Raw genomic sequence first — 72,089 nt, 5'->3', positions numbered from 1 at the left:
CAATTTATATGAAAAAGAAAATTTCCAACCAACAGCATCTGAAATATAAATCTAGAGTTAGACAATTCTACTGTTACTTGTTTTCTTAGGGCTGCATTATCATTTTAAAATTGTAAATTTCTTTAATTCTCTAAAATACAAGGCAAGAAGCAGATACTTTGCCATGTGGAAGAGTACAAGTCCTTTGATTACATGGGTCTCTATCCCTGATCTCAACGCTGCCGGCCATGCTCTGTTGAGCCTAGTTCAGGATCAAGAGCTTCAGAATAGCCTCCATCTTAAGGCAACATTTATACAGACCTACTTGGTATGCTCTTTGGTTTTTTCTCTTCAACAGTAAAAGCACATTCCCTCTCCAGGAGGATAATTAAATTTCTCCAGCCCCATGCACGTCCTGATCTTCATTGTAGGCCCAGGTTAATTGGAGACAGGCAGCTATTTGCCCTCTAATTTAAATGAGTCCTAAGGCTGAGAGGCATATAAGCAAAATCAGACACCTAGAAGAGCCAATAGAACAAATGGAAAGGTGTGCTTAGGGCATGGTCTAACAGCAAACACAAGCACAGTCTTGAGGATAGGGCAATCGGCGTTTGGCTTCCATGGGCAGAAAATAGAGACCACTGGGGCAGATGGCAGAGAGGAGAATGTTGCCCCAGGAAAAGGGGGCAGCCTCTACCCAGAGGCAGACAACTATGGCTACATGTGCAGGCAGGATCTATGTTGCCAGATCTTCTGGTTTTTCAAGAGATGTCAAAGATTTGGTGTTTATATGGAGTTTTCTATATTTTAAAAGTTAATAACCTGGCCAGGCACAGTGGCTCATGCCTGTAATCCTTGCACTTTGGAAGGCCGAGATGGGCGGATCACTTGAGGTCAAGAGTTTGAAACCAGCCTGGCCAACGTGGTAAAATCCTGTCTTTACTAAAAATACAAAAAAAAAAAAAATTATTTGGGTGTGGTGGTGTATGCCTGTAATCCTAGCTACTCAGGAGGCTGAGGCAGGAGAATTGCTTGAACCTGGGAGGCAGAGGTTGCAGTGAGCTGAGATTGCACCACTGCACTCCAGCCTGGGCGACAGAGCGAGACTCCATCTCAAAAAAAAAAAAAAAATACACATTAAGCAAGTTCTCTCTGAACATCACCATAGTAAGTATAGTAAGTTTACAGTAACTAAAGAAGAATGCACAACTAGGTTCAGGCATGGAATTGGGGACAGAACAGCAGGGAGTAAAAATGCCATAAAGAATAAGATACCTTAAGGCAGTTGGTAAACCAATGTGAGCAAGTCAGAGGGTATGGGAGGGGAGGATTTAGGTGAAAATCTGAAAGAAAAGGAGAGCAAACTGTTACAAACCTGAATTTCATGTAGAGAGAGTAGACAATGACATTGCTCATTTATTTTCTCTTTACTTAAATGTTGTTGTAAAATCAATCACAGTAAGGTTTCTTTACTCATCTCTGGTGTACTATTTTCCCAGCTGCTAATTTTAAATTAGCCTCCCTTCAGCTGAGGATCACAGTTAACAAAATACAAGGTATTTACAAGCAAAAGTTAAGCACAAATAAAGGTCTAGATGAAAATGAAAGGGAGAGAACTCTAAACCACAATGACACATATACACATGTGGCCATTTAGTCTGTACAATTTGCCTATAGCAGAGCTTCCCAACCTTGGTGCTATTGGCATCTGGGGATGAATCATCCTTTGTTGTGGGAACTGTTCTATCCATTGTAGGATGTCTTAGCAGCACCCTGACCTCTTCCCACTAAATGCCAGTAACTTTCCCAAGCTGTGACAAACAGAAATGTCTCCAGACATTGTCACATGTCCCTTGGCAGGCAAAATTGCCCCTTGGCTGGGAACCACTGGCCAAGAAGAGAAAAGTATAATTGTCTAAATCAGAGTATATTCCACAGGTATAACCCAGTACTGCCACTCAAGTTGTTAGAACTATCTGGTGGGTCCATATGAAACTACTGTTTTTGTAGGTTGAAAATGGTTGAACATCAGTGATTTTATAAGTTTCAATCTGAAATGTATATATTTCTATATGAATCAGTAAATAGTAAAATAGCAATTGTTGCTAGTGGTAAAAACAACTTATAATTTGCATTATAATATGAACTTGTTAGTTTAAGATAATTGCCATGTCACTGAATGTCATGATGACCAATGATGATATATGATCTTCTGGTAGCTGTGTGACTCAGAAAATTATAAAAATATTAAATATATTAACATACCAGCTAGGAAAATTGGCAGGAAAATGTTTTTTATTAATTTGTTGTTGGTTCATCAGAAACTGAAAGTAAATTCAGCACTGAAAATAGTATTGTTACTCTTAACATATATTCTCTGCTGATTAGATAAGATGTTACCTCTGACTGCATCAAAGGCGGGCCGTGGGACATGGCACAGGTCATGGGATATGGCCCTCTAACAGCTTCAAAGGTGGGTCATGGGACATGGGGGTGGTGCCAATGTAAGGAGCCTAGCGCTGGTGTTCGGAAGGGGGCAACAGAGCAGGCTGGATCAGGGGACATTGGTGGCCCCATGGTTTGCAGAGCCATAGTTCTGGAGTCCATGCCATGTAGAAAGCTCTCATATCCAAAGGCTCAGCCAGCTGAGACCTGGGTACTCATCCTGTTGGCCCCTGAGCAGCAACAAATCCAAGAGCTGGCATTGGGGCCCTAATGACACTCCATTTAAGGGGGACATCATTTGATAAGTTGGATTTGGCACCTTGCATCAAATCATGGCTCAGACAGAGGCATCATTCATCTGGTCATAGCTGTGTCAAACAAAACAGAGCAGCAACAATTTCTAAAAATCAAGAAACGATTTAGAAATTACTAGAATATTTGATGAGCAATATGTTACAACTTAGATTACTTGGTAAGCAGTTTTGGATTGGTATAGCTCAGCTTAGAGAATAAGAGGGAGGACGTTTATAATTTTATATGTGTATTGATTTTTATGTTAATTTTACTCCCATTCCAGTTGTAAATATATTTATTGTCACCCGTGGTCTATCATCAGATGTCTAGAAACCACTGGTTCCCTAGGGACAGTTCGCTCTATCCAATAGAGAAGAATGAGCAATTATCTTCTGTGTTTCAATATGAAAAATCAAACTTATAAACAGAAAACAGAGAGTTTGGATCCTTGCGCACCTCTTACTTGCTAGGTAACCTTGGATGCATCACTGTCCAGGAGCCTCAGTTTCCTTATCTGTACTAGTGGAACACTATCCGACAGGGTTATTGTGGGAATGAAAGGTGAATCTATGACAAGGAGCTTGGCACACAGTAGGGACTCGTGTTCCCTTCTTGGGATCCCATCAATTGTTGAATAAACAAGCAACCTTTTTCTATATTAAACGGATACAATTTATATTTATTTGTATTTCACACAATATGGATGTTTATTAAATGTATCTCATTGGCTTCCTTTAAGGTATCTGGAAATGAGGGTCTAATAGTAGAGAGAAGTGTGCTTGAACTTAAATTCCTGATGGTGGTTGGCACAGTCCTCTTATCTATACGGAGTGACCTTGAAGGAATGCCAGGAAGTTAATCATTTACTAAGTGTGGCTTTTTCCCCAAAGACACTTGAGCTGAGGATTTTTCAAGCCTGAATAAGGTCACATAATTCTTCTTTTAAAAGATCAAGAAAATTACGTCATGCTTTTGAGAACTGATGTGTAGATAGTTGTTATGGTAAGTTGGCATTCATGGAAAAAACTTTTTTTGGTTAAAAATCTATGGTCATCAATCAGATTCTTATATATGATAAGCCATCAGAAAGTACGTGCCAAACTCTTTCACCTCCTTTAGAGGTCTGTTTTCAAAGAAAAAAAAAAGTTTTCAAAAATTATTCATTTTCTCTTTTTTTAAAAAAAAAAAAACACTAGCTTTTGAAATAAACAGTTTTTTTAAAAAAAATAAACACCAAGAAAATATTGATTTCAACGTTTCTCTACTACCTTGGCTAAATTAATTAGGTAGAATAAGCAATTTGTATTTTTTTAGCTGACACCTCTGATCCCTGGGGAGCAAAAAATACTGAAGGTGGGAGAATAAAGAGAAACAATGTTACCATGACAGTCCTAAAGATGTGATGATGGTGGGAACAAAGAATGGTGGTAAAGATCTAAGTCAAGAATAAGAAAACTAAGAACACATACATGCAAACACTATTCTCTGGGTTACTACCAGTTTCTCGAAGGAAAAGTGCCTCAGTATTCTCAGGGAAGAGAAGAAAAAGGTTGAGATAATTCAGAATCCAGAGAACAAAAAAACCATGGTAGAACTGAAAAAGTTAGCTCTGTGTGTGGTGTGTGTGTGTGCATGTGTGTGTGTGTACCTTATTATACAATGAACAGAAAGGCATGCTTTGTTAGAGTTATTCCTTATTACTCTAAAAAGTTTCTGAGAGTCACTGAATACTAATTCCTTTCCATATCTGGGTTATTTATGAGAGTGACTTTGTCTGCACAACATAAAGAGAAGTGGGTGTTTAGGAAGATGCCAGATATTAATGAACTCTTGGTTGCTATCTGCATGGATCGTGTTGATTTCTAATATAAGGAGAATCAGTTGGAGAATATTTCTAATTTTGAAGTTCTTGCTTGCATGCCTTCTTTATTTAAAAAAATTATGGGACTCTGCCAAGCAATATGCTAGATGAGGGATTGACAAACTACTTAAGGCCAAATCCCAGCAGCTTTGTTTCTATACAAGTTTCAAGCGAATAATGGTTTTTACATTTTTGAATGGCTGGGGGAAAAAACCAAAAGAATATTTCATGGCACATTAAGATTAAATGAAATTTAAATTTCATGTCTATAAACAAAGTTTTATTGGAACACACCACACCCGATCATTTACTTGGGCTACCATTGAAGACTTGTGTAGTTGTAACAAAGATCCTATAGCTGACCACAAAGCTGCATGTATTTGTTGTCTGGCTAGCCCTGTGCTAGAGTCTGAGGATAAAGCTATGACCAGGACTGATCCAATCCCTGACCAAACTTTATTTATGTTCTAGTCACCAGTGGCAAAGATATTCAACATTTAATTAAAGGCAGCAAATTGATCATTACAGATGAAGATAAATACTATGAGGGCAATCAACAGACAGAGTAATGAGATCAAGAAAACTGAGCTGGGGGTTGGGGGAGGACAGAGAATTGTTGTGTAGAGGGAGGTTAAAGAAGTGACCTTTGTAAACTGAGACTAAAAGATTAAATGAATCAAGCCTGTGATAGAGAAGCCATCTTGAGCTTTCTGAGAGAGCAAGTTGCATGTGCAAAGTTCCCATGGCCAGACAGGTTCTGTGCATCTTAGAAAGGAGAGGAGAGAAGCTGAAGGTCAGTGGGGGAAGGTGATATGAACTTGGAGGGTTAAGCAGGGCCAATTAACGAGTATTATGGGAGGCCATCTACAGGTTTTAAGGAGAAGAGTAATTCATTAGCTTTGATTTTAAAAAAAAAAAAAGTCACACTGGGCGCGGTGGCTCATACTTGTAATCCCAGCACTTTGGGAGGCTGAGGCGGGTGGATCACCTGAGGTCAGGAGTTTGAGACAAGCCTGGATAACATGGCGAAACCCCGTCTCTACTAAAAATACAAAAATTAGCTGGACATGGTGGCAGGCACCTGTAATTCCAGCTACTTGGGAGGCTGAGGCAGGAGAATGGCTTCATTCCAGGAGGCGGAGGTTGCAGTGAGCCGAGATCGCACCACTGCACTCCAGCCTGGGTGACAGAGTGAGACTCCATCTCCAAGAAAATAAATAAATACAATAAAATAATAAAAAAATTTTAAAAATCATTCTGATTGTGGTGTAGAAAGGGATTGGAGAGAGACAAAGATCTTTAGAAGAGAGCCCTCCTTGAGGGTTCAAGGAGGTTGATGCAGGGGCTGTCTGGTGGCCATGGCGATGGAGAGAAGGGCAGATTGGCAAACAGAATCAACAGTCTTAGGATAGGAGGGTGGCGGGAAAGACAGAATCGAGGGTGATTCACACATTTTGCCTCTGATTAACTGAGTGGTTGGAGGTGCCACGTACTCAGGGAAGAGCAGGCTGGACCAGAGCATGAAGACTTCCCATTGGAGAAGAGCAGTGTTTTCTCTAAAGATTCAAATAGTCAATATTTAGACTGTGAAGGCCATGGAGTCTCTACCACAACCCCTCAACTCTGTCCTAGTCGCACAAGAGCAGCCACAGACAATATGTAGATGAATGAATGTGTAAATATGTAAAACTCAATTTACAAGAATGGGTTATAGACAGGATTTGGCCCATGGGCCATAACTTGTCAACCCCTGTTGTAGAGTTGTATGTTCAAGTTGGACCTCAAGTGTGAGGTCTGAGCTGAAGATACAAACATGAAAGTCATCAAGATTAAGTCATGGGCCTGGATGACATCAAGGAGAGTTCGTAGAAAGAATAAAGACAAGAAAGCCCAGGGTCATGCTTGGAGGCATCCCAACATTTCTTGGCGAGGTGGGATAATCCTTATGAAGACTGTGTTACCGGGATTATTTAGAAGTAGAAAACATTATCACAAAGAAGGAGAAGGACTCTTTATACACTACGTTTATCTCTAATTGAAAGCCTTCTTCAACTGCTCACACTTACATGGGAGAGTGAAGTGGGGAGCAGGAGAGAGTAGTGGTAAAGAGCTGCTTGGCTCCACGCTATGTAGCTGTGTGGCCTTGGGCAAGTTATCTAACTTCTCTGTTTCTCAGTTTCTCTACCTGTGAAATGGGGATGAGAGTAATAAGACTGAACTCATAGGGTTGCTGCAAAGCCCTGCCATAGTAAGTGCTATATACATGCACAATATTGTTGTTTCTTCTCTTAATTGCTACCTTATTCCAGAAAGGATTTGAGACAACTCGCTTTTATTGACCGTTGCTTAATTTAGACACTCACACCGAAGTTAAGCTCAGCCTAATTTCAATTACTTCATGTACATCAGAATATTATCCCGCCTCCTCCCCCGCAATGCAAATCCTTTACCCCCTTTAAGAATCTTCCATGTCCATTATTACAAAACTTCCTTCCTCTTCCATCTGCATCCTGGGTGTGGATTCCTGTGCTCCTTATCTGGCCTTGACCCCTCCTCTGCTTGAATTACCTATGCAGTATCCAGCTATCTTAAGCTGACTGAAGGCACCAGATCTTTGATCTTATTTCTAGAAGTGACTGATACAACCTGTATGAAAAGGACATTCCCCTTGGCAGCATCAGGTGACATGGAATTACCAAGAGAAATCAGTGTAATTACATCTTCACCTTGCCTCTGAAGAAAGCTTTACTGACCAATTTTCACAGAAAGAAGCTAGTTTAATATTCATCTTCACTGAATTCAAGAGAGTTTTGTTTTTGTTCAGGTTTTCATTTTGTTGAGTATCACTATGGACTCACTGATTTTTACATATTTGGTACATTTCAAGCAACTAAAGTTGCATTAATTTTTGATGTTCACACTGTCCTACCTTTAATCAATAGTAGCCACTTTTTAATTAATTAATTTTGCTTTTGAGAGATGGGGGTCTCACTATGTTGCCCAGGCTGACCTCAAACTCCTGGGCTCAAGTGATCCTTCTGTGTTAGCCTCCGAGTCACCAGGTTTATAGATATGCTACCATGTCTGGCAATAGTAATCATTTTAAACTGGCACCTTTATCCTTCTGACGTATTCCCCATCATTTTTGCTATATCTGAGACAAGATGTTCTGGTTCACTGCGTCCGTTCCTGATCCAGACCTTGAATTGGTCAAATCACAAGAATACTTGGTTCCTTTCCATGGAAAACAGTGTTCAAAAACCAAACTTCTGATTCTGGAAAGTGGTAATGAAAGGGAAGAAAATTTAACTTTTCTCTTGCTTCTCTAGTACAAACCTTATTTTAGGGTACTCAAGCAGCCCAGAAGACGAAGGGAAGCTCTTCTGTACTGAAGAATTCCGGCTAATATTGTACACAGCAAAGATTAATAGAATTAGAAAGTTTGCATTTTACAAGGCTAAAATGCAGGCTTATAATGGAGGCTTACAAGGCTGTCAGCACCTTAAACCAGTGATCTATCTCAATATTATATCAAGACAACCTGACATGTTAGTATGTTAGATGTGATCATGGTCTTGGAATCATAAAGAAAAATGTCTTTATCTCTCTTTTTAAGAGCTTTATTGAGATTCGATTTATATACCGTACAATTCACCCACTTAAAGTGTAAAATTCAGTGACTTTTAGTATGTTCACAGAGTTGTGCATTCATCATAACAATTTTAAAACATTTTTATTACCACCCCAAAGAAATCCCACACCCTTTTGCTTTTAGCCCTGCCATCCCTCCATCTTCCCATCCCCCTAACTAACCCTAGGTAAACCCTGATTTACTTTCTGTATATAGATTTTCCTATTCTGAACATTTCATGTAAATGGAATCATGCACTATGTGGTCTTTTGTGTCTGTATTCTTCACTTAGCATAATGCTTTCAAAGCTTCTGTAGCACATATCAGAATTTCATTCTTTTTAAGAGCTAAATAATATTTCATTGTACAGATGACCACATTTTGTTTATCCACTCATCAGCTGATGGACATCTGGGTTTATTTCATCTTCCGACTATTGCAAATAGTGCTGCTGATAACATTCATGTAAACTATTCATTTGAATGCCTGTTTTCAAGTCTCTTGAGTATATACCTAAGAGTGGAATTCCCAGCTCATATGGTCACTCTGACCATTTGAGGAACTGCCAGACTTTTCCAAAGCAGCTGCAACATTTGGAATTCCCATTAACAGTGTCTGAGGATTCCAATTTCTCCACATTTTCACCAACATTTGTCATCATTATCTGTCTTTTTTATCATAGCCAACATAGTGGGTATGAAGTGGCATCTCCTCGTGGTTTTCACTGGCATTTCTCTGATGGCTAATTATGGTCACTATCTTTTTTTTTCCTTCTTTTTTTGGTGGCAGAGTCTCACTCTGTCTTCCAGGCTGGAGTGCAGTGGTGCAATCCTGGCTCACTGCAAACTCCGCCTCATGGGTTCAAGCAATTGTCCTGCCTCAGCCTCCCAAGTAGCTGAGATTACATATGCCTGCCACCATGCCCGGCTAATTTTTGTATTTTTAGTAGAGACAAGGTTTCTCCATGTTGACCAGGCTTGTCTCAAACTCCTGACCTCGGGTGATCCACTCACCTTGGCCTCCCAAAGTGTTGGGATTTACAGGCGTGAGCCACGGCGCTGGCCTCTTTTCAAGTGTCTATTAGCCATCTGGATATCTTTTTTGGAGAAATGTCTACCGGATCTTTTGCCCACATATTTTTCATTTTTTAAGAGATAAAATTTTTTAGAGCAGTTTTAAGTTCACGGTAAATTAAGTGAAAAGTACAGAGAACTCCCATATACTCTCGGCCCACACACATGCACAGCCTCTCCTACTAACTAAAATCAATGTACGTACATTGACACGTCATTATCACCTAAAGTCCATAGTTTACATCAAGGTCCACTCTTGGTGTTGTACACTCTATGAGTTTTGACAGATATGTAATGACATGCATCCACCATAGTAGTATCATAGAGTAGTTTCACTGCCCTAAAAATTATCTGTGCCCCACCAATTCATCCATCCTTCCCCTCTTGCCACTGACAGCCACTGATCTTTTCACCATCTCTGCAGTTTTGTTTTTACTAGAATGTCATACAGGTGGAATACTACAGTCTGTAGCCTTTTCAGGTTGGTTTATTTCACTTAGTAATATGCATTTAGGTTTCCTCCGTGTCTTTTTATGACATAATAGCTCATTTATTTTAGTGCTGAATAGCTTTCCATTGTCTGGATGTGTCACAGTTATCTATTCACCTACTAAAGGACATCTTGGTTGCTCTGAAGTTTTAACAATTATGAATAAAGCTGCTATAAACATTCATGTGCAGTCTCCTTTGATCATTTTAAAATTCGGTTGTCTTTTTATTATTGAGTTGTGGTCATTTTTTTATATATCCTAGATACAAGACCCTCATCAGATACATGACTTGCAAACATTTTCTCCCATTCTTTGGGTTGTCTTTCACTTTCTTTCTTTCTTTTTTTTTTTGTTTGAGAAGGAGTCTTGCTCTGTCACCCAGGCTGGAGTGCAGTGGTGCAATCTCGGCTCATTGCAACCTCCGCCTCCTTGGTTCAAGCGATTCTCCTGCTTCAGCCTCCTGAGTAGCTGGGATTACAGGTGCGTGCTACCACGCCCGGCTAATTTCTTTTGTATTTTTAATAGAGACGGGGTTTCACCATGTTGGTCAGGCTGGTCTCGAACTCCTGATCTCGTGATCTGCCCACCTCAGCTTCCCAAAGTGCTGGGATTACAGGCGTGAGCCACCATGCCTGGACTTCTTTCACTTTCTTGATGGTATCCTTTGAAGCATAAGCTTTTCATTTTGATGTCCAGTTTATATATTTTTGTTGGTGGTGCTTGTGCTTTTGATGTCATATTAAAGAAATATTTGCCTAATCCAAAGTCATGAAAATTCATACCTATGTTTTCTTTTAAGGATTCCATAGTTTTAGGCTGGGTGCGGTGGCTCACGCCTATAATCCCAGCACTTTGGGAGGCCAAGGAGGGTGGATTACTTGAGCATGAGAGTTTGAGACCAGCCTGGGGAACATTTTTGTATTTTTTATAAAGATGCCATTTCTACAAAAAATACAAAAATTAACTTGGTATGATGGCATGCACCTGTAGTCCCAGCTACTCGGGAGGCTGAGGCAAGAGGATCACTTGAGCCCCGGAGGTCGAGACTGCAGTGAGCTGTGATCACACCACTGCACTCCAGCCTGGGCAATAGAGTGAGATTCTGCTAAAAAAAAAAAAAAAAAGAAAAAGAGTTTTATAGTTTTAGCTCTTGCATTTAGGTCTTTGATCAATTTTAAATTAATGTTTGCATATGGTGATATGTCTTTATCTTTTTACAGATATATGTAGGCTAAATAATTTAGATGTGAATATAACATCTGTAATTTACTTTAAAATACTTTAGATAAAAATAGATAAAGCAAACATGGGAAAATTTTGACAGCTACAAAATCTAGGTGGTGGGTATATGGGTGTTCATTATATTTTCATCTCTGTTTTTGAATTTTTCTTTAAACAATGGAAGTAAAAGGTAAAGTTTTAGAAATAAAAATCAGAAAAAATACTTGATTATGAGTGAAAATGTTATTAATACAGAATTAAAGTTGAATCTATTTTAACTTATTTTTAAAGTAAATTGTTTGTAAATGTTAGCGTTTCATAATAAGTTATAAATTATTTGCCACACCCCTAATAAAAACATACAAGAGAAAGGTTATGTGAGAGTGTCTTGGCATTGCTCTTAGGAACTAGTGTTCTAGAACTTCTCGTTCTAATACAGCAACTATCAGCCACATGTGACTGATGAGCACTTCAGATATGGCAAGTCCAAATTAAGATGTGCTCTAAGTGTAAAATCTATATTGGATTTTGAAGACTTGATACAAAAAATGCAAAATAGCTCATTAATATGTTTTATGTTGATTACATGTTGGAATGATAATATTTTGAATATTGGGTTAAAGGTATTATTAAAATTACCTTCACTTGTTTTTTATATTCTTTTAAAATACAGCTACTAAAGTATAAATTACATATGTGGCTTGCATTATATTTCTTTAAAAAAAGTTTAAAATTTTTTCATAGCAACATATAGGAAACAATCATTACATTTCTTTTGGACAGTACCATTCTAGAGAGAAAAGGACTGGGCTAGAAGATCCACATTCTAATTCTTTGCTGCTTTCAACTAGCCATGTGAGTTTGAGCCATTTCTTCCATTTCTCAGCCCTAAAATAGTCAGGGATAAATCATTCAGCAAATACTTAGACTTCTTACTATATACAAAGAACTTGGCTAGATGACGTAGGAAATAGAAGACGTGAAACTGTTCATAAATTCAAATCATTGTTTTACCATTAATCTCTATCCACGAGTCAATGAAGATAGAAATCAACAATGGAAAATATCTCATCATTTTTATTTTTTAAACTAACATTTCATCTTAAAATAATGTATATTTTATAAACATCTGAGACCTGGATCACATATGCACAGAGTATATGTTCTTTTTCTCTTCTAATCTTGGGTCTTTGAACAAGTGTTCCTCTTTTCCAGAGGTTCCCCAACTTCAAATGTTGTTCAAGAAGTGCACTGTGGTAGACAGTTGGTGGACAGTACTCTTGCCCTTTTGTTGTCCTATACCATGTTGACGGCTGGTCTTGGCCATGTAACTTGCTTTGGTCAATGAGACATTAGCAAGCAAGATAAAAGCAGAGGCTTGATAAGCACTTGCTCATTGAGACTTACCTTCTTGGAACACTCCTTGGAACCTTGCAGCCATGCTGTAAGGAAGCCCAAGCAACCACGAGGAAAGGCCCACATGGAGGAGAGAAGGGCCAGGGATTCATTCAGACTAGTGATTCTCAACCTGTGGTGATTTTGCCCCTTGTAGGACATTTGACAATGTCTGGGGACACTTTTGGTTGTCACAGTGGTGGATAGGTGCTACTGGCATCCAGTGGGTAGAGGCAAGGGAGGTTGCTAAACATCCTGCAATGCACAGGACAGTCCCACAACAAAGAATTACGCAGCCTAAATATCAGTTGTGCTGAGGTTCAGAAACCTGCTCTAGACCAACGTTTCCCACAACCTGGCTCCTATGGATCAAGTATAAAGGCACTTGGGAGAGAAAGTGTTCACACTTAAATAAAATCATCTGTAGCTACTCATTTACAAGTGACAGCTTTCTGAACAGTCTGTGACTCATGATGATTTTTCAGTGATTCCCATTAGTATTCTCATCAACCCCAATGGCACATTTCATCTTGTTTACATTCAGCATTTAAGCAGAGTAACTCCTCAAACTATTGAACCAACAATCATTGTATTAGATGCCCCAACTGAGATATTGTTTCTCCTTGGTGCTATCAAGGCCATGGTTTGTCACAATTCAATCCAAGCTTCCAAATCTGCAGCCATTTACTCACCCAAAGGCCAGGGGCTTTAACTTTTACTGTTTTATAGTCCATCAGCTTTGGTTCTGTGTTACCAAAGAACCACAGCCCCATCATGCTAAGAGGATGCCACTTTCCCTTTGAGAAGAGCATGTATATATTTAGAGGAATCCATTATTAGTCAATTTTATCTATGAGAGAAATTTTAAGAATATAAAAATTATAGTAATTTGCTGATAGTAAATTTTATTAGAAGAGTTTAAATATAACTACATTAGCAGACTCACTCAATAAAAATTTTAAACATAGTGGTCAAGTATAAATCTCATTGCTATGGTAATTAACTGTGAATACATAGATAATAAACCATTGCAGGTAGGGGTTTTTGTTTGTTTTCTCATATAATAGAGCACATATGCTTCTCTAGGAGGAATGAAAAAGGGCCAGAAATGTTGATAAAATTGTTAGTTTAAATAACTTTTTGATAGGTTGGCAGATGCAAAAGTTTACAAGAAACACTTGATGTGCAAAGTAATCTCCTTGCAAAGTACAAGGACCCAGATGAAAAATCCCAATGATACGAATCACCCCAGCAATCTCCCAAATCCCATTATGAAGTCTGATTAGTGTAGGCTACAACCCAATTACAAGTGGGCTTTGCTGTTGATGGAGAGCCAGTTCTTGGCAAACATTAGTAAAACTAAGCCATTTATCTACCCAGTTGAATCAGCCTTTGTTGAGGAGTGTGAAACTGTGACCAGCATCACCAACCAGCCCTCTATAGGCAGGGACTGGTTTCCTTTCTCCTACACTTGGTTTGCGCCCTGAAGTTGGCTCTGGTACTGCATTGGCATCTTGAGAAAACCTTTCTGCTGGTTTCTAGCAGGAAAGAGGGGAAGGAGGCCCTGACTCCAGGGATGTGGAGGGACTGAGCTGGACTGTCTAGGGAGATCTGTGTTCCTGGGATCAGGCCCTTGAGCATCCGACAGGCGGAAGGTTGTGAAGTGGCCCAAGGACCATCACATCTACCGAAAAATGGTGAATCTGGGGGACTTGGTTTGATCCAGTGAGCCATCAAGAGCAACACTTCCCCTCAGCCTGTGATGAGGACTCACATAGTGGCTGGATTTTTTTAAGGACACATGGTGCGGGGGCAACTCTGTAGTTCAGGGGTCATCAAGTTTGAACTATGAAGGACCACATGGCCAATATTTACGTTTTGCAGACCAAGCAACAAAAGGGAAGATATTACGTAGGAACTTACATAACAAGAGAGAAAAAAAAAGTCATAATGTTTTTATTGATATAATCCAAAATACAATAATATTTGAGTACAATTATTTGCAACTCACATCTATTAATGAGAGAAAAGGAATTCTTTTGCCGGGGGGATATTTCTCTTCATTGGAGCTCAAAGGCGGTGTCTGCTATCATCACATAAAGTGCAAATGTTCATGTATGAAAACGATGCTTAGCTCTCTGGTACAAACACAGGGAGCTCTCGCGATCTGGCCCATAGGCTGTAGTTTGCAGACCCTTGCCATAGTTGAACACCAGTCGCCCACACTGGATTTGCGGTGTTCGGGGTGGGAAGTCGCTCCGGGCTGCGAAGCACCTCGAGGGATCCCCCCAGCCCCCCGCCCCGTCCCGAACTCTCCCTCTGAGCCCAGCTATCCGCGGTTCATTGGCTCTCCCCGCGAGGCAGGTCTGGAAGGTCAAGAATGAGGCTCGGAGCTCTCTCGCGGAGCAAGGACGCCTTCGGGCTTCAGGACCACCCAGGGCGTCCAAAACTGCTGCCAGGGCTGTGCCCCCGCCCCCTGGCACTTTCCAGCTCCCCCTCCACGGCCGCTCTTCCTCCCTCTCGGCCCCCTCCAGCTCCTCCTCTGGCTCCTCCCCCTCCGCTCCTCCCCTTCCCTACATCTAGCCGCCGCGCTTTCCCGCTCCCGCAGCAGCAGCCCCCCGCGTCGCTGTCGCTGTCGCCTCCGCCACCACCTCCGCCACCGCGCGCCCCTCGGAGTCCCGCGCCCCACCATGCCCAACATCGTGCTGTTCAGCGGCAGCTCGCATCAGGACCTGTCCCAGCGCGTGGCCGACCGTCTGGGCCTGGAGCTGGGCAAGGTGGTCACCAAGAAGTTCAGCAACCAGGAGACCAGGTGGGGGCCACGCCGGCGGCCGGGCTAGGGAGAGCGCTGGGCACGCGGCTGCGGGGCCGGGTTGGGGGCCGGCGCCTGCCCCGGCCACCTCCGCGGCCGCCGCGCTCCCCCTTCCGGGGCGGGACGGTGGCAATGCGGCCTCCGCGCCCCCGCGCCATCGTCTGCGAAGAAGCCGAGGCGTGGCGCCGCGCGTCCCGGTGCGCGTCCCGGCTGTATCCCCGGCGGCAGGGCCTCGAGTCCTGGGACCGCGGCGATCCCGCGGTCCCGAGCCGCTCCCGGCCTCCCAGCGGCGCCGCCCGGCCTGGCGTCCCCATCCCGGAAGGGAGACGTCTGGGCGGTCACAGACCGTCGGGGAGAGAGTGGGCGAAGCGGGCGGGAACCGCATCGGGTCAGCGCGCGGTGGAGGGACGTCCTGGGTTGGCTGGTCCCAGTTTCCGCGTCCCTGCAAAGCTGAACCTCAGACCAGTGCGTGCGACTAAAGGTTTCTCCCGTCCCCAACTCCGGTTGCACAGTGGGTTTACCTGGGGACGGTCCGAACGCTGCTTCCCCCGACCTGCCCCCAAGGGTTTGATCCAACGGGCGGAGGATCAGCGATTTTACAGCTTCCCAGTTGACTCTCCTGAGCAGCCAGGGCGCAGACCACTGCGTTATCCAGAGCGTGGAGTTGTGCCAAGGTTTGAAAGACTGTGAGAACCCCAGGGCGCACGTGCTGGGCTCCCCTCTGCTCCCACTACTCTTGCTGCTTCAAAGACGATGGACTTTCAGCTTCCTTCTTGTTCTGGGACTCTGCTGTGTACAGCAACAATGCTGTGATTCGACTGTAACTTACACCCATTTCTCAAGCCCAGGAGAAGTGGTCGCCTCTGCTTGTGGGTCAGGTGGTGGCCATCCTCGGAAGCTGACCTGGAGGGCTCCTTTGTCCACCTGCCTGAGTCCACACAGCTCCTTGACTCATTTCAAATTGGTCTCATTTTTCCCCCTTCTTCCTCCAATATCTAGTACCGTTAACTGTCCACAGTTACTGATAATTTTTATATCTTTGGCAAAGATCCAATTTAACCAGCATTTTCTAGAAATGGTGCTGGAACAGTTGGACACCCATATGCTCAAAAAATATGAAATTCCATCCATACTTTTCACCATTTGTAAAAATTAACTTTGAAGTGGATCATAGACCTAAATGTAAAATCTAGAACTATAAAATTTCTAGGAGAAAATCTTGATGACTTAGGGTCAGGCAAAAATTTCTTAACGAGGAGTTATGTTAATACTGATGGGAAAGCTACTATTTTTTGGCAAGTCGGCTTTTTAGGATATGTGAATCTTATGTGACTTCTTCCAGGTGGCAAATTCCAGTTATGGCTCCGATGATAATATAAGTGAAGAAACATTGTGAATGAGTGGCAGGTGGACTTTAGCTAAAGAATTCCACTCTGCAGTGTTTAATGCAGTAGTCTGAGAGGATGGTCTAGGGCTCTGGAGAAGGATAGAGCTAGGTTTGAGTGTTGCAGTATTTTGCCAGTCTTGTTCAAGTTTCAGTCGCTTTAGGAACACAAGAAGAATAGTTTTTGTTCAGAAGGTGTCGTCATATAAGTAAAGGAGAAATTTCTTGATGAAGTGAATTTTGAAAGCAAGTGTGTTGCCCTTCCATGTACTCAGTGCAGCACGATCTTTTGCTAAGGAGCATGGTTAATCTAGATCAGTTCACTGCTAAGTCAGTGTTGAGTTTCTCCTAAGAATACCGCATGTGCCGTTGGGCAAAACTCACTCAGACATTGAGGTATGATTGTTTATACATTTGGTTCAAATATAAAGCAGACTCACTTTTATTTCGTTTTTGGTGTTTTATAACCATCACTTGATAATTAGAAATCGTGGGGCCTCCAAAACCACTCAGCATGAAGTTTGGGAATTGCCTATATAGCTACATTTTATGTTTTTAATATATAGAATATAAAAGGTTCACTGCCTGATTTTTCTCTTTTCCATGAACTGTACAAGTACAGAGCTTAATTTGAGACAGAGCGAGACTCCATCTCAAAAAATAAATAAATAAATTTTTATAAACAGCCCTCTCTGGACTGGGTACTGTGCTAGGAATCCAGCTTTTAACTGTGTGGTTGTAGAGAGGAGAAACTGAAGGGCAAAAGGAAGACAAAATTCTTTCAGTTCATTTAAGGGCCCTTTCTTGAATCTGTCACTGAACTAGGATCAGAAATCTGGTTTGCTGTCTCCTGGCCATCAATCCTCCCATTTTGCATTTTTTATACGCTACTTAACTGAACATAGAGCCTTCTAATTTTACCTTCTCATCCCTATATCATTTCAGATATGCAGGGAGAGGTCTGCTCCAGCTTCACTATAGACCATGGAAATTCCATGGTGACATCTTAGGACAGCAGGTGTCTAGATGTCTCTGTTGTAACATTTTACCCTGGTCAGTTAACCTGCTGGCAGAATCTTAAGCTATACTGTGAGACAAGGTTATACAAAGTTATACGAGGTTATCGGTTACCATGTAATAAATAAAGAGTTTAATGGCTTAAAACAGTAATTGTTGATTTGGCTTACAAATCTGCAATTTGGGAAGGGCTCAGTGAAGAAAACTTGTTTTTGCCCCATATGGTCACAGCTTGGTGGCTAACTGGGGCTGGAGGGTTCTTGAAGATGGCTCACATGACTGGTAAAAACTGGTAGCAAAAGTTGTTACTAGCTTTTGCCCAGGAGCTTGATTAGGAACCTCAGCTCCTCTTCCTGTAGACCTCTCCATGGGGCTGCTTGAGCTTCCTTATAGCATGGAAGCTGGGTTCTAAGAGCACATGTTCCAAAAACAGGACATTGAAGCCACCAGTCCATTAAGGACAGGGCTTGAAAGTTGGTGTATCATAACTTCTGTCATATGCTGTTGGGCAAGTACAGAGCCCTCCCAGATTCAAGGGCAGGAGACTAGACCCTGCTCCTTGATGGGAAAAGTGTTAAGAGTCTGTGGCTATCTTTTAGTTACCATGCCAGTTTATTTGCTTTTCAGCCTTTTTATTTGGGGGTCAATAAAGATCCTCTGGCGGAACGGCAAATAGATGCTGCCTTCTGGCCACAGTTTTTTGTTTTTTTGTTTTTTTTTTTTTTTTTTTTTTTTTTGAGACAGAGTCTCGCTCTGTCGCCCAGGCTGGAGTGCAGTGGTGGGATCTCAGCTCACTGCAAGCTCCGCCTCCCGGGTTCACGCCATTCTCCTGGCTCAGCCTCCCGAGTAGCTGGGACTACAGGCGCCTGCCACCTCGCCCGCTAGATTTGTATTTTTTTAGTAGAGATGGGGTTTCACCTGTTAGCCAGGATGGTCTCGATCTCCTGACCCCGTGATCCACCCATCTCGGCCTCCCAAAGTGCTGGGATTACAGGCTTGAGCCACCGCACCCGGCCTCTGGCCACAGTTTTTTAAAGACCTAGAATAAAGGTAGTCATGATCATCTTTTTGAGTAGAAGCAGGACTAGCTTTAGGGGAAAAGTTGCCATGGTGATGATATTCTCTGTCCTCCCCTGGACTGCTAGTCATATGAGAATTGAGGTTCCTGAGGAAAAACAGGCCAAAGAATCTAATCTTGTGGGATAAACGTCATAAGACCAGGAGTTGGCAAAGTTTTTCTGTAAAGGGCCAAATCGTAAATATTTTAGGCAGTGCTAGCACGCGTAGTCTCTGTTGCTGCTGTATCTTACAGTTCTGTAAATCCCCTTGCCTCAGTAATGTCTGTCACAGGTTAGCAGGGCTGCATTCTCTTCTGAAGCTCTAGGGGAGAATCTGTTCCCGTGCCTTTTCCAGTTTCTAGAGGCAGCCCACATTCCTTCACCATTGGCCTCTTCCACCTTCAATGTCAGCAACAAAATGTTGCTCTGACGCTGCTTCTGCTGTCTCCCTCTTGCATTTTTAAGGGCCCTGTGATTACAATGGGCCAATTTAAATAGTCCAGGATAATTTCCCCATGTTAAGGTCAGCTGGTGAGCAACCTGAATGCCATCTGCAAACTTATTTCCCCTTTGCCATATAAACTCACATATTCAAAGGATTAGGATGTAGACATCTTTAGGGGGCCATTATTCTGCCTACCACGCCATTCTTAACTCACAGGCCATAGAAAAACGGCCTGTGTGCTGTGTTTTGTCTACCTCCCAGCTATATAATACTGTACTTGATTTCTGCTGTAGTTCATTTTGTGCTGCTATAACAGAATACCGGAGACTGGCTAATTTACAAACAAAAGAAATTTATTTCTCACAGGTCTGGAGGCTGGGAAGTCCAATAGTGAGGGGCTGGCGTCTGGCAAAGGCGTTCTTGCTGCATCATCCCATGGCAGAAGGGTGGAAGGGCAAGAGAGCACACTTGAGAGACAGCAAGAGAGGGCCAAACTTGCTAATATAATAAACCCATTCTCATGATAATGAGCACACTGTAGCAATGATGACGTTAATCCATTTGTGAGGACAGAGCCCTCATGACCTGATCACCTCTTAAAGGTCTCACCTGTCAATACTCCTATACTGGGGATTAAGCTTTCAACACATGAACTTTAGGGAACACATTTAAACCACAGCAATTTCCAAATTAAGTTCATCTCATAGTTGATGTAATATTCACAAAGCAGTTAGATTTAGCTCCTTAGATCTTGAAATAGGAGGGAGCACATAGAACTCTTTCCGTCCCTCTCATCCTGTGAGGTTGGCATATTTTCATTCGTAGTAGAAGGCATGCAAGAAGATGTGTGAATGTTATCAAAACAATTTTCACAACATGTCAGCTTGAAAAATTTTATTTTTATTTTCCTTTAAAATTTTTTTTAGAGACGGGGTCTTGCTTACGTTGCCCAGGCTGGACTAGAACTCCTGGCTCAAACAATCCCCTTGCCTTAGTCTCTCAAGTAGCTGGGACTATGGGCGTGAGCCACCATGCCCAGCCTGTTTTTAACTTTTCATTAGGTGTAATTGGCTCTTTTTTTTTTTTTTTTTTTCACACGGAGTTTCACTTTTGTTGCCCAGGCTGGAGTGCAATGGTGCCATCCCGGCTCACTGCAACCTCCGCCTCCTGGGTTCAAGTGATTCTCCTGCCTCAGCCTCCTGAGTAGCTGGGATTACAGGCATGCACCACCACACTGGCTAATTTTGTATTTTTTAGTTGAGATGGGGTTTCTCCATGTTAGTCAGGCTGGTCTAGAACTCCAGACCTCAGGTGATCCGCCCACCTCAGCCTCTCAAAGTGCTGGGGTTACAGGTGTGAACCACTGCGCCCAACCTTATTTGACTCTTTTAAGAAAACAATTGTATTGAGTATCTGATAGCAGGAGAAGGGAGAAGGATAATTCTTCATGTTCCTCATTTGTAATTTTAAAATATTTCATTTTGGGATGAATACATTTACAGACAATTCTGCTGTAACATGACATATGTATTCCTACAAATTACCATGCTATGCAAAATCAGGCAATCCAAAACCACAGGGCTGATGAGAAAAATGGAGTTAGGGACATAACATTCAAAACCTTCCTCAGTGACCCATTACAAACCATAGGAATGTTATACAGGTTGACTATCCCTTATCACAAATGCCTGGGACAACAAGTATTTCAGATTTTTAAATTCTTATTTTTACTTTTTTGCATTTTGGAATATTTCTATTGTACTCACTGGTTGGGCATTCCAAATCTCCAAAAATCCAAAATACAAAATGCTCCAATGACCATTTCCTTTGAGCATGATGTCGGCACTCAAAGTTTCAGATTTCAGAATTTTGGATTAGGGATCCTATCAAAATGATAAAACACTGACATGTATTACATGTTCAGAAAATATTAGTTGGGTGCATTGGCTCAGGTCTGTAATCCTAGCACTTTGGGAGGCTGAGGTGGGCGGATTACTTGAGGTCAGGAGTTCGAAACCAGTCTGGCCAACATGGCAAAACCTGTCTCTACTAAAAATACAAAAATTAGCCAGGTGTGGTGGTGTGTGCCTGTAATCCCAGCTACTCGGGAGGCTGAGGCAGGAGAATCACTTAAATCCGGGAGGCAGAGGTTACAGTGAGCTGAGATGTCACCACTGCACTCCAGCCTGGGCAACAAAGTGAGAAAAAAAAATTACATAAATACTACGACAGAGATGGCATTTTCCATTGAAAAATGCCTGAGGTTTAGGGTTCTCTGAAATGACGTGAAAAGTTGTGACACCAAATGTGAATGAGTGTGGCTCGTTGTCCTCGAGGTGTGTACATGGGTATGTTTGTGTATTTCTAAGTGGCTTCATTCAGCTGGGTACAGTGCAGTTTTCTGCAGCCTCGGGATAAGAGGTTGTGCATAAGAAAACACGAAATTCATGCTATGCTCAAATTGTTCCAAATAATATCAATCATTGAAAGAAATTTCCCTTTTCAAAACATAGCAGAGCTGACCATCGTCTTGGTTTGGACGAAGAGCTCTGCGAAGGACATGCCTGAGCACACAGCACTATTTTCTGTTTCTTCTCACCAAAGGAATATACCAGGGATGAGCTGGCTCTCCCTCTCATGTTGGACATCCAGAATTCTGTACCTGGAAATACAGAAACTTCCAGACATGCAATTTTCAAAAACTTAGCTGCTATTTACTCTTTCTCCAGAAGCTATGTGAGGATGCCAACCAGCAAAACAAGGAAGTATACCAAGAAAGAGGATACGGAAAATGGCAAATGGAGTGCAGGAGAGGGGGCAGGGAATCCCCGGATGGCAGCTGTGCACAGGCAGAGAGATAACCCAGGCCTGCCACCCCTGGGAGGGATGCCTGCAAGATGATGAAATGCAGATGGGACTTGAGGCCTCTGACATTGGGAGATTTTGATTGTTAGTGAAGGGTTTAGGGTGGAATCTGGATTCAGGATTCAGAAAACTTAGCAGATAAAAAGGTAAGAGAATGACCTCCAGGGAAAATAAAAAGAAAAGATGTGCATGAAAAGAAAATATAAACATTTGTTTAAGTTTGTTGCATGGCAGAGCTCTGAGCAGCATTTGTGCAGTTAAAAACGTAGAGTCAATCTTTAATGTGCATATTGATCTATATTGGGATGATGGCGAGATGGGAAGTTTGCATTGCAAGTGATGGAACTGAATGGAAATAGTTCAATCCTCATCTTCCATAGTGAGAAGTCAATACACTTCGCCCAAAATGAAAAATCAAGACACAGCAATACACACATATTAGCTAGAATTGAAGGAAAATATCTAAAAACCCTATCAAGAGTTGAAATTGGTGGCCTCTGGGCACTTTCTCTGTTATAAGTCTTACAGAATGGTTTGAATTTTTTAAGCAATATGACTGTATAACTTTAATAAAAAACTAAAACTAAATATAGTATTTTGCAGAAAAGAGTTAACATAGCAAGCCTGAGACTTAGGCCTGTTTGCAAGGTTGGCCCTTGGCTGGTCTCTGGGAGCTTAGATTTTGCAAGGGTACCCACCATTTCCCGTAAGAATGGCTCACTGCATAAACTCTTAAACAATTGATAAACAATGTGGTTCATGCTGAATGCCTGTGAGTCTGACATTTTGGTATGTGCTAGGCAGAGGGTGCTTATATGACCAGCCCACAATACAAACCCTGCGACTTGAGTCTCTAAGCAGCTTCCCTGGTAGAGAGCCCTTCACACGTGTTGTCACAGCTCACTACTGGGGCATTAAGCTCTACCTCTGACTCCCCTTGGGGAGGAGTCTTGGAAGCTTGCACCCTGTTTCCCCCATCTTCACCCCATGCACCTTTTCCCTTTGCTGAGTTTGCTCTGTGTCCTTTCCCTGCAATAAATCACAGCCATGAGTGTAACTATTAGGCTGAGTCCGATAAGTCATCCTGGTGATCATCAAACCTGGGGGTGGTCTCAGGGATGCCCGAGATGCAAATATGCTTCAATATGAACCGATGGCAGTTTTCTTTTCCTAGCGTGGAGATTGGTGAAAGTGTGAGAGGGGAAGATGTCTACATCATCCAGAGTGGCTGCGGGGAAATTAACGACAATCTGATGGAGCTCCTCATCATGATCAATGCCTGCAAGATCGCGTCATCATCCAGGGTGACTGCTGTGATCCCGTGTTTCCCATATGCCCGACAAGATAAAAAAGACAAGGTAGGAGAGGTGTGTCCTGCCCTAGAAGCCTGTTCTGGGCCACTGTCAATGTTGTTTTTCCTCATTTATCCCTTTGATTAGAATTATCTGGAAAATGTTGGCTTTTTCCTTTGATGATCAAATATGTATGCTTCCTCATTTCGTTTGTTGAAGGTTTGGCTTTGAACCTATCCTGACGTTAATATTCAAATAAATAGGTAATGCATATTTTTGCAGGTATTAAAATACCATTATTGTCCTTGTTATAATGAAATTATTGTATGTCTTTGTGGTGGTGGATAGAACTAAATACACACACACACATGCATAAAAGTACAAGTCAAACTGGAGCATATCTGAATCAGATCACTGGATTGTATCAATTTTGGGGTCCTGGCTGTGATACTGTGTTATAGTTTTACAAGACGTTACCACAGGGAACTAGGTAAAAGGTTCACAGGATCTCTGCGTTGTTTTATACAACTGCATGTCAATCTACAATTCCCCCAAAATAAAAAGTTTAATTAAAAAAAAACCCCGTGATCTCTTTTTAACCTTTTAAAAAGAATAGAAATAGTATCATTGAATTATGTTTTTCACAACATTAGCATCAGAGGAGGCTCTGTGAGTCTTTAGAAAAAAATGGAAGAAAATGTGATTGCCTTTGAGAGCAAATCTTTGCCTTTGAGAGCAACAGAGAAATCAGAGGTTGAGAAGAACTTTGAAGGAGATTGTATTCGTTTTCTAGGGCTGTCGTAAGAAATTACACAAACTCCATGGCTTAAAAGAGCAGAAATTTTTCCCTCACAGTTTCAGAGTCCCAGAAGTGTGAAATCAAGGAATGGACAGGGGCACGCTCCCTCTGAAGTCTGTAAGGGAGGATGCTTCCTCACTTCTTCTAACTTCTGGTGTCTCCTTGCATTCCTTGGCTGTGGCTACATCACTCTGGTCTCTGCCTCTCTCTTCACCTGGCCTCTTCCCTGTGTCTCTTCTCTGTTTCTTATAAGGACACTGTCATTGGATTTCAGGCCTAACCTAATCCAGAATGAACTCAACTTAATCTTTACATTGGTTATATTTGCAGAGACTCTATTTCCAAAATGAGGGCACATGCTGAAGTTGTGGGTGGACATGAGTTTTGGGGGGATATTGTTTGACCTACTACAGTGGTCAATTCCCAGCTCTTGTCCGTTCCATAATTTATGGATAGATAGATGTTCAGCCGAGCTCAGAGAATCCTGCCAGTTTGCAAGACACACTGCTGTTCTCTGATTTGGTAACTCAGTGCAAGAAAAGTTTTCCCCAATATGCCACTTTTTATCTCCATAATTCATTTCTGAAACAACACAGATTTCTGAAGCAGCACACAAGATCCCCTCATATTTGAAAAAAATCCCTTTATAAATTTGAATTCATATACCAAAGTCCCCCTGAATTTTAATCCCAGCCTCCTCAAGTCATGGTTTCCATTCCCTGTCTTGAAGATGGCCAATGAGTTAATTTCTCACCTAAAATCTAATTAGAAGGGTCCACATCCTTTATCTGTAAATGGCTATATGGTCTCTGTTGCAACTACTCAACTCTGGTTGTACTTCAAAAAGAGCAATAGACAATATGTAAATGGATGGGTATGGTGTGTTCCAATAAAACTTTATTTATGAATACTGAAATGTGAATTTCATATTATTTTCACATGCCTTGAAATATTATTTTGAATTTTTTCAACCATTTAAACATGTGAAAGCCATTATTAGCTCACAAGCAGTACCAAAACAAGTGACTGGTGGCTGGTAGTAGCTGATTGGCCTACAGTCCACAGTTTGCCAACCACTGTATTAGACCACTGATAGATTTTGTGTGTGTGTGTGTGTGTGTGTGTGTGTGTGTGTGTGTTTATGATCTAAACTTGACCTTGGGCAGCCAAAACCTTAGGTCACATACACTGCTATGAAGCTGTATCCTCCCACTAGCTATTTGTATAGCTCCTTTTATTTTAAACTTGATTCTAGAGTTTTATGTGTATTTTTAGCTGTTAAGTTTCAATTTTCTAATTTTGTCCCATTGGTATAATCTGTTGTCCTAGCTATTCTTCCCATCTGTATGTTTCCACAGGATTGTTTAGCATCTTTCTCCTTGTCCATGTCATAGAAGAGCTAGTTTTCTGCCATTATTTCTTCCTTCCTTGTGGTTTAGTAAATTCTCACATTGTAGCTGGTTTTTTGTTGTTTGTTTGTTTGTTTGTTTGTTTGTTTGTTTTTGAGACAGAGTCTCACTCTGTTGCCCAGGCTGAAGTGCAGTAGCACAATCTCAGCTCACTGCAACCTCTGCCTCCCAGGCTCAAGTGATCCTCCTGCCTCAACCTCCTGAGTAACTGGGACTACAGGTGTACACCACCACGCCTGGCTAATTTTTGTATTTTTGGTACAGATAGGGTTTCACCATGCTGGCCAGGCTAGTCTCGAACTCCTGACCTCAAGTGATCTGCCCACCTTGGCCTCCCAAAGTGCTGGGATTACAGGCGTGAGCCACCACACCCAGCCTGTAGCTGTATTTTTAATCAAGCTCTTTCACTCTCAATAGATTTTATATTTTGTATTTGGCCCTAAGATATTGAATATATTGTAACTTCTTTAGAAAATTACTCCTTTTATCATTATACATGCCCTCCTCCACTGTTAGGTGATTTGTAACCCCATATTCCTCTTTAAGTGATAAAATATTGGAAGCTCTACATTTTTGTTAGCACATATCTGATTTGTGGTGACCTCTTTTTAAAAGTTGTATTTTCAAAATGTTTTCTTATTTGAGTTGGAAAAACTAGCACTGTTTTTTCGCCACTCCTTCTATTGTAGGAGGTGTGATGCAGTCCAGCCTCCATCCCCTAGTTGCACGTAGTGCTCCCAGCCACTGCTAACAAGAAGAATCCTATGGATTTCTGGAACTGCAGTGGCTGTAACTGTTGTTTTTTGTTTTGTTTGAGATGGAGTTTCGCTCTTGTTGCCCAGGCTGGAGTGCAATGGCGCCATCTCGGCTCACTTCAACCTCTGCCTCCCGGGTTTAAGGATTCTCCTGCCTCAGCCTCTCAAGTAGCTGGGAAGTATGCGCCATGACGCCTGGCTAATTTTTTGTATTTTTAGTAGAAACGGGTTTCACCATGTGGGCCAGGATGGTCTCGAACTCCTGGCCTCAAGTGATCTGCCCACCTCAGCCTCCCAAAGTGCTGGGATTACAGGCATGAGGCACCGCACCTAGCCGGCTTTAACCGTTTTGTGGAACTGTGTTGTCTAACTAGCTAGTAGCAGTTTTCCTGATGTTAGACAGTTAAATGTGTTTTCCATTTTGGCCCGTTGTGAAAACATGTTTATTTTCTTTCTTCTACCCTTTCTTTAATCACTTTGCTGTAAGTGTGTTTCTTGGTAATAACATTGTAGCTGCTTTTAATTTTTTATCCCAGTCAGACAATTCCATGACTTTCTGAGCTTAACTGCGGATGGAAGAGAGGTCTTTCATCATCAACCACACATAAGCAGGGCCGCTGATAACATTTGAGAGACAGTGTGTGTAGTGGCTTAGGAAGTCGTGTGGTTTCTCGTTAGAGAACACAGCTAGGAAAGAAGTAATCACAGTGGGGTGTATTAGTTTCCTAGCACTGTTATAACAAATTACCACAAACTGGGTGACTTAAAACAACAGAAATATGTTCTCTTAAGTGCTAGAGGCCAGAAGTCCAACATCAAGGTGTTGGCAGAGGAATATTCCTTTTGGAGGCTTCAGGGGAGGCTCCTCCTTCCTTGCCTCTTCCAGCTCCTGGTGACTGCCAGCCTTGAGGCCACATCACTCTAATCTCTGCTGGAATCTGCGCATGGCCTTGTCTTTTGTCCCCATCAGATCTCTCGCTCACTCTCACATTTTCAATTTTCTTTTTAGAGACAGAGCCTCACTTTGTCACCCAAGCTGAAGTGCAGTGGCACAATCTTAGCTCACTGCAGCCTCAAACTTCTGGGCTCAAGTGATCCTCCCACCACAGCCTCCCAAGTAACTGGGACTACAGGTGCACACCACCACACCTGGCTAATATTTTTTGCTTTTTGTAGAGGTGTGTCTCACTGTGTTGCCCAGGCTGGTCTCGAATTCCTGGGCTCAAGAGATCCTCCTGCCTTGGCCTTCCAAAGTGTTAGGATTAAAAGCATGACCACCACACCTGGCATCTCTCTTTAAAGGATACATGAGGTAGCATCTAGGGCTCACCTGAATAATCCAGGATAATCTCGCCATCTCAGGATCCTCAATGTCATCACATCTGCAAAAACCTTCTTTCCAAATAAAGGTAACATTTACAGGTTCCAGGGATTGGGCTCTGATATTTTTGGGGCCACCATTCAGCTCACTCCAGGAGGCCTTAAAGGAAGTCACTGATGTGTTAAGAGACAAATAGTTTAAGGACACTTTGGGCTTTGAGCTAGTACATATCATTTATCATCTAGGCCAGGATGCTTTCAAGATTGAAAGGGAGCTCTATGGATAACTGTGCTAGGAAACAGGTGTCTGCCTAGACTGTCCTGGGCAAGTGACATAGGGCCACCCTCTCTATAGCCTCTGGACTGACCTTGGAGGTAGCCAAGACACATAAGCTGTCCTGACACCGTTATTTCTGACGTGTCTGTGTAGTCAGTGCGACTCATATTATAGTGAGGAGACAATTTTGTTCTTTCCCCAAACTTCTGAAAGAGGAATTCTTAATTCTTAATTTTATCTATTATTTGAGGTGTGCCTTTGCTTTATTTTTTTTGAGATGGAATCTCGCTCTGTCACCCATGCTGGAGTACAGTGGCACAGTCTTGGCTCACTGCAACCTCTGCCTCCAGGGTTAAAGCAATTCCCCTGCCTCAGCCTCCCAAGTAACTAGGATCATAGGTGTGCACCACCACACCTGGCTAATTTTAGTATTTTTAGTAGAAATGGGGTTTCGCTATGTTGGCCAGGCTGGTCTCGAACTCCTGACTTCAAATGATCTGCTCACCTCGGCCTCCCAAAGTGCTGGTATTACAGGTGTGAGCCACCATGCCTGGCCCACCTTTGCATTTTTTAAATGGCTGATAATACTTTTCCCAACTATTCCTTCCTTACCTTGGATCACATGGGTTGGCTTTGTACCGAGAAACTGTACTTCGGTGAGGGGAACAGTATTTAGTAAGCACCTAAGAGAGATGGCCGGAGCCTGTTAGCATACTTCATCTCTTAGAATCTCTTAGACAAGTGCTACTGTTTACCAGTACAGGTTAATGATGAGGAGACCAAGCATGATTGGGTGGGGATGAGGGGTAGGGGAATGCACTTCTACCTTTTTGCTTCATTTAGGAAGGCATAAAGCCATGTGGTGTTAGATTGTGATGAGAAGCTGTGGCCTACACTTGATCTCTCATCCCAGAAAGAAAATTCTCCTGCACAGCCACAGGAGGAGCTCTGGGCAGCCCTCCGAGACTTTCTGTTGTGTTTTTTCCTTCCCTTAGGACTGTATTACCTATGACGTCTAATGACAATGAAATTCTGTGTAACTGCTCTACTTGGAATTCCTTGCAAAGAAGCCCAGAAAAAAAAATCTAGAAGCTTTTAACCAGATTCAAAGCTGGTTTTGTTTTTTTCTGTAAACCTTGTTGCTGCTTTTTAAGCAAGCCCTGCACATATGTAACATTTTATTTGGGGTTTTCTTTGTATGTACAAGACACCAGGGACAGATTCTGACAGCGAAGGAATGGTTTCATAAATTAGGACACATCCATACAATATAATATTAACATAGAAAAATGATGATGATGTAATATTAATTGTAAAAGACATGGTGCCAAGTGGTCTGAGCTCTGGCATTGAGAATCAAGTAGGCTCAGATTTGAATTCCAGCACCATTATTTACTCAGTTTGTCCTTTGTAAAAGTTACTTAAACTATCTGTATCTTTAGTTTCCTTATCTGTAAATTAAGTACAGCACTAGCTACTATTTTTGAAGTACCTACCATATCATAATACATGAGTGGGCAAGCTTTTTCTGAAAAGAGCTGAATGTCATTTTGGATGCCATTTTGGATGTCAATGTCAGTGGGCCACTGGGTCTATTGCAGCAGCTCCACTCTGCCATTTTAGTGTGAAAGCAGCCATTAGTCAATGCGTACATGAATGGGTATGGCTGTGTTCCAATAAAACTTTATGTGCACTGAAATCTGAACCTCATATAATCTTCAGATGTCACAAAATATTGTTCTGCTTTTGATTGTTTTTCAACCATTTAAAGACTTAAAAACCATTCTTAACTCACAGGTTACGCAAAAACAGGCCGTGGGCTAAGTTTGGCCCATGGATTCTAATTTGCCGGTCCCTGCTATAGAACACACTCAATAACTGCTGGTTCCCTTCCCTGGTAAAAACAGTAGGTTGGGCTGGGCACGGTGGCTCACACATGTAATCCCAGCACTTTGGGAGGCCGAGGTGGGCAGATCACCTGAGGTCAGGAGTTCGAGAACAGCCTGGTCAACATGGTGAAACCCCATTTCTACTAAAAATGCAAAAATTAGCCAGGTATGGTGGCACGTACCTGTAATCCCAGCTACTCAGGAGGCTGGGGCAGGAGAATTGCTTGAACCCAGGAGGCAGAGATTGTAGTGCAGTGAGCTGAGATCTCACCACTGCACTCCAGCCTGCGTGACAGAGCAAGACTCCATCTCAAAAGGAAAAAAAAAAAAAAAAGAAAAAAAAGTAGATTGTGGGCAAGGCTGGGAATAATGACTTCTGAGGCGGTAAATGACTTGTAGTTTGGGGATTTCTTTTTTCTTTTTTCAAAATCATTTTCAAGATCATGTTCTCTTTTCAATAAAATTTTCTTTTGTTTCCTTTTTTGTACCAGAGAAATTGAGAACAGTTTTTCCTGATGTGAATTTCTACAGTCTTGTAATTTTTTTTAAACCCTCAAATTTACACTTTTCGAAAGGCAATATTTGATGCATTGAATAACATCTGGAATAGCCTGGGACTCTGTCATGATTGGGCTGACTTGCAAAACATTTGACTTTTATGCATTTTTCACTAGGGGAGCTGAATGTTTTACTTTTGGCTACTGTACCTTGACTCTACCTTTGTTTCAATGCTGTACTTTTCTTTGTATAGGCTAGCAAGTCAGTTAACTAGGAAATCATTTTTCCTGCAAGATTCAGTTGGGTATGAGCCGAACTCTGAGACACAGAACAAAAACCAAACTTGTAAACAAGGTGTGAAGAAGAAAATCAGAAAGTGTGAATTTAGAAATTACCCTGTGGTTTGGATCCCAGAAGTTAAGAAACACTGGATGCCACTGAGGAGAGATGAGAAGGGAGGATTCTTTTTGCTGGCGCCTTAGTCTGTGCTGCTGTAACAAAATACCACACACTGGGTAATTTATAAAGAACAGAAATATTCTTTGGTGCCGGGCGTGGTGGCTCACGCCTGTAATCTCAGCACTTTGGGAGGCCGAGGCGGGCGGATCACCTGAGGTCCGGAGTTGGAGACCAGCCTGACCAACGTGGAGAAACCCCATCTGTACTAAAAGTACAAAATTAGCCGGGCGTGGTGGCACATGCCTGTAATCCCAGAGACTCGGGAGGCTGAGGCAGGAGAATTGCTTGAACCTGGGAGGTGGAGGTTGCGGTGAGCTGAGATCATGCCATTGCACTCCAGCCTGGGCAACAAGAGTGAAACTCCGTCTCAAAAAAAAAAAAAAAAGAAATACTCTTCGAACGTGTGTCCTGGAGTGGGGAAAAAGGACAAAAACGTATTTTCTCATAGTCCTGGAGACTGGAAGACCAAGACCAAGCACCGGCATTTGGTGTCTGTTACGGGCTGCGTCCTCCAGAGGGAAGAATGCTGTGTCCTTACATGACAGAAGACGGAAGGGCAAGTTTGCAAAATGCTGCTTGAAGCCTCCGTTAGAAGGACCTTAATCCCGCTCTCAAGGGAGCAGCCCTCAGGGCCGAATCACCTTTTAAAGGCCCCACCTCTTAATCCTATCACATTGGCAACACCTGAATTTTGGAGGGGACCATTCAACCCGTAGTAACTGATTCGACAATTGTAGGAGAAGCACAAAATTGATTAGCGTTGCAAATCAGGTTCTATTACAAAGCAGTTGTAACAACTGATTTGCTTTTTTTATTATCCTGGAACTTTGTTACACTAAATAATTCTCACAATTAGTGAGGCTAATGAGTAAGCCTTGGACATTTAGTGTTAATCTGTTAGTAAATATTTATTGAAGAACTATCAAATGCAGAGTGTGGAACTGTGTTCTGCGGATGATGTGAAAATCTCCAAAACCAATTGTTTGCCCTTGAGGGATGTATTCTAATTGTGAACTATGACATTTGTACATATAATATATCCGAACATCTATCTTTCAGCAGGTATCACAAGGCAGTCCCAAATGCTAGGGCCAAATGCTTCCCAATTCTGTGCCCCCTTAGAAAGGAGAGATGATTCCTGGAGTTCTGCCTTAAAATTAGGAGATTTGAACCAGACCTGGAGGTTCAAACACATTGGCTCGGCGGAGGCAGTGGAATAGGGACAAGGCAGGCATGTGGGTATAATGGCCAGACTTCAAGTGTTTTCTAGAGGAGGAAGAGCAACCCCAAGGCCGACTTCAGGGAGGCTTCCTGAAGCAGAGGTGTAGGAAACGAGCTGTTCCTAGGAGGCTGCAGCCAGACTAGCCAGAGAACTTGAGAGAATAAAGCTGAGAAAATTCGATTTTATCCCAAAAGCAACGTGGAATGTAGTACAGGGGAGTAAATAGTGAAAACATGAGTTATGATCTCTAATTAGTGGAGAAGATTGAAAAAATAAAAAAAAACAAGAAAAAAAATATATATATTTTTGAGATGGAGTCTCACTTTGTCACCCAGCCTGGAGTGCAATGGCGCAATCTCCGCTCACTGCAACCTCCGCCTCCCAGGTTCAAGCGATTCTCCTGCCTCAGCCTCCCAAGTATCTGGAACTACAGGCATGCGTCACCACACCTGGCTAATTTTTTGTGTTTTTAGTGGAGACGGGGTTTCACTGTGTTAGCCAGAATGGTCTAGATCGTCTTACCTTGTGACCCACCTGCCTCAGCCTCCCAAAGTGCTGGGATTACAGGCGTGAGCCACCGTACCCCATATATACCTATTTTTAATGATAGAATACATATTTCTTTTTAAAAAGTGCTATATTCGGGAAAACACAAATAATCTGTTAACATTTTTTATGTAATTCCTTCCTGCATGTGTTTTTACATGAATATACTGTGTGTGTGTGTGTGTGTGTGTGTGTGTAACAAAGATCATTTGAATGAAATCTTTTTTTAAGCTTTTCTTTTTTGTGGCTCATATATAGAAATACTGTTGTTTACACAAAATGCTGAACGCCACCTAGGTCTAATCATGTGTCTGTATAATCTCTTGAATTTCTTCAATGTGGGCAGTTGTATTGTCCATAATTTGTGATGTGGAAACCAAAGCTATAGAGAAGTTAGGTAATTTTACAAAGAATGTAATGTCAGTAAATGACACTAAGTATGAAATTAAATAGTAACTATTATCAATCCCCTTACAGTATTCATTCTTTGACCTTGTTTTTTTCCATTGTAATAGTGTTAGCATCCAACTGTTGGCACATGAATTCCTCTTTAATAGCTGGACTTCTTTTAGCCTCTGGCTGTGTGAGGGTCTCTTGGCCTCAGTGATCTCACATGTGCCACTCGGTCCTTCTAGAACACTATTCTCCTCGCCTTTGCTAAACTTGCCTTAAAAACGATTTCCTCAGAGGGACCGCTAATAATGATCTTGTTTAAACTTTATGTCCTTCCTACTACTATCATCTCACTCTCTCGGTACCTTTTATTTCTACACACTTACCATGATTTCAGTTATACATATTGTGACATTACATGTACATGTACATGTGTTTAACTGTTTGCTTCTTTTATACTTGTTCTCTATACCCAGCGTCAAGCACTTAGTTTTGCAGTGGTATATGTAAATAGTAAATGTTTGCTGAATAAGATGGAACGAATATATCTTTTGCTATTACAACATGTATAATTTTCTTTTTGATGCTTCGTTAATTGCATCTATGATTTATCTTTCTCATGTACGTCCTAGTGGGAGGAATCTAACAGTATCCATCTTTTCCTGTTATAAAATTAATGTTCTTATTTTTAGAGTCGTGCCCCAATTTCTGCAAAACTTGTGGCCAATATGCTGTCGGTGGCCGGGGCGGATCACATCATCACCATGGACCTGCATGCCTCTCAGATACAGGTATCTGTGTTTTCCTTTTGCAAATGGTTAATCAAGTCTGTTAATTAAATAATCTTAGAAGAGGTAACCTTACTTGTGTTTGAGTTTATATATGGCTACTCTCTTGGATTTTTGTCTTTACTAAACTTGGAAATATAATTTGATATTAGTACTTCCAGTCTCTATCACCACCTTGCCCCCCAATCAGTTTTGGAGGAGTGGGGATGGCTTTTTGGTAGTAAGCTCTATATAGTTCCATCTCAGCTTATGGAAAATAATTAGAACGGTGGAGTCATAATATACATTTTTTAACTTCTTCATAACTTATGTTCTTTGTCTCTAAAACAGGCCAAATTATACTATGCCACTTTGTGTTATATAATGAACGTGAAGTATTTGATTTATAATAAATACCTAAGAGACAACAAGCCTTTTCCCTCACTGTCCTGCATAGCCATTCTATTCCTCAGAATATAGGCCATCATAAGACAATAGAATATGTCCCAAAAGACAGAATGGACTGAAATACGCCCCTATAACATATCTGTCTTTTGATTAGTTCCATTTAAAATTAACAATAGGGAGTCTGTTATAAAAGCTTCTTTTGAACAAAAAATGCAAATGTTATTTAATGAAAGCAATTATTGTTTAAAAAATAAAGGAAAAAACAAAACAAAACAAAACCCTGCAACATGACACTCACTTCTCCCTTAGGGATTCTTTGATATTCCTGTGGATAATTGTATGCGGAGCCCGCAGTCCTGCAGTGGATTCGGGAAAACATTGCCGAGTGGAAGAACTGTATCATTGTTTCACTGACGCAGGGGGAGCAAAAGGTATCATGCAGGCTACACCTTGCAGATTTCTCCATCTGCTGATTGGTTTTTCCTTTTGCCATGTAATAGATAAGGAAGCATGCTGTAAATAACTTAAAACTTTGTTTTGCTAATGAGCAAGTAAGTAGACCACAGGCTTCACTTCCAAAGCAGAAACCCATCATCTTTGTTAATATTTCATCATTCAGGAAAGAGAAAATATACACAGAGACACACATACACAATAGGTATATATTGGTTTCTTTGTTTTCAGCAAAGGGTAGATGTGTTTGAGGTTTTTTTAAGTTATTGTTTTTGATTTATAAAAGTAATGAGCCTAATTGGAAAAAGAAGCCTTTTAATTAACAGCACTGGGAAATGGAAGCCAAAATAGAACAAATTTTTTTAAAAGAAATCTCTGTACATAGAATACCAAGAAAGGGAAATATCTGAGACCAAGAAATAAAGCAGAGGCTGAAAGCCATGGCCAGGTGGCTTGGGGGATGGGCATCAGATCCAGGAAGAGTCTGGTGGCTTGGGTTTTAATGGTCACGTGGAAACCCCCATAAAGAAGGAAGCTAAAGCCAGGCACGGTGATGTATGCCTGTAATCCTAGCACCTTGGAAGGCCGAGGCGGGAGAATCACTTGAGCCAGGTGCTCCAGGCTGCAGTGAGCTATGATCACACCACTGCACTCCAGCCTGGTAACAGAGTGAGACCCTGACTCTAAAAAAAAAATAAAAGAAGAAGAAGAAGAAGAGAAGAGGGCTGAAAGCCAGATTTCTAGCCAAAAGCCAGGGGAAAGCCCATCTTTACCCCGGCCTTTGGATTAGGGGAGGAAATAGTCACATATGAGAAGTCAAACCACGAGCCTGCGAGCCTGTGCCACATTCAGATGTGGAGTGGAATACACACGGAAATGTGCTCCAGGCTGCAGAGCCTCTGCAGAGGGAGAATTTCACAATCCTAGCTGCTCGGTGAGTGCTCCCTGCTCAACCTGACCCGATGCTTGATCCAAAGTTAGAAAACCAAGAGACCACAGTCCACGCAGACCCAGCACGTGCAGACAACAGGGCAGCAGGCAGCCAATCCTTGGGGATAAGAGACCAATTACTGGACTATCAAATAAGTAAGTTTAAAAGGAAACTGAGGTGAAGGAGAGTTAACAACCTGGTAGTAACAGTATGGCAGTGATGACGCACCTAGTGGTGTGAGAACGTGGTACTGAGTAGCACATCTCAAGGGCTTGGCCGAGATACTCCGGGTGTTAACAAGCAATCAGGGTACAGGGTGTTCACAATCAAGGATGAGCACAATAAGAGAATGCTGCAAACTGACGCTTGGTGACCCATGACCTTGTAGAGCTTTGCAGATGCTGTCAGGGAAGAAAAAAGCCTGGGAGGGGAGTTTTACTGTGTAGGTAGAGATCTCTATAAGGGAGAGGTAGGAGAGACTTCTACCCACCCCCCAGTCCAGGGAGGAAGCAAGGAAGCCCTACATGTGCACTAATAGAGGTGTGATGAAAGTGACAAGTGATCAGCCTTCGGAATGTCTGACATCAAAAGCCTGTCCCTCATTTGGCACCCTCATCTGCCTGCAACCCAGCTGAGGACCTAGGATCAAACGCAAAAGCTTAGAAGTAGCCCAGAAAGTTGTCTTAACACTCTTGCAGGGAAACACAGGCCCTGATTCTTAGAAGAGCCTTGTTCATTCTGCTCAAAGCTGCCTTCCAACGGCTGCTTGGGTTCCCAGCACAGAAGAGAAGGAACAGACCATGCAGCTGGAGATCAGCCTCTGTCAGCAGCAGGAAGTGGCTGTGGCCAGGGAGGAGACACAAATATATAAAAAAAACGGGAGCAGAAAGTTAGCTTGCAAAGACCCTAGATGGGCAGTCATGGGGTGGAGAGCAGCGCTGTGTCACTTAGCCTATTACTGTACGGTGTGTAATGTTCACAAAATTGCCCTTGGCCAAGAATCAAGGTTGAATTATGCTGAGTGTCCTCTGCAAAAGATTGTGAGCAACATTTTGGAGTCATATCTACTAGAAATGCTTGCAGTTGACTTGGAAAGTTCTGCAAGTCACATGGAATCTGCGTTCAATGAGGCAAATGCACTGGCCCGATGGAAGGTTAGAGGCAAAGAAGCCAGCCAAAGGGGTACAGGAGCGAGCGTCAGATGTAATTGGGTTGTAACAGCTTTGTTACAGTGTAATTCAAATACGTACAATTGGCCGGGCGTGGTGACTCACACCTGTAACCCCAGCACTTTGGGAGGCCAAGGCAGGTGGATCACTTGAGGTCAGGAGTTCAAGACCATCCTGGCCAACAGGGTGAAACCCTGTCTCTGCTGAAAATGCAAAAATTAGCTGGGCTTGGTGGTGCGCGCCTGTAATTCCTGCTATTCAGGAGGCTGAGGCAGGAGAATCACTTGAACCTGGGAGGTGGAGGTTGCGGTGAGCTGAGATCATGCCATTGCACTCCAGCCTGCGTGACAGGGCGAGAGTTCATTTCAAAAAAGAAAAAGAAAAAACTAAAAAACTCCAAATATGTACAATTTACCCATTTAAAGTGTCCAGTTCAGCAGTGTTTTGCATATTCAGAGATTTGTGCAACAGTCACTGTCTAATTCCAGAACATTTTTATCACCCCAAAAAGAAACCCTGTACCCATTAGCAGTCACTCTTCATTTACTTCCCCCAACCTTATTCCTGGCAGCCAGGAATCTACTTTCTATCTTTCTGGGGTTATCTTTTGGAGGCTTTGTATATCAATTGGTAGTATAGGACATGGCCTTTCTGTCCGGCAGATATCTTTGTAAACCAGAAAATATTATTTTGGCAGCTACTCAGCCCAAAGAATAGTAGATTCCACAAATTTGTTTGGCCATCTTTCTTTCCTCCCCCAACCTTGTTTTTATATACATAGTCTAAGAAATAATACATGCTCTTAGCAGAAATTCAGACAGTACAAAAATGTCCCGTCCCCGTTCTTTAAATGCCACTGTTATTTCCAGTGTCAGAATTGTGTTATTTAAGCATATATCTGCCTATTTATTTCACACAAATGGCAATGTGATGTACACAGTTCTTCATTGTGCTTTTCTAAAAAACTCACTTGCTGTATCTTAACAATGATTCCATAGCTGTGTTGTACAGCTGTGCAATATTCCCTTGTGTGCTTGTACCACAGCTCCTATGAGTCAGGCCCCCTCTTACCCATTGTAGGTGCCGTTGTTTGCACTCTTAAATGCAGTTCTGAAGCAATATCGTTGCTTTGACATTTTGTACACATGTGCAAGTAGGATACATTCCGAGAAGTGGAACTGCCGAGTCAAAAGGCATGAGCCATTTTAGGTTTGATGGGCAGTGCCAAAATATGGTCTTTTCCAAAAGATATCCCAGTTGACATTCCATCAGGTATGGATGCCGATAACTTTCTACACAACCTTGCTCACACAGTGGGTTATCAGGCAGTTTACTTCCAGATCAGGTAGGTGATCTATGGCATCCTCTTCCTGTGAGCTCAGGTTGCTGTGGGTGAGGGTAATACCCTTACCAGGGCATGTTGATTTGCCATGAGAGGGGTCTCTATTCAGATCTTTTGCCTATTGTTCTCTTGGCTGGGACCTTTCTTGTGGCTTGTCTATAGTTCTGCATAGACAAGAGATCACAGCTGTTTCTCATGTGTGTTGCAAATATTTCTCCAAGTTTTTCGTTTCTTCTTCTTTTTTGTATTTTTATTCTCTGCAGGACTTTAAAAACCTTCTTATGTAGTCATGTTTATTTTTTCTTCGCATTATGGCTTCTGAATTTATGTAGGAGTCATCCTTCTCTTAAAATTTGTCTTCTCCCATGATTTTGTATATTTTTTTTCTTTTTTAATGTCCCAAGTTTACTTCCATCTGAAATTTATTTTGGAATAAAGAATGAAATAAGAATCCAGCCCCCTCACCTACTGTCTAGTTTTTCCAAAACTATTTATTAAATAATCCACCTCTGTTGATTTGAAATGGCATCTTTCATCATATACAGACTTCCCCATTTCAAATAGATAGCTATTTGCCAACTCCTACTTTTAAAAAATGCAGAATAAAGTAAACAGCGTAAATGGCTGGGGTTGAGATGCTGTTTTGTTTTGTTCAGACCTCCTTTCAAGCAATCTGCACTCAACCACCCCTGCTCCCTCTGCCAGGAAAATCAAGCTTTTTAGGGACATACATTTCAGATTTTTTGTCACCTCCTTCTCTTTTCCAAGTGTTTCCGCAACACATCATTGTCATCCTCATGTTCTAGCCCCCAACTGACAGTCTCCTCAGAACAGCTTTGCAGGTAATACATGACACATGCAGTTGACATTATCTGTGGCTTCTTTGCTTGATGCAAAAAGTCACATTTAGCAAAGGAAAATACTGTACATTTCTGTCTGACCAATTGGAGTTTGTTGCTTTAGAAAAAGCTTTGAAGGTTGACTCATTACAGATAAAACTGAATGTTGCCACAGGAGGTCACTCTTGGGTAGGCTTTGTAGCTTGGTTGGGTTACCCATGGAAAACAAATTAAACCTAAGAAACCTACCTACCACTGCTGAGATAGCAAGTGTCAACCTAAAAGTGGTATGGGAAGAGGGTAAAACTGGATAACTCAGGTTTAACTTTTTTTTCTGATTATATAATCTTTGGAGATGCTCTATAGGAAATTTGGAAAGTAGAAAGAAGAAAATCTTAACAACTTTATATCTCGACTAGTAGTACCACTATGAATAATTTGGTGTACTATGTATCTGTCTCTCCTGGGGGAGCTGATATGGCATACGCACCCACAGAGAAAAGATTGTAAATATGTGCCCAGAAGAAATCCAAAACTGTATGAATATAATTTTCATTCTGCCTTTTTCTGCCTAAGATTTCAGTGTGGTATGTTGTGTCAACATCAGTTGTTAGGAGTATGTATTAGGTCTCCAAGATATACAAGGAAAAGAAGAGTTATCTATAGCTTTTTCAGGAAATCATAGTGTTCTAACAACCCAGGAAGCTATTTGCAGGGGTATATATTTTCCCTTATCTTCTTCTTCTGACATTACCATTGGATACCTTTAAGTGGCTAGGGCTCCCCACTCAAGTGAGATGTCTGTGTCCCCCACTGCCAAGAACCACAGAGCTCACCTTCCTTCCCAGTCCGACTTCCATGCCTACCCTGCTGTTTGCTTGTAAGCAGGCTCATGAGAACAGGCACCACCTGGCAGAGGGATGAAAACAGGTTCTGCTTCAACTTCTCCGGTATAGAACTTCTGCCACAAAGGGCAGTGCTTCCCAGTGCTGGGCTGTGGATTGGTATCCTGTCATGCCCAAATCTGCCTAGTCTTTACCAAATAAGCAGGTGGTAATACATGTGGACATTTTGTGCAAGGTGTTCATGTGTCTTGGGAAAACCTGTCTCATGTTCCCAGAAAGTAGCTTTCCTTACCTGAAGTTTAAGTGGCTTTTATGACATTGGCATGTAGATAGTAGAACTGTGCGTGTTTTTTTTGTTTGTTTGTTGTTTGTTTGTTTTTTGGGATAGAGTCTCGCTCAGTCGCCCAAGCTGGAGTGCAGTGGCGCGATCTTGGCTCACTGCAACCTCTACCTCCTGGGATCAAGCGATTCTCCCGCCTCAGCCTCCCGAGTAGCTGGGGTTACAGGCACCCACCATCATGCCTGGCTACTTTTTGTATTTTTGTAGAGGTGGAGTTTCACCATGTTGGCCAGGCTCATCTTGAACTCCTAACCTCAGATGATCTGCCCACCTCGGCCTCCCAAAGTGCTGGGATTACAGCTGTGAGCAACCGTGCCCAACTGAACTGTATGTGTTTTAAGGTGATTATGGAGCAAAATTTTTGTTAGCCTTTAAATTAATTTTTTAAAAATTAAATCTTTAAGTAAGGAAACTGTTGACAGCTAGACAAGTTTACAAACAAAGGGTATCTGCTAGGGCTACTGTGGTTTTGGTTGCATCCTGAAGGATGAGTGTTTTAAGGGTAGGATGAGTGTTTTAAGGGTAGGAGAAGCATGGACCTCAACGTAGTAATGCTTCCCTTTGCTTCAAGGACGTTGATGTCTTATTCTCTTATCTCACAGTCTCTGTGTTAACTGGAAAGTTTGGTCCCTTTTCTTTTATGATAACTGACATATTTGGATTTATGGCCACCACCTTACTATGTGCTTTTTTTGTTTTGGAGACAGGGTCTTGCTCTGTCACCCAGGCTGGAGTGCAGTGGCGCCATCACAGCTCGCTGCAGCCCCAATCTCCCAGGCTCAAGTAATCCTCCCACCTTAGCCTCCAAACAGCTGGAACTAGAGGCACATGCCACCATGCCTGGCTAATTTTTGTATTTTTTGTAGAGGCGGGGTTTTACTATGTTGCCCAGACTGGTCTCCAACTCCTGGGCTCAAGCGATCTGCCTGCCTCAGCCTCCCAAAGTGCTGGGATTATAGGTGTGAGCCACCATGCTTAGCTATTACATGCCTTAGTTTTTCCTTCTCCACAAAGTAGACATTATTATTATTTTGGTTTTGTACAATCAACGTTTGTTTAGATTTGTCCACAGATTGATCAATATCTTTGCTCACCTTTCTCCGCCCCTGCCCCCCACCACATCTCAATGTATCTATGGTCATTTTCCTTTTGCTTAAGTTGCATTCTTTAGGTGGTTATATGTTAGAAATAAATTCTCAGGTTGTATAGTTTGGCTGGAACTATCTTTATTTTGCCCTCCTTCTGGAAAGGCAGTTTTGCTGAGTATAGAGTCCTAGCCTGACAGCTATTTTCTCATATCACATTGAAGATATGACTCCATAACTTCTGGCTTCCATTGGGGAAGTTGAGGACTTGGCCATCCTTTCTAGGTGACTCGTCTTTATTCTTTGTCTCTTTTAAGCTTTCTTGGTCTTCTATAGTTTTGTTAAGATTGTTTGGGAATTCATTTGTTGGGTTTATAGGATCCTCACCCAACAAATCATCAGGAAACAGTTGTCAGAAGACATCATTGGTCCTGTGTTTCCTATAGAAATAAGAAACAATAAATATTGCACTGAATGTTTGTGGTTTGGAGTCCCTGAATGATAAAGAAGGAACATATTTGCAAAAAGTTGCGTAGGGTTTTTTTATGCAGAATTTTGTCAGAAGACAGTGGTGCTGCATGTTTTTCTTAGAGTGCAAATGTACATTGCTAAGATTTTTTTAAAGATGGCATGTGCTTTGAAAAGAGGATATTGCATTTTTAAGAGTTTAAAAATCTTTTGAGTGAGAAATATAAAAACATCATATTTTCACCTCCTTAGATGAAATGAAAGATGTTTCTCATTAAAACAAAAAAAAGGAAAGCCGGGGCGCGGTGGCTCACGCCTGTAATCCCAGCACTTTGGGAGGCCAAGATGGGCGGATCACGAGGTCAGGAGATCGAGACCATCCTGGCTAACACGGTGAAACCCCGTCTCTACTAAAAATGCAAAAAATTAGCCGGGTGTGGCAGCGGGCGCCCATAATCCCAGCTACTTGGGAGGCTGAGGCAGGAGAATGGCGTGAACCCGGGAGGCGGAACTTGCAGTGAGCCGAAATCGCGCCACTGCACTCCAGCCTGGGCGACTGAGCGAGACCTTGACTCAAAAAAGAAAAAAAAAAAGAGGAAATATTAGCCGAATAAGTTATACAGAGTTACCATATGACCCAGCAATTCCACTCTGAGGTATATTCCCCAAAGACTTGAAGACAGGGACTCAAACAGATATTTATACACCAGTGTTCATAGCGACAGTATTCAGTATAGCCAAAAGGTGGAACCAGCCTGAGTGGCCACCAACAGATGAATGGATGAACACAATGCGCTGTATCCACCCAATGGAATGTTATTCAGACTTAAAGAGGAATGAAGTACTGATCTATGCAGCAATGTGGATGAACTATGAACAGTTTATGCTAATTGAAAGAGGCCAGACACAAAAGTGCACGTATTTTATGATTCCATTTATACAAAAAGTTCAGAATAGGTAAATCCATAGAGACAAAAAATAGATTCATGCTTGGCAGGGCCTCGGGGGAGGGGAGGATAGGGAGTGCCTGTTTAAGGGATGTGGGGTTTCCTTTTGGTGTCATGAAATGTTCTGAAACTAAATAGAGGTAATAGTTGTGCAATATTGTGAATGTACTTGATGCCATTGAATTAATACACTTTAAAATGGTTCCAAGGATAAATTCCGTGTTATGTATATTTTACCACAGTTGAAAAGAAACACTGGCTGGGTGCAGTGGCTCACGCCTGTAATCCCAGCACTTTGGGAAGCTGAGGCGGGCGGATCACCTGAGGTCGGGAGTTCAAGACCAGCCTGACCAACATGGAGAAATCCCATCTCTACTAAAAATACAAAATTAGCCGGGTGTGGTGGCACATGCCTGTAATCCCAGCTACTCGGGAGGCTGAGGCTGGAGAATTGCTTGAACCCAGGAGGCAGAGGTTGCGGTGACCTGAGATTGTGCCATTGCACTCCAGCCTGGGCAACCAGAGCGAAACTCCGTCTCAAAAAAAAAAAAGAAGAAGAAGAAGAAAAAAGAAAAGAAACACTGGTTGTGTTGTGAAAGTCCTCAGAAATGGGGAGGGGAGCCTGGAGCACCTACCCTCCCTCCCACTGCCCTCTCAGCCCCAGAGACTGCCCTTCTGTCCTTCATCAGAGCACGCGATGAGCTCCATTCCTGGTCGCCATCTGAGAATGACACAATGAGTAGGACTAGGACTTTAAAACTAGTGTATAGAGGTTTTATCCTCCATGTACTGCGTCTTAAGTTGGGCTATGTGTGTATTGGTCCCCAGAGCATTTTTTCAGCTAAATTGCATAATGACTGTTATTTTAAAAACTGGAATAGGAAAAATCTTAATGTTATATTATGCCTGTGGCATTGTCTTAAAATCAGTTTCACCATTTAAGTCCACTATTCACAGGAAAATCTGAAATGCCTCAGGCTCACCAACAAGCGAGGCCTGCCCACTTTCTCTTCCTGTTGGCAGCTCAACTCCTCCTGAGCCAGTGATTTTTTTTAAAGAGATGGGATCTTGCTATGTTGTCCAGGCTGGATTTGAACTCAAGCTCAAGCCATCTTTCCACCTGAGATTCCTGAGTAGCTGGGCCTACAGGCACAATGCCATGCCTGGCACCATTGATGTCTGAGCATTTGCCTTAGATGAGCAGAGGAGCTGGACTCGCAGTGTAGAGTCTCCTTAAACCTTGAATGCAATGAAGCCCATCCTGACTAGCCTACATATTACATGGCTGCTTTAACCAGGACTTTTGTCCCCACTATCTGTGCCACAAACTGGGCAAATAGTTCCTAAATAACTTGCTTTAAGTTGTGCCTGTCATGGTTAAAATGCTACCCACAAATACTAACAAATTGAATATCAAATTCTTATCCAGTAGTTTTATCCAGTTGCCAGGGTGCCCTGACAGTCATTCCCAGCCACCCCAATTGCAAGGTCTGCCATTAGCACATTTCTCCCTGTGGATTGCTAAGTGCCTGCCCCAGACCATGCCTGGGCTGATCAAGAGAGGCCTGATTCTTGCATCATCTTGAGTGCAGTTGCCTGCTACGTTCCTAAAATACTACTTTAAAGAAGAGATCTCTAGTTGACTGTATGAACATGTTCATTTGTGCGTTTGCCAGGGTCACGTCAATTGCAGACAGATTGAATGTGGAATTTGCTTTGATCCACAAAGAGAGGAAGAAGGCGAATGAAGTGGACCGGATGGTCCTGGTGGGTGACGTGAAGGACCGCGTGGCCATCCTCGTGGATGACATGGCTGACACATGCGGCACCATCTGCCATGCCGCGGATAAGTACGCAGGGCGGTGGGGAAAGCGTTAGGACTTCTCACTAGGAAAGGGAAACACATCAGCTTTTAGAAATTGGGCTCTATTCTCCTGATTATTGCTGGTCTTGGCAGTGGAGTTTTAGACCAAAGGAGATTCTAGGCCCTTTTATCTTTATACTTCTTCTCTGGTAGAAAAGAAAGCATGGGCCTTTTCGTTTTCCAGGGTGACCTTGTAGTGTACTTGAAAAAGGGTCAAAGAAGGTGCTTCCCTTTGCCTGAGCACAAAAGGAAAGATGGTTTTTCGGGCTTCTTCAGTCCCTTGCTTCCTTCCATTGGCTTTCGTGCCAGCCTTCTCGGCCACATGGGTGTCTGAAGGATTTGTAGACCTGCTGTCCAGTATGGAAACCCCCAGCCACACATGGCCGTGGAGCTCTTGGAATGTGGCCAGTCTGACCTGAGATGTGCTGAGAGTGTAAAAAGGCCACTAGGTTTGGAGACTTAATATGAATCAATGAGTATAAATATCTCATTTACATATATGTTTTTATATTGATTACACATCAAAACAATGATGTTTTGGCTATATTGGTTTAAACTGGTGGCTCTCAAGCAGGAGTGATTTTGCCCCCTGGGAGACATGTGGCAAGGTCTAGAGACATTTTTTGTTGTCACGGCTGAGGGGTAGGGTGTTGTTAGTGGGTAGAGGCCAGGGATGCTGTTGAATTTTCTCATAATGCATAGGACAGCCCCCATGACAAAGAATTATCCTGGCTCAAGTGCCAAGGTTGATAGTCCCCGATTTAACGGAATACAAAGTGTTTGCTCATGCTTGAATGATCCTATCTTAGGTTAATAAATGTGAGTAAAATTTGTTGCATTTTTCTTTTATGGAGCACACTTTTGCTTTTACCATTCATACTAGGGGAGAGTATTCCAAGAATATTTGCATACCCTTAATTTTTATCTTCTGCTGTTCTACAGGCTGCTGTCAGCTGGAGCCACCAAAGTGTATGCTATCCTTACCCATGGGATCTTCTCTGGACCAGCTATTTCCAGAATAAATAATGCCGCCTTTGAGGCTGTTGTCGTCACAAACACAATTCCGCAAGAGGACAAAATGAAACACTGCACCAAGATTCAGGTAGTGTCTACACCGCAGGCAGCCAAGCAGCCAGGCACCTACTTTAGATCCCTAAAAATAGCATCATGTCTTCTGTGTGTTGGCTCATGCTTGGCAGAGGCGGCAGCTTCTCATGATGGCAGAATATAAATCATATTAGATCCCTGAAAAAGACCGGGACCAGCAGAGGTCAACGTTCACTATTTAGAAATAGAGAGTGAATAAAATCACAATAGAAAAACGGTCAGAAATGGGCTGTGCTAAAGCTAAACTTACATATGACCAATAATTCCACCCCTAGATATATGCCCCCCAAATTTGGAAACATATTCAAACAGAAACTTGTACAGACATGTTCATAGCAGCACTATTCACAATAACCAAAAGGTAGAACCACCCAATGGCCATCAACAGACAAACAGACGGCAAGTGTGGTCTATCGCTACCATGGAATATTATTCAGTCTTTAAAGGGAAAGAAATCCTGACGCATGCTACAGCATGGATGAACCTTGAAAACATCATGCTAAGTGAAACAAAGCCAGATGTAAAAGGAGGAATATTGTGTTTCTGCTTCTAGGAGGTACCTGAGATTGGAAAATTCATAGAGACAAAGTAGAATGGTGGCTACCAGGGTCTGGGGGTAAGGGGGGCAGTGGGGAGTTATCTATCGCTTAATGACTGTATAGGTTTTGTTTGGAACGATAAAAACAGTTTGGAAATAAATAATGGTGATAGTTCACATTAGGAATGTAATTAATGCCAATAAATTATATACTTAAAAATGGTTAAAATGGCAAATTTGATGTTATATATGTAAATTTTAAACTGATAAGAACAGACACTATACTTGATCTTAGATAGATAGATACATAGATACATAGATAGGTACACATTCACACAATAAAAAAAATGGGGGTGGGAGCAGCAGGCTGAGCAGAGGATCTTCAGAGCTTTGCTCCTTCCTTTCCCTGCTGATTGGATGCCCATGGGCCAACAGAGAGCTGATAATCATATAGATAGCAATTGGCCTGAAATAAGTCAAAGGGTTTGAGCCCCATTTTGCCTCTATGTCTCTGTGACCTTGGCAAGTCATTTTTTTTTTTTTTTTTTTTTTTGAGAGGGAGTCTCGCTCTGTCACCCAGGCTGGAGTGCAGTGGCCAAATCTCAGCTCACTGCAAGCTCCGCCTCCTGGGTTTACGCCATTCTTCTGCCTCAGCCTCCCGAGTAGCTGGGACTACAGGCACCCGCCACCTCGCCCGGCATTTTTTTTGTATTTTTTAGTAGAGACGGGGTTTCACCATGTCAGCCAGGATGGTCTCGATCTCCTGACCTCGTGATCCGCCCATCTCAGCCTCCCAAAGTGCTGGGATTACAGGCTTGAGCCACCACGCCCGGCCATGGCAAGTCATTTCATTGCTCCAAAGCCTCATCTCCCATCAGCAGAGCATGAAGGTGCATCACAGTGATCTGCTTCATGATTTCTGATTCCTCAGAGAGAAAAGCAGTTTCCTTGACACAAAGCAGTAAGTCTGAAAATGGTCGGAATAGCGATGTCATATATTTTCATGCCTGATTAGCAGTAGTTTAGGATGGGAGTTGGCACACTATGGCTTACAAGTGAAATCCAGCCTGTCATCTGTTTCTGCAAATTTTTATCAGAGCACAACCATGCCCATTCATATATGTATTGCCCGTGGCTGCTTTCACGCTACAATGCAGAAGTTGAGTATTTGTGACAGAGACCCTCCAGCTTCCAAAGCCAAAAATGTTAACTATTTGGTCCTCTATGGTTTGCTGATCCCTGAGTTAGAAGATCACAGTTGTGCTTTTAAATGACGCAGTCAGCGCCTTTTCAGAAACAGAAAGAAAAACCTTCCATATAATGCTGAAAGTTAATTTAAAATAACAAATGCCCCTGGAAAGGTGTTCTGGTTAACAGTATCCTGAAAAGCCTTCTGTCTCTGCACTGGAAATCCCCTTCCAAGATCCCATACGGGTCTGGTTCAACGGGTTGTAATTTGAAGACATACCCCAAAGCTGTCTGTCCTCTCAAAAGTGTGGGAGGTTTTGATAGCAACACATCATGTATGCTACAGAAATTATTTCTCAGCTTTCCAGCTTTTCAGTTTTTAAAGAACTCTAACTAAGATGTCCTGCTTCCCTTCTCCCTTTGTTTTTCTCGTTGGCATTTAGGTCATTGACATTTCCATGATCTTGGCCGAAGCAATCCGAAGGACACACAATGGGGAATCCGTGTCCTACCTGTTCAGCCATGTCCCGCTATAAATCCAGAATGGGACGTGCCCAGCAAGCCTACTCTGACTTCTGACTTGTTTTTGTTTTCTGGATGTTTAGCTGTAGGTACTCAGCAATGATAGTTAATCACTGGCAAAAGCATCAGATCTTTGTATATGCTAAGATTTATTGTTTCCCCTTCTAAAGCTCAAGATCATTTCTTTCCAGTTTTTGGGGAAATGGTGGTGGTTATTTGGTCTTTAAGTGAACTGTCTTAAATAAGAAACGTTTTTGTCATTTTGACTTTTAACGGGTACAGGTGATCTCTTCCTTGTTCTTTCAATACTTTGAGGCGACAACTTTCAAGTATATAATTCATTGTGGAAGTCATAGTTTATATATTTAGAGGTTGCCAAAGGTGACTTCAGATTAAAACCTCCTGTGTAATATATATGATAATGCCTATGGACATTTGGGTAAAACCTGTATAGAATTAATTGCCTTTTACTTTGGAGTGAACCTTGGAAAATTTATAATTATCATACCATGGATTTTGAATTTTTCTTTTTTTTGATAACTCAGTTTCATATAAACCATCTTGGTTATTGTGCTTAATTTGGACCAAATTTTATTTAGCTTAATATGGACACTGACACATTTTGGGGGGTATACATCAGACATATCAGAGCAGTGTAGTTCTGGATCATTTTTTAAATTACTTCTTCTAAAACATAACTGTCACTTACCTGAAATGCTGCATCCTAAATTTCCAAAATTATATTGAGCAATCACCAAGGCCTAAAGCCAATTGACCTTTAAAGGTACTTATTTCAGCTAACATTAAATTTAAAGCCTAAGAATGTATAGAGCTAGTTTTAAAATAATGATCTCAGATTTTTAAAAAGGATATAGAAACCTGCATTGTCATTCTCTGAATTAAAAACTGATGTTTTCTATCGTATTTAGCCCCACCTTTGTATTTTAAGTCCTTCAGAATACGTTTATGAACCAATGAGACTGGACTTAGCCACACACAATGGAAATTCACACCTTGACTATTTGGTGTTTCCAGTTCACAAAGGTGATGAAGACTGTCTTGGGAGCAACTTAATCCCAGAAGTTGTACATTTCTTGCTGCTCCTGGCATGGAAACTTAAGTGAGACCACCAATACATTGGCCCTGTCCAATTCTACTGAATGGGGGTGGACTTGGCACTTACCTGGCAAAAACAGGAGCCAGAGAAATGTGAATATACAAAGTTGTTTAGCCTCAACTTAAATTACGTTAGTCAACTTATAGATATTCATATGATCGCTTTTCTTTTTAGATACTACATCAACTAGATTCAGGAATATATCATTTGCAGTGCTTGTATTGGCTTAAAATATAAGATTTAAGATCCTCTAACATTGTACTAAAAAATTTCAATAAAATCATTCTGACTGCTTTCATAGTTTGTATTATCATTGTGGAGTATATTTTTTGACGGAGTGATGTGTTGCAGTACCTGAAAATGTTTGCTACTTTACGATTATAGTCCAGCATACAAAATTACAGAAAAGCCAGAAGTAATTGATGTCACCTGTTTTCCATTTTGAAGGTATTTCTTCCTGAAGAACTTACTAGCAATCTCCTTTCCCCAAAGCATAACAGCTGTGCCACATAAGGTGTCCAAGTTGTTAATTCCACATGTTTCCTATAAAATTAAAGATGGTACAGTGTGTTCACACATCAGAGTAGTGATGTTCAATATCCATCTATTGGAGCAAACCAAGCTTAAATGTAGGCTGCATAAAACTTGTTCTTATTCATTGATTTCAGAAGCACCTAGAAGGATTCCTGTCCCCATAGAACAGCCTGTTCAGTGATAGTTCAAACTACTCTCGTGAGTGCAAAGTAAAGCCATAATTACGTGCTCCTGGTGAAGCTCAGCTGTAAAGTATGTGTAACACTAAGAATGGCAACATGTTTTCTTAAAGTCACAGTGAAATATGAAGAATTACAGCCAGGTCCATCTGAGAAAAAAGGTGATCACAGTGTGTATGAGAGAACACGATAGAATGTACTAGAAAGGAGGAAGGAAGTGAAGGAGAAGTGAAAGCCAAAGACACTTCATCAGCTTTACAATTGCACTTAATAATGATGTCACACCTCTTCAGAGATGTTTCATTTCCTATGGCAAGTCTGTCTAATCCTCTGGCTGAACTACAGGGGACAGGGAACTGGTAAAGGGAAAGATGGAGTACTAAGGCATGCAGAGGTTGGAATCACGCTGGGGAGACCAGGAAGCGCTCGGTGATCACCATTAGATGGTTTATGTCAGAATTTTCCAGAACACCTATGGTGTGTTCAATGTGGAGGCTGCGACGCAGACAGAGGGGTGTTTGGTACATGATGTGTTTGAGCAAAGATGTCCCAGGGAAGAAGAGAGTTAGAGGCTGAAACACACTCAGCTATCCCGTATCTAAATTGCGTGAAATCAACAAGGTTCCTCCTTCTCACTACCAATATTTATCTTCCTGATTTATCTCCCTGTGCCCCAGGAACACATCCCTCCACCTTTTTTCTGACTCTGCTTTCCAAGATCACATCCTGGGTGGTTTCCTTTATTGCAATCTTTGAGCTCTATTTCCTATTCTGAAAGCATAATGCCCAGGAACACAGACTTCACCACTTACCAGGGTTTTAAAACCAACAGCAACAACGACCTTGGGTTGGTTACTTAACCCCTATGCCTCAGTGTCCTTACATGTGAGATGGGGATAATAAATGAGTGTGAAGTTTAGAATTGCCCAGTTTGTATATTAACTTCAGTTTTAGAGAGAGTCTCCTGAACCACCCCTAGAAAGAATGTAAGGTATGAAGAGGCAAGATTTTCATGCGTTTTCTAGGTGTTAAGCCTAGAGGGGAACACAATGCCCTCCTGCCATTTTAGAAGGGCTACATTGTCTTGGCATGTGACTGCCTCAGTGAAGGGTAGCATTTAGATGACAAATAGTTGCATGTTAAAAACAAAAAAAACTTCATTATGCTTAAAGTAGTGGTTCTACCAGCATGTCCCGTGGCAGCTGGTTTTGCCCACCACATTAAAATTTTTTTTGCCCCAGGGCTGGCACTACCAAGTAGATATGCATATGATTTAAGGCTGTTAACCAGGGTGGCTTACATCAGTAACTGCCAGAGGAAAAGACTGCTGTAATTATCATACAGAAGAAATACCTGACAAATTATCGGATTCCAGCACAGTGACTCACTTATTCAAAATAACTGAAAACACTGGCTGTCACTGTGATGACCGGAATGACAACTAATAGCAGATCCCAGGTACAGAGGGCACGCTATGGGGCAGCTAACTGGAAATACAAGTATGGCTGAGATTCCTGTGGACATTCTGTGGAGAAGAATTGCTGATACTGCTCAGAATGCTACAATGAGGTCTCGTGGTTGTTGTATGATTTTCATTGGTATAGATGAAGAGCAAGGCCCTCAGGTGTGAAAGTGTGATCCTCCAGGTTACGGCTGTGATTTAAAGCCACTGCAGCAGGAGTTAAACAAACTGAGTCAACCAGCTTCCTTGAAAAAAAAAGTGAAAAAGAAATTTGATTTGATATTTGAACAGGCAGTGGAAACTGCAATTACATGCCTGTCTACTGTTTTATCAATTGATTTCAAACCTTCAGAAATAGAAGTTGGAGTAGTGACGGTTGAAAATCCTAAATTCGCGATTCATACAGAAGCAGAGATTGATGCGCTCACATTGTTGTTAGTTTACCAAATCCATGATGCCACTTACCTGTGTGTTTGGTAACATCAAACCATTATGGAGGTCCCTGGACTAAAAAAGGAGCTTCTCCCACTCCTCCTACCACTGAAGTGGTTAAGACTCTATAAATAAAAACAATGCTTTTGGAATCCCAGCATTTTGGGAGGCCAAGGCAGGTGCATTACCTGAGGTCAGGAGTTCGAGACCAGCCTGGCCAACATAGTGAAACCCCAGTCTATTAAAAATCCAAAAATTAGCCAGGCATAGTGGCGCATGCCTGTAATCCCAGCCACTTGGGAGGCTAAGGCACGAGAATCACTTCAACTCGGGAGGCAGAGGTTGCAGTGAGCCATGATTGTGCCACTGCGCTCCAGCCTGGGCAACAGAGTGAGACTGTCTCAAACAACAACAACAACAACTTTCAGCTGGGTGCTGTGGCGCATTCTTGTAATCCCAGCTACCCAGAAGGCTGAGGCAGTAGAATTGCTTGAGCCCAGGAATTTGAGACGGGCCTGGGCAACATAGAGAAACCCCATCTCTTAAAAACAACAGCAGTACTTCCAGTGGGCAGTAGCAACAACAGATAGGAATGAATGCCATGTGGTTATAGAGATAGTAATCAATTGAGGTCATTTACAACAATCTGATTTCATTGTAGCCCTCATTCACCATCCATCCCATCATAAATACAACCAAAAGTGGTGCCCAATATAAATGGGAAGAACAGTCTTCAGTATCCTAACAGATGAGTTCTGTGGCCAAAAGAAAAGCCGGCTAAATGAATTTTACATTTTAAGAGAGTGATAAAAAAAGAGAATAAGAAAGTGAAAAACATAATGCAGTAGAAAATGCCCTAAATTGGGAGTGTGGCGATCTAGATTCTGGTTCCTGATATGCTGCTAGCAAGCTGGGTGACCTTGGAAAAATGTGTATGCCACTCTGAGTATGAGCATCTTTCTGCAAAATTAGAGGAAAGATGATTGCAGAAGTCCCCAGCAGTTTTAATAGGCGATGCCATTTATTCTAGATGTAGTTGGAATAGTGCTAACTGAAGGCACAGATGGTTGCTCTCCATCGGGTAACCAACTTGTTTTGGTTTGCCTGGGACTTTTCTCAATTTAGCCCTGAAAGACCTATATCTTAGGAAACCCCTCAGTCCTGGGCAAACCAAGACATTTGGTCTCCTGTTCCCTCTTTTAAGGTGGATAGTTCTGCATCCCCAGCACCACCTTGGTAAGGAATCCCACGAGCATGGCTTTGATCTTGTGCTGGTTGCAAAAACAAAAAAGCAGGCTATGTGATGAGCCCAACAATGTACAGGGGACCTGGGGCATCACAGGTCTTTTAAAATCTGTTCAGTTACTATAGAAGCTCAAGAGCTGTAGTCACAAAATCAGAGAGAAAAAGCAGGGGCACCTTTAGAAAATACCTTCAAGCCTGGCTTGATCACCAGTCCTTTGGCACAGCTACCTTTAACACCATAAGTGGTCTTCAGAGACCCCACAGAACAGTCCAGACAGAAGGCAGAGTGCTCTGAAGGGTACCTGATGTACGTTGTCCTTCCACACATTAAGAGATTCTTAACATTTGTGAGGGCATGGCCATCTGTGTCTGAGGACGTATGATTCTCTGATTTTCCCTACACAAGGAGTGCTAAATCTAGTATTTTCTTGCATGGAAACTAAGACTGACCATGAATTACGGACACATTTTAAGAACTAAAACTGAACATGTTACTCTTTAAAGTCATCCTAATGATTATTTCTGGGCATATTTTAATGTACATTTACCATAGGATGAGCTCAGTATGTGCCATTGACGTTTACTCACCAAAGGAACCAAGGAGCGACCCTAAATTTCTTTTCTTTTTCTTCCTTTCTTCCCTTCTTCCTTCCTTCCTTCCTTCCTTCCTTCCTTCCTTCCTTCCTTCCTTCCTTCTTTCCTTCCTTCCTTCCTTCCTTCCTCTCTCTCTCTCTCTTCTCTCTCTTTCCTTTTTTTTTTGAGACAGAGGGTCTCACTATATTGCTCAGGCTGGTCTTGAACTCATAGCATCAAGCAATCCTCCTGCCTCAGCCTCCAAATAGCTGGAACTACAGGTGTGCACCACCATGTCCGGTGCAACCCTAAATTCCTTTAAGCCTCAGAAAACTCTGTATTTAGGACCAAGGCTATGGAACAGTCTTCTCAAGATTTAAAAGAAAGATAGGCAGAGATCCCTCTCCACAGCAATGGTGGTCTGACCTTGCATTATTTCTGCACCTGAATGCATTCATAGCATTCAAAGGGCAATTCTTTCTTGAACACTGACCAAGGCTCATTCCTTGTCCTACAATTGTCAGGTTCCTCTGAATCCTCTCCTTGACCAGGCCTATCTTGGGCTTCCCTCTCTGTCATTGTGGAATTTAGTTTGAGCAAGAATCCTGTGAAGTCAGTTTATCGAACAAACTCCTGCCCTTTGTATCTGACCACCCTCGATATCTTATCACCCAGTCTTGCCTTTAGCAAGAATTCTGTTTGAGTTGATCTAACAAGAATCCCTCCTACCCCTGACGTTTCCTTAGTGGTTTTCCATCCACTGCCCCCAACCCTGTTTGTTGCTTACAAATCCCCACTTGTCCTTGTAGGAGTCAGAGCTGAGATTAATCTCTCTCCCCCACTGTAAGACCCCATTGCAGTCCGTGGTCCCTAAACCTATCACAAAGACCCCCTTGAATGAAGTCTTCCTTAGTGTCTTCAATGAATGTGATGAATAACTTTCTTTTTTAACAATACAAAATTCATAGAAAAAGTCCTTGAATTAAAAAGCACTCTGGGGAAAACCAGTTGGCACAAGAGTGATTTGGGAACAGTCAATAATCCTCCACTGATGTGCATTGGTGCAGCCATAAACACACTTTCAACCCTTGCATTTTGGAGAAGTTTCATTACATGTACATAAATTAGGAACTTTAATACATCGGAAAAATACCACTTGCTTCTCTGTATTTTGACTCATGTGAACATCCTGGCTTAGACATATGTCAAACAGAAAATTCATATTTTTAGTCCTTCCACAAACAAAATGAAGGAGTTGATCTTGTTTCTTTCATTCATTCATTCATTCACTCAACAGTTCCTCATGAAGCCTCTATTAGTATACCATAGTGTTCGGATGTGGCTGTCATATAAGTACAAGATAAATAAAAGACATGAATAAGGCTTATGTGAATCTAGCCTTCAGAGTTGACACAGGTCTTTTTTTTTTTTTTTTTTGAGACGGAGTTTCGCTCTTGTTGCCCAGGCTGGAGTGCAATGGCACAATCTTGGCTCACGGCAACCTCTGCTTCCCAGGTTCAAGCAAGTCTCCTGCCTCAGCCTCCTGAGTAGCTGGGATTACAGGCATGTGCCACCACGCCAGGCTAATTTTGTATTTTTAGTAGAAATGGGGTTTCTCCATGTTGGTCAGGCTGGTCTGGAACTCCCAGCCTCAGGTGATCCACATGCCTCAGCCTCCCAAAGTGCTGGGGTTACAGGCATGAGCCACCACGCCAGGTGACACAGGTAGTTTTATGCACAATCATTTGATGTCAGCAACACAGAAGTATGATGGCACCATGCTGTAGGCAGGATAATTTATTTGGAGTGTGTGAAACAGTGGGGTGACCAGGAAAAGGCTAGGAATGTGGCCTGCTGGGTTCAGTTCTCAGCAGTGATTCCAACACTTTTTCCCCCTCCCCAGATTTTCTGGTATATCAGGCTTTGTTCTTTTAGTATTTGTGTTGGTGTGTTCCTACTCTTTTGGTATTTAAAAAAATTGGAAATCGGAATCATTTATATTTTGAGCCTACAAAGACAGCTATATTCAGCACTGAAATGCAAAAAGAACAAAGGTGCACTTGTTTAAAAAGTATGTGACCCCATCTCTTCCAGATTAAAAACTTCCTGCAAGATACTCCATTGTCTGCAAAGCCAATTCTGGTATACTTCTACTGTTGAGGATTTTTTCCTACATTTATTAGTTTCTCATGTTTCTCTTGTATTTTCCTGAGGGCCAATTTTATCCACAATAAACTTCCCAAAGTCCTTGATGGAGGCATTTCAGAATGGGGACAGGGGAGGGGGAAGGTGAGACAGATGTGAAGAACTGGAGGAGGGTGTTGGGGGTGGAGAGATGGGAGGGAGGTTGGACAAACTAGCCCAAGCACCAGCCTTTCCCAGGGGCCAGACACTCCCCAGGGACAGATTCCCTGCTTTCATCTCCCAGCATGTTTCAAGGTTGTTCAGCCTCAGCCCTCTTGCCATTTGGGGCTGGCTCATTCTGTCCTGGGGAAGCTGTCCTGTACATCGTAGGATGCTGAGCAGCATCTCTGACCTCCACCCACTAAATGCCAATAGCAGCCCCCATCCCACATTTGTGACAACCAAAAGATGTGTCCAGACCTTGCCAATGTTCCTTGGGGGCAGAGTCACCCCTGCTTGACAACCTGATTTATTTTAACCAAGACTTTCTTCCTCCATCTTCTTTCCTGAAGACTCAGGTCAGAGTTACAGAGGAGATTTATCCTGGCCCCTGGCCCAATCACAACTAAAAAAGCATTTTAGCACAAAGTGGATAAGACAACAGCAATCATACCTCACTTTAAAAAATTCAATGCTAGCATGTTGGTACAAAATGAGGTTTACACAAAATAATCCCATTATCTTGCTTTTTGTTTTTTGGTTTTTTGTTGTTGTTGTTGTTTGTTTTGTTTCATTTCTTTCTTTTTTTTTTTTTTTTCAGAGGCAAGGTCTCGCTCTGTTGCCCAGGCTTGAGTGCAGCGGTGTGTGCAGCACCATGCTTCGCTAATTTTTAAATATTTTTGTAGAGACAGAGTCTCACTATGTTGACTAGGTTGGTCTTGAACTCCTGGCCTCAAGTGATCCTCCTGCCTTAGTCTCCCAAAGCACTTGGGATTACAGGTGTGAGGCATGGCACCCAGCCACATTATCCTTTTGATGCAGGGCTACAAGCACTGATTCCTACATCTGCCATGACCTGGGCACAAGATTTGAATCCTTCACTAAATTATTCCCTCAATTCCTCTAAGAACCATTCAGCCTTAGAATAAGTCACAAGGATTTTAGTTTTTTAAATCAAGAAATTAATATACTAGGCCTGGTATGATGGCTCATACCTGTAATCCCAGCACTTTGGGAGGCTGAGACAGGAGGATTGCTTGATCTCAGAAGTTTGAGACCAGCCTGACTAACATGGTGAAACCCTGTCTCTACAAAAAATACAAAATTAGCCAGCATGGTGGCGCAGGCCTCTGGTCCCAGCTACTTGGGGGTTTTGGGGGTAGCATCGCTTGAGCCCAGGAGGTGGATGTTGCAGTGAGCCAGGATCGTGCCACTGCGCTCCAGCCTGGATGACAGAGTGAGACCCTGTCTCCAATTAAAAAAAAAAAAAAAAGGAAGAAATTAATATACTAACAGTAACCTTGAAGGAGATGATTGAAGTGTAGCCTAATTTTAACAGCGACCTCAAGAGAGCACTTTTTTTTTTTTTTTGAGATGCAGTCTCGCTTTGTCACCCAGGCTGGAGTGCAGTAGCACAATCTGGCTCACTGCAACCTCTGTTTCCCAGGTTCAAGTGATTCTCCTGTCTCAGCCTCCAGAGTAGCTGGGATTACAGGTGCCCACCACCATGCCCAGCTAATTTTTTTTTTGTACTTTTGTAGAGATGGGGTTTCACCATATTGTCCAGGTTGGTGTCGAACTCCTGACCACAGATAATCTGCTGTCTTGGCCTCCCAAAGTGCTGGGATTACGGATGTGAGCCACCTTGCCCAGTCAAGAGAGCAGATCTTTTGATGAGCCATGCAGGTTTTTGGGTTACCTGGCCCTTCGGTTATTTTTCATCCTGCTGTGAGAAGCCAGAATGAAGAAGAATCAATATATCCAAGGTAATTTAACATTTAACTCATATATATATATATATATATATATATATACTTTAAGTTCTGGGACACATGTGCAGAACGTGCGAGTTTGTTACATAGGTATACACCTGCCATGGTGGTTTGGTTTGCTGCACCTATCACCCTGTCACCTACATTAGGTATTTCTCCTAATGCTATCCCTCCCCTAGCCCCTCACACCCCAACAGGCCCCAATGCGTGATGTTCCTCTCCCTGTGTCCATGTGTTCTCATTGTTCAGCTCCCACTTATGAGTGAGAACATGCGGTGTTCGGCTTTCTGTTCCTGTGTTAGTTTGCTGAGAATGATGGTTTTCAGCTTCATCCATGTCCCTGCAAAGGACATGAACTCATCCTTTTTTATGGCTGCATAGTATTCTATGGTATATATATGCCACATTTTCTTTATCCAGTCTATCATTGATGGTCATTTGGGTTGGTTCCAAGTCTTTGCTATTGTGAATAGTGCTGCAATAAACATATGTGTGCATGTGTCTTTATAGTAGACTGATTTATAATCCTTTGGGTATATACCCAGTAATGGGATTGCTGGGTCAAATGGTATTTCTGGTTCTAGATCCTCGAGGAATCGCCACGCTGTCTTCCTCAATGGTTGAACTAATTTACACTCCCACCAACAGTGTAAAAGCATTCCTATTTCTCTGCATCCTCTCCAGCATCGGTTGTTTCCTGATTTTTTAATGATTGCCATTCTAACTGGTGTGAAATGGTATCTCATTGCGGTTTAATTTGCATTTCTCTAATGACCAGTGATGATGAGCTTTTTTTCATATGTTTGTTGGCCGCATAAATGTCTTCTTTTGAGAAGTCTCTGTTCATATTCTTTGCCCACTTTTTGATGGGTTTTTTTTTTCTTGTAAATTTGTTTAAGTTTGTTGTAGATTCTGGATAATAGCCCTTTGTCAGATGGATAGATTGCAAAAATTTTCTCCCGTTCTGTAGGTTGCCTGTTCACTCTGATGATAGTTTCTTTTGTTGTGCAGAAGCTCTTTAGTTTAATTAGATCATGTGTCAATTTTGGCTTTTGTTGCCATTGCTTTTGGTGTTTTAGTCATGAAGTCTTTGCCCAAGCCTATGTCCCGAATGGTATTTGTCAGTTTTGGCTTTTGTTGCCATTGCTTTTGGTGCTGTAGTCATGAAGTCTTTGCCCATGCCTGTGTCCTGAATTGTTGGGAGCAAGCCCCCCAAAATCTGGCCATATACTGGCCCCAAAACTTGCCATAAATAAAATCTCTGCAGCACTGTAACATGTCCATAATGGCCCTAATGCCCAAGCTGCAAGGTTGTGGGTTTATGGGAATGAGGGCAAGGAACATCTGGCCTGCTCAGGGCGGAAAACCACTTAAAGGCATTCTTAAGCCACAAACAAAAGCATGAGCGATCTGTGTCTTAAGGGTATGTCCTTGCTGCAATTAATTTGGCCCATCTCTTCGTTTCCCATAAGGGATACTTTTAGTTAATTTAATATCTATAGAAACAATGTTAATGACTGGTTTGCTGTTAGTAAATATGTGGGTAAATCTCTGTTTAGGGCTCTAAGCTCTGAAGGCTGTGAGACCCCTGATTCCCCACTTCACACCTCTGTATTTCTGTGTGTGTGTCTTTAATTCCTCTAGCGCCGCTGGGTTAGGGTCTCCCCGACCAAGCTGGTCTTGGCACTGAATGGTATTGCCTAGGTTTTCTTCTAGGATTTTTGTGGTTTTAGGTCTTACAGTTAAGTCTTTCATCCATCTCGAGTTCATTTTTGTATAAGTTGTAAGGAAGGGTTACAGTTTCAGTTTTCTGCATGCAGCTAGCCAGTGTTCCCAACACCATTTATTACATAGAGAATCCTTTCCGCATTGCTTGTTTTTGTCAGGTTCGTCAAAGATCAGATGGTTGTAGATGTGTGGCATTATTTCTGAGACCTCTGTTCTGTTCCATTGGTCTGTATATCTGTTTTGGTACCAGTACCATGCTGTTTTGGTTACTATAGCCTTGTAATATAGTTTGAAGTCAGGTAGCGTGATGCCTCCAGCTTTGTTCTTTTTGCTTAGGATTTACTTGGCTATATGGTGTATTTTTTGGTTCCATATGAAATTTGAAGTAGTTTTTTTTCTAATTCTGAGAAGAAAGTAAATGGTAGCTTGATGGGGATGTATTGAATCTATAAATTACTTTGGGAAATATGACCATTTTCAGGATATTATTTTTTCCCATCCATGAGCATGGAATCTTTTTCCATTTGTTTGTGTCCTATTTCCTTAAGCAGTGGTTCGTAGTTCTCCCTGAAAAGGTCCTTCACATCCCTTTAAGTTGGATTCCTAGGTATTTTATTCTCTTTGTAGCAATTGTGAATGGGAGTTCACTCATGATTTGGCTCTCTGTTTGTCTATTATTGGTGTATAAGAATGCTTGTGATTTTTGCACATTGATTTTGCATCCTGAGATTTTGCTGAAGTTGCTTATCAGCTTAAGGAGATTGTGGGCTGAGACAATGGGGTTTTCTAAAAATACAATCACGTCGTCTGCAAACAGACAATTTGACTTCCTCTCTTCCTATTTGAATACCCTCTATTTCTTTCTCTTACCTGATTGCCCTGGCCAGAACTTCCAATACTATGTTGAACAGGAGTGGTGAGAGAGGGCATCCTTGTCTTATGCTGGTTTTCAAAGGGAGTGCTTCCAGCTTTTGCCCATTCAGTATGATATTGGCTATGGGTTTGTCATAAATAGCTCTTATTATTTTGAGATAGGTTCCATCAGTACCTAGTTTATTGAGAGTTTTTAGTATGAGGGGTGTTGAATTTTACTGAAGGCCTTTTCTGCATGTATTGAGATAATCATGTGGTTTTTGTCATTGATTCTGTTTATGTGATAGATTACGTTTATTGATTTGCATTTGTTGAACCAGCCTTGCAGCCCAGAGATGAAGCTGACTTGATTGTGGTGGATAAGCTTTTTGATGTGCTGCTGGATTTGGTTTGCCAATATTTTATTAAGGATTTTCTCATTGATGTTCATCAGGGATATTGGCCCGAAATTTTCTTTCTTTGTTGGGTTTCTGCCAGGTTTTTGTATCAGGACGATGCTGGCCTCATAAAATGAGTTAGGAAGAAGTTCCTCTTTTTTTATTGTTTGGAATACTTTCAGAAGGAATGGTACCAGTTCCTCTTTGTACCTCTGGTAGAATTCAGCTGTGAATACGTCTGGTCCTGTGCTTTTTTTGGTTGGTAGGCTATTAATTACTGCCTCAATTTCAGAACTTGTTATTGATCTACTCAAGGATTTGACTTTTTCCTGGTTTAGTCTTGGGAGGGTGAATGTGTCCAGGAATTTATCCATTTCTTGTAGATTTTCTAGTTTATTTTCACAGAGCTGTTTTTAGTATTCTCTGATAGTAGTTTGTATTTCTGTGGGATCAGTGGTAATATCCCCTTTATCATTTTGTATTGTGTCTATTTGATTCTTCTCTCTTTTCTTCTTTGTTAGTCTGGCTAGTGGTCTATCTATTTTGTTAATCTTTTCAAAAAACCACCTCCTGGATTCACCAATGTTTTGAAGGGTTTTTTGTGCCTCTATCTTTTTTAGTTCGGCTCTGTTTTTAGTTATTTCTCGTCTTCTGCTAGCTTTTGAATTTGTTTGCTCTTGCTTCTCTAGTTCTTTTAATTGTGATGTTAGGGTGTCGATTTCAGGTATTTCCCCATTTTCTTTTGAGAACAAAGACGTTTAGTGCTATAACTTTCCCTCTAAACACTACTTTAGCTGTATCCCAGAGATTCTGGTATGCTGTCTTTGTTCTCATTGGTTTCAAATAACTTATTTATTTCTGCCTTAATTTCATTATTTATCCACTAGTCATTCAGGAGCAGGTTGCTGGAGTTTGCTAGAGGTCCACTCTAGACCCTGTTTGCCTGGGTATTACCAGCGAAGGCTGCAGAATAGCAAAGATTACTGTCTTTTCCTTCCTCTGGAAGCTTCATCCCAGAGGGGCACCCACTAGATGCCAGTTGGAGCTCTCCTATATGAGGTGTCTGTTGACCCCTGCTGGGAGGTGTCTCCTAGTCAGGAGGCACGAGGGTCAGGGACCAGTTGAGTTGGCAGTCTGTCCCTTAGCAAAGCTCAAGCACTGTGCTGGGAGATACACCACTCTCTTCAGAGTTGGCAGGCAGGAACATTAAAGTCCGCTGAAGCTGTGCCCACAGCCACCGCTTCCCCCAGGTGCTATATCCCAGGGAGATGGGAGTTTGATCTATAAGCCCCTGACTGGGGCTGCTGCTTTTCTTTTAGATGTGCCCTTCCTCCTCCAGAGAGGAGGAATCTGGAGAGGCATTCTGGCTACAGTGGCTTTGCCAAGCTGCAGTGGGCTCTGCCCAGTTCAAACCTCCTGGCAGCTTTGTTTACACTGTGAGGGGAAAACCACCTACTCGAGCCTCAGTAATGACAGACACCTCTCCCCCTACCAAGCCCGAGCATCCCAGGTTGACTTCAGACTGCTATGCTGGCAGCAAGAATTTCAAGCCAGTGGATCTTAGCTTGCTGGGCTCTGTGGGGTTGGCATCTACTGATCTAGACCACTGGACTCCCTGGCTTCAGCCCCCTTTCCAGAGGAGTGAATGGTTCCATCTCGCTGGTGTTCCAGGTGCCACTGGGGTATGAAAAAAAAAAAAAAAAACTGCAGTTAGTTCAGTGTTTGCCCAAATGGCCGACCAGTTTTGTGCTTGAAACCCAGGGCCCTGGTCATGTAGTCACCCAAGGGAATCTCCTGGTCTGTGGGTTGCAAAGACTGTGGGAAAAGCATAGTATCTGGGCTGGAATGCACCATTCCTCACAGCACAGTCCCTCAAGGCCTCCCTTGGCTAGGGGAGGGGGTTCTCCGACCCCTTGCACTTCCCAGGTGAGATGACACCCCACCCTGCTTCTGCTCACCCTACGTGGGCTGCACCTACTATCTAACCAGTCCCAGTGAGATGAGACGGGTACCTCAGTTGGAAATGCAGAAATCCCCCGCCTTCTGTGTTGATCTTTCTGGGAGCTGCAGACCAGAGCTGTTCCTATTTGGCCATCTTCCCAGCCACCTGGTAATTTAACTCTTATGGGCCAAAACGGCAAAAGTCATCTGTGGTCAAATCACAGAGCCCATTACATCTGTCAAAGGTCATGGAATTGATAAGATTTTGGAGTTAGATAGAACATTCATGACTGAATGATTCCCATCTTATTTTACAGATGAGGAAACTAAGGCTCAAAGAGACTAAGTAACTGGCTTAGTAAGGTTACACAGTTCCCTAGAGGAAAAGCTGGGGTTAGAAAATGGGGCTTTTCAGCCAGGCGTGGTGGCTCCTGACTGTAATCCCAGCACTTTGGGAAGTTGAGGTGGGTAGATCACTTGAGGTCAGGAGTTCGAGACCAGCCTGGTCAACATGGTAAAACCCTGTCTCTACTAAAAATACAAAAATTAGCTGGGCACAGTGGCAAACACCTGTAATTCCAGCTACTCAGGAGGCTGAGGCAGGAGAATCACTTGAACCGGAGAGGTAGAGATTGCAGTGTGCTGAGATAGAGCCACTGCACTCTAGCCTGGGTGAGAGAGAGAGAGAGAGAGAGACCCTGTCTCAAAACAAACAAACAAATCAACAACAACAACAACAAAAAGAAAATGGAGCTTTTCTGTTCTTTAAGCAGAGATGTTTGCATTAACCCAGGCAACTTCAATGATTCTAACCACTAGTGCATAACAGTGAAGGAGCTTATCATTAAACCTCAGGGTAGTGTGGAAAAGCCAAAAATACGGTATGGTAACTTCTATCAGAACCTGAATACTTGCTTCTACTGATTTGGTTGTCCTTTGCCTTTTCCAAAAACAAGGTCTTCATTCACTCACTGTATTTGCCTAGTCCTTTTCAGTCGTTACGCTAACATGAGAACCAAAATAACAACACTGTATACTGGAGATTTTTTAAATAATGGTGATCTGTAAGGCAGTGGTTCTCAAAGTGAGGCCCTGGACTAGCAGCATCTGCATCACCAAAAACCTTAGGAGAAAGTTGAAAACCACCCTAATAGGTAAGTCCACGCTAGGTGCTAATGTAATGGTCCCTGTCTGTTGCGTAAGGAAAGATCACTTTCTTCTCTGATAAAAATGGCTCTGGTTCTGGTAAGTTATATTCGAATTTAATTACATTTTATGGCAAATCTTGTAAATCAGCTGAAAAGTTATGCCAACTTGGTGGACATTGGCAGAGAATACAAGCTTCTGACTTACCTCAAGGTTTGAATGTACCTAGAACAAAAGTTTCTGATATTTGTACTCACTTAACCAGCAACTATAATTGCCGGGCACTGTTGTGGTTGCTTGGGATATTTCAGTTGTTACTAACGCTTTGGTTTTATGGAAAGACAAAGACAATGCTGGTCTTCTAGCAGCACAAAGCATAAGGTAATGTTCCTATATTATTCATATTCCATTGGCAAAATGCAGTCATTATCAAAAAACATTGAAATTGAAAGTACTTAAGTCATTTGTAATAAGGGATTCAACAAACACCCAATATCTAAACAATTTCCAATGATTTCAGTAATATGAGAATTGCCTTTAAAAAGTAATGTTTTAGGGCCAAGTGCAGTGACTCACGCCTGTAATTCCAGCACTTTGGGAGTCAGAGGCAGGAGGATCGCTTGAGTCTAAGAGTTCAAGACCTGCCTAGGCAACGTGGCAAGACCCTGTCTCTACAAAAAATCTAAAAATTAGCTGGGCATGGTGGTGCGTGCCTGTGGTCCCAGCTCCTCGGGAGGCTGAGATTGGAGGATTGCTTGAGCCTGGAAGATCAAGGCTGCAGTGAGCTATGATCACACCACTGCACTTCAGCCTGGGTGACAGAGTGAGACCTTGTCTCAAACAAACAAACAAAACAAATAGAGAATAAAAAGTTTAGAAACAGACCCAACCGGCTCTAGGAAAACAACTCACTGTTGAGAGCAATAAGACATATGTATGATAGCCTATCAACTTGACACATTAATAAGAAATCGACCAACTTTTTTTTTCAACAGAAGGTAAGGAGAATGCAGGTTAACCAGTCAAAATTTCAGGTCAGTTCAGTCAAGAGAGTTTGGACTATGCCTGCTGGTCTCAAAGTTGGTTATCAATTGGAATCACATGGGCATCCTTGAAAATTCCAAATACTCAGGCAACACCCAAGAGTAGTTAAATCAGAACCTTTGGTGTCAATACAGTAGTCAGGAACTTTGTAGTGATTCCATTCCAATGTGCAGCCGAGATTGAGAGGCTCCAGTGTAAGGTCATGGACCATGAAGCTTTCAAGTTCTGCCGCCTGCTCTCAACATTTATGTGTATCAGCTTTGGGAAACTATGTGTAGATGGTATGAAGAATGGCGGGAAGTATATAAAGGAACAAAGCACCACCATTAATTCCACAAATCAGTACAAGTCAGTAGCTACAGTTTGGAGAATTTAAAACATTTTCCTCTTTAAAGAATTCCTACAAAGTAATGCCCATTTAAAATCCTGATCTATTTCAATTGCTTGCTAGAAAGGTTGTATCCATTTACACTCTCACCCAAAGTCCCTAAATCCTGGCAAACACTGTGAATTGATCATCTTTTTCCTTTTTTCCAATCTGATAATTTAACAGTACTGGGGTATTGTTTTTTTGCATTTCTGTAAGAACTTTATTTTATTGACTACAAATATTTTACTTTCCAGGATCTATAAAGCAATATAGCAATATAAATAATATTGTATAAACATACTCAAACTTCATTAACCTATCACCTATTATTGTAATACTATTTTTAGATTTTTTCTTCAATTGCAAAAATACTTTATTATTGATTAAAATAGTATATATGCACTGACAAAATTTTGATAAATGCAAAGACAAGTAATGAAAATAATCAGCAATACAATGGCTAAAAGTGGAGTATGCATACAAACAATACTTGTTTTAAAACATTTTTTGGTTTACTCATAGCATAGTACCTTTTTCCATGCCATGTAATATTCTAATATGTGACTTTTGGAGGCTGCATAGTATTCTAAAGTAATATATTTTAAATCCAATATTCTTCAAAAAAATCTGAAACAACAGATCTTGGCTTAAATATGAAATTTTTAACATTTCTGTTGTATATACTACAAGTGGTGGATTGTTACTTTGGTGGTTCCCGATGAACCATAACTCCTGGTATTCACACTCCTGTGGAGTATCCTTCCATATGAAGTTCGGGCTCGGCCAATAAATAGGACATTAGCAAGAATGATGTAAGCAAACACTTGATAAGTGCTGGCACATTGGAGCTTGTCTCTCTTGAAATGCTTACTCTCGGATCAAACCACCATGACAAGAAACCCAAGCTAGCCACATGGGGAAGAAAAGAGGAAAAGATCACGCCCTCTTCAACCTTCCCCACTGGGGAACTAGACATGTGAACAAAGCCATCTGATTGCAACCGCACAGGAGACCCCAACTGAAACTAACCAAAGAACAGCCCAGCAGAGCCCCAGTCAACCACAGAATCATGAACAAATAAAGGTTTGCTGTTTTAAGCAGGTACGTTTTGGGATGGTTTGCTACACAGAAAGAGATAAGCAAAATGTGACAGCATCTAATAGGAATACCTGCTTTAAATATGAAAAAGAAACCCTTAGGATCATAAACTCAAGAAGAATTTTTTGTTTTTATCTAGTCAGATTGCTGAGGTCCTGGCTGTTTAGATGACTTACGGAAAGAACTTGGGCAGTAGAGTCAAGATATGAATAGTAACAGTTTTATTACTAGAGATTTGACTTCGTTGAGCATCAGCTTTCTTGTGGGCAAGTTAGGTTTTAACAATAGCTGCCTTGCAGGTGTTTTATTTTTAAGCATTATGAATGATGGCCCCTCGAGTTCCGTAACAAGATGAAGGCATATGCAGGTGTGAATTAACATTTTCATTGGCTGGCCGTGTACGTTGAATCCCAAACAAGTGAAGGTCTTCACTATACCTCACCACTCACGAATCTACTTATGGGTCTCAGATGGTGAGCTAGATTGTCAGTAACACCCACCTCAGGAAAACTGCTTCTGAGTTTACAAGACAGCAGGCGGAACCGTTCAAAGACCAATGCATGCATAAATAGTCTTTCCTCTTTTTCACCAGGTCAGCTACTCGATTATTTGCATCGGGGGCCTTTTTTCAAGGCTCTGACCTTTTGGACTCATCTGGTGAAATCTAGTATGTGCTTAGGTCCAGCCTTCAACACAAAGGAAGGTTTTTGTTACATTCATTTGCATATCCTGTCAAGGATATCTTCAGAACACTTTCATTTCATAGTAAAATGAAACTTACAGAAGAACTAAGCAGTGAAGTGCTTCATACTTTAGTTTAAAAGGGGAATGAGAAACAAAAGACAAGGTTCATTATGACACCGGTGCTTTACAATGCTCTAAAATATCCTATATACAAAGGGATATGTAGGCTGTGTTCTTTTTCCATGTCATTACAAAGAACAGCTCAAGGTATCTGCAAATTTTTAATAAAATATTATTACTTGAAAAATGTCCATGGTTGTATCTAACTGAAGGGGTTAAAACTTTTAGACTTGTTATACAAATACCACGATATTTGTCATGAAGTCCTCCCTCCTTTGCATCAAGCAGACCCTGACTTACAACATCTCAGAGTGGAAAAAACTAGCATGAACTGTAAGAAATGGGATTCATACCTACCTCTCACTCACACGCTCATCCAAACCAAGCACTTGCATAAGAAACCTGAGACTTTGTACTTCCACATGCTGGCAACACAGCACTAACTGACTCGGGCAACTTGTTTAAGGGGTTTATTTAAGTTCCTATCAGTAAAGAGTGTTTTTTTTCCAGCTTTGGGAGAAGATGTATGATGCCAAGTTTTTTTTTTTTTTTTTTTAAGTTTAAAAACTTTTATAAGTTTAATGTTGGCATTGGATGTTTACATAGTAACTGGTACAGTTTACATAGGTTTTATATTTACCTATATTTGCAAAGATGTCATGTACACAAAGATAAATATTCAATAACTGAGAAGCAAGTGAAACTTCTGATCTATACTTTCAGGTTTGTTTCATAATGATATTTCTGATAAGGATCCTCAGCATTCCAGTTTCACCTCTTCCAGAAGGACGTTGTCATTTTTTCTAAGAGTTTACTCTGGTTTTTTATTGCAGAACACAAATTCCCTCAATCGCTTTTTTCTTGCAGGTGTCTTTTTCCAGAATTTTTTCTTATAACCAGCTTTTCTCCTCACCCAAAGGCCAGAATGAAGTTGAAGAAACCTATAGATGACAGTTTTCACAGTGTTTCTCTTGTCTTTTGGTGTACTGATGTATATTTAAGTTCTGACTGGCAGCTTCAGGACACTTGGAAGCAAGGGGGCCACTCTGTTGGGGATCACTGAAGTATGCCCACATGTCAAGTTTCTGACAGATGTGATAAGCCTGGGAGTGGAGGAAATGAATGGTGTCTGAATATGACTAAAACGTCCAGTAGACAATGCAGAAATGAGAGAGGCATTCCTGGCACAGTTTCAGTGGGCTGGAGATGCAAAAATATTCAGGAGCCATAGATTCCTGAAGCTGCTCTCATCGCACCAGCAAAAGCAGAGGCAGCCATCTTGCCATCCTGCTATGTTGCCAAGTTTCTCTCTTTTTTTTTTTTTTTCTTTGAGATGAAGTCTCGCTCTTGTCCCCAGGCTGGAGTGCAATGGCACAATCTCGGCTCACTGCAACCTCCGCCTCCCGGGTTCAAGCGATTCTCCTGCCTCAGCCTCCGGAGTATCTGTGATTACAGGTGCCCGCCACCATGCCCAGCTAATTTTTGTATTTTTAGTAGAGATGGGGTTTCACCGTGTTAGCCAGGATGGTCTCAAACTCCTGACCTTAGGTGATCCACCTGCCTTGACCTCTCAAAGTGCTGGGATTACAGGCATGAGCCACCACGCCCGGTCAATGCCAAGTTTCTATTGAACCACTTTGATGTCTATGTCTGAGTCAAATGGCAGAGCTGGGACTCAAACCTAGGGCTTCTGTCTATGACCATATCTTTGTTTAATCACCACTCTGGATGCTGATCAAGTCTGATCTTCCTTTTCATTTCAGAGCATTCACCCCAGGAGTCCTTCAATGTTTAAATCTCTAGATTAAAATATGGTACTGCTGGTATGGTGGCTCACGCTTATAATCTAAAAATATTGGGAGGCTGAAGTGGGAGGATTGTTTGAGACCAGGAGATCAAGGCCAACGTGGAAAACATAGTGAGACCCTGTTTCTAAAAATATATAAATAAATAGAATAAAATATGGCACTAAACTAGGTGGCCAGATAAAATACAGAACACCCAATTAATTTGAATTTCAGATAAAAAACAATTTTTTAGTAGAAGCATGTCCCGATTTGCTAAATTTGGCAACCCTACACTAAACCTTACCTACCCACCAAGGGCTATTCCCACTCCTCCTCATTTCCACCTAAAACGAAAGAAGAAATACAACGAGACCTAGAAAACAAAGTATGAGGTGCTCCAGCCAGTGAGAGGCCAATTCTCACAAGATAAAGAGAAGAACTGTATCCTCTCCATCCAGTGATCCCTCTTGAGCTAACTTACAGATGGGGACTAGACCAATAATGTAGGATCTTCTGCGTCATCACTCAGACTGGGGTAGTTCACTGGAGCCACAGCTAACTCTTCAGAAGAAGGTCTTTCGGAGGCCCAAGGGTATTTATTGCACTAGTGCTTGCAGTACCAAAGATCAGAAACAACCCAAATGTCCGTTAGAGAAATGGTTAAGTAAATTGTGAAACATCCAGAAAATGGGATGTTTTCCAGCTATGAGAAAAAAATGCAGCTGCTCCTGAGATAAAGGTACAGAAGAACTGCAAATGAAAAAAAAAAAAAAAAGGAGAGAGGAAGAGAGTATATGCTAACAAAGTATGACAAAGGCAGGGCCAAAGAATATGTTTTTTACTTGCTAGTATGCCTAAAGAAACTCTGGAAAGATAAGCAAGGAACCAATAAGAATGGTTTCTTATGGGGATGAGTGTGGGATTGGGTGGCTGGTCTATAAGAAGAGCAAAAGTTTTACTCTGTATCTGTCTATGTATTTATAGTATGTATGTATATGCATGGATGTATGTATAGACACATTTATCTGTACAGAAAAGAGTTAACATGGTGGCCGGGTGCCATGGCTCATGCCTGTAATCCCAGCACTTTGAGAGGCCGAGGCGGGTGGATCTCCTGGGGTCAGGAGTTCGAGACCAGCCTGGACAACATTGTGAAACCCTGTCTCTACTAAAAATACAAAAAATTAGCCAGGCGTGGTGGTGGACACCTGTAATCCCAGCTACTCGGAGGCTGAGGCAGAGAATCGCTTGAACCCCGGAAGCAGAGGTTACAATGAGCCGAGATCATGCCATTGCACTCCAGCCTGGGCAACAAGAGCAAAACTCGATCTCAAAAACAAAAAAACAACAAACATGGCAGGCCTGAGACTGCTCTCCTTAGAAAGCCCTGCTTGTAAGGTTGGCCCTTGGCTCATGTCTGGGAACTTGGATTTCAAGGTGGTTCCCACCATTCCCAGAACTGAGAAGAGTGGCTCACTGCTCTTACACCATTTGTACAAACAATATGGTTTTTGCTGCACACCTGCTTTCCTATTGGAGGCTGGAATTTTGGTACGTGCTGGGCAGAGTGTGCCTACATGACCAGCCCCCAGTAAACACCCTGGGCACTGAATCTCTAACGAGCCTCCCTAGTTGAGAGCAGTTGGCATGTGTTTTCTCAATTTGTTGCGGAAGGAATCAAGTACATCCGTGTGACTAAAGTGGGAGGGGATGCTTGGAAGGTTGGGCCTGGTTTCTTCTGGGCATCGCCTCATGCACCATTGTCCTTTGCGGCTTTTGGTTTGTGTCTTTTCACTGCAATAAATCATAGCTGTGACCATACTCTATTGAGTCCTGAGATCCTAGTGGATCACCAAGCCCGGGGCGGGAGAGTCTTGGGGACCTCCGACACACTACACAGTCCCTTTCTCTCTCTCTCTCCTCTCTCTCTCTCTCTCCCTCCCTCCCGCACACACTCCATCTCTGTATAAGAATTCTGTACCACACAAATATGTATTAAAATGAAATAAAAATAAAAAGGCCTTTGCCTTATATTTGCCTAACCAAAAGCTCCATTTAATCTACTTTTCTTTCCTTCCTTCTTTTCTTCTTTCTTTTCTCCTGTCCTTCATTCTTTCCTTCCTTCCTTCCTGCCTGCCTGCCTTCTCTCCCTCCCTCCCCCCAACTGTCTTTCTTTCCTTCTCTTTCTTTCCTTCGCGCTCTCCCTTTCTTCCTTGTTTTCTCTGTCTCTATTTTTCCATTTACTGCATAGAAGTTCTTACCATATGACCATGTATTTTCCAGCAAAATTGAAGAAAAAGTTAAAAAAGCTATTGTCTTATATTTGCCAACTAAAAGCCCCATTCGAAATGTCTCGAGGGGAGAGAAAAGAAAAGCAAAAGAAACAAAGAATACAGCAGACGTCACTGCCTCATTCTCTTTTGAGGAGACAGAAAATTCTCATAGCTCTTCAACAACAGTGTCAGGTTTGGTGTGTTTTTCTGTTGTTCAGCTTTAACACAGTAGTGTTTCAAAATCTTAAGGCTTTGTCCTAGAAGAAAATGTTCCTGTTTGAACATATAAAACAATCCAGCATATAACTAGAAATACAGGTCTGCCAATCACGGTAACACTTTTGTGACATAACTTAAAGTTATCTTTGGCGGTGATATACATTTTTAAAAAGTTATTATATATACAAAGATTGTAGAGAAATTACAGTGACACAACCAAACTCACTATGTAAACACTGAGTAGTTCTTGAATCAGAAAGAAAATAAAGCTGTAAAAGATATTTTGGGGACAAATTGAAAAATTGTGAATACTGAACTATATGAGATATTACAAATTATTAGTTTTTTAATTCTACTTTAAGTTCTGGGGTACATGTGCAGAATGTGCAGGTTTGTTACATAGGTATACGTGTGCCATGCTGATTTACTGTACCCGTCAACCCGAAATCTAGATTTTAAGCTCCACATGAATTAGGTATTTGTCCTGATGCTCTCCCTCCCCTTGCCCTCCACCCCCTGATAGGCCCCAGTGTGTGTTTTTCCCCTCCCTGTGTCCATGTGTTCCGATTGTTAACTCCCACTTATGAGTGAGAACATGCAGTGTTTGGTTTTCTGTTCCTGTGTTAGTTTGCTGAGAATGATGGTTTCCAGCTTAATCTATGTCCCTGCAAAGGATGTGAACTCATTCCTTTTTATGGCTGCATAGTATTCCATGGTGTATGTGTGCCACGTTTTCTTTATCCAGTCTATTATTGATGGCATTTGGTTGGTTCCAAGTCTTTGCTATTGTGACTAGTGCTGCAATAAACATACGTGTGCATGTGTCTCTATAGTAGAATGATTTATAATCCTTTGGGTATATGTCCAGTAATGGGATTGCTGGATCAAATGGTATTTCGGTTCTAGGTCCTTGAGGAATTGCCACGCTGTCTTCCTCAATGGTTGAACTAATTTACACGTCCACCAATAGTGTAAAAGCTTTCCTATTTCTCCACATCCTTTCCAGCATCTGTTGTTTCCTGACTTTTTAATGTTTGCCATTCTAAATGGCGTGAAATGGTATCTCATTGTGGTTTTAATTTGCATTTCTCTAACGACCAGTGACGATGAGCTTATTTTCATATATTTC

At 41.9% G+C, this 72,089-nt stretch overlaps 1 protein-coding gene and 2 pseudogenes across 1 annotated transcript; 2 read left to right on the top strand and 1 right to left on the bottom strand.

Moving 5' to 3' along the window:
• Nucleotides 1–14,935: 14,935 nt before the first annotated feature.
• On the top strand, nt 14,936–48,849 carry PRPS2 (phosphoribosyl pyrophosphate synthetase 2). The gene is given in 9 exon segments (XM_033201087.1): nt 14,936–15,202; nt 23,146–23,329; nt 33,523–33,621; nt 34,315–34,339; nt 34,342–34,436; nt 35,857–35,858; nt 44,101–44,274; nt 45,231–45,390; nt 47,565–48,849. Coding segments are annotated over 9 exon segments (954 nt in total). The 5' UTR covers nt 14,936–15,080; the 3' UTR covers nt 47,658–48,849.
• On the top strand, nt 48,643–51,415 carry LOC117077840 (annotated as a pseudogene).
• Nucleotides 51,416–67,452: 16,037 nt separating this feature from the next.
• Nucleotides 67,453–67,959, bottom strand: LOC117078276 (annotated as a pseudogene).
• Nucleotides 67,960–72,089: the final 4,130 nt, after the last annotated feature.

Source organism: Trachypithecus francoisi, unplaced genomic scaffold (assembly GCF_009764315.1).
Source record: "Trachypithecus francoisi isolate TF-2019V2 unplaced genomic scaffold, Tfra_2.0 Lachesis_group6, whole genome shotgun sequence".
Classification (NCBI taxonomy): domain Eukaryota; kingdom Metazoa; phylum Chordata; class Mammalia; order Primates; family Cercopithecidae; genus Trachypithecus; species Trachypithecus francoisi.
The sequence above is the reverse complement of the archived record's forward strand: the minus strand, read 5'-3'. Positions and strand labels throughout refer to the sequence as shown.